Source organism: Saccopteryx leptura, chromosome 3, assembly GCF_036850995.1.
Source record: "Saccopteryx leptura isolate mSacLep1 chromosome 3, mSacLep1_pri_phased_curated, whole genome shotgun sequence".
Lineage (NCBI taxonomy): Eukaryota > Metazoa > Chordata > Mammalia > Chiroptera > Emballonuridae > Saccopteryx > Saccopteryx leptura.
Genome location: NC_089505.1, coordinates 316,181,702 through 316,253,790, shown reverse-complemented (window position 1 = coordinate 316,253,790; position 72,089 = coordinate 316,181,702). Strand labels below are relative to the sequence as shown.

The 72,089-nt window shown below is 37.6% G+C and overlaps 1 protein-coding gene across 3 annotated transcripts; it reads left to right on the top strand.

Annotated features, from left to right (window-relative positions):
* Positions 1–32,046: 32,046 nt before the first annotated feature.
* UBXN2B (UBX domain protein 2B) lies at positions 32,047–63,961 on the top strand. 3 transcript variants are annotated; one of them, XM_066379021.1, is made up of 8 exons: positions 32,047–32,140; positions 39,660–39,763; positions 47,593–47,743; positions 49,594–49,677; positions 50,598–50,707; positions 52,985–53,122; positions 55,616–55,777; positions 59,600–63,961. In XM_066379021.1, exons 1-8 carry the CDS (start codon positions 32,060–32,062, stop codon positions 59,760–59,762), a joined length of 993 nt encoding a protein of 330 aa, XP_066235118.1. In that variant the 5' UTR covers positions 32,047–32,059; the 3' UTR covers positions 59,763–63,961. The 3 variants fall into 3 exon arrangements, with proteins under 3 accessions (XP_066235118.1, XP_066235119.1, XP_066235120.1); XM_066379022.1 differs by lacking the exon at positions 52,985–53,122; XM_066379023.1 differs by lacking the exons at positions 55,616–55,777; positions 59,600–63,961 and adding an exon at positions 51,054–51,144 and having other exon boundaries at positions 52,985–53,117.
* The last annotated feature ends 8,128 nt before the right edge of the window (positions 63,962–72,089 follow it).

The window sequence follows — 72,089 nt, the reverse complement described above, 5'->3', positions numbered from 1 at the left end:
ATTCTCTAAATTGTGTCTTTCATGGAGAAGTTTTTAGTTTCAAATAAATTCAAATACCTTTTTTCTTCTGCATTTCATGCACAATTTTACACAATTCAGTGATTTTTAGGAATTTATAGAGTGTGTATTAGCCAGTGATCATATTTATTCTTTTCAACTGTTCATTTATTGGACCAGATAATTTCATTTTGAATAAAATACCCAAAATAATCAGTAGTAGTACTCAGTAGCATAACTTATGTAAAAAATTGGAAACCTAATGCCAAATAGTTGAGAATGGATAAGTAATACAAGAGAATATCAACAATATGAAATATACATGAAAATTGTGTTAAAGATTGTTAGCGTGTCAACATTCTTTACATACAAAAATAAGTTCATGGAAATATTAAGCCAAGAAAATAGTATATAAAATATCATCCATACATTAATTTCAATGAAGAAAGATGTAATATGACAAATAAAAATAAAAATCCAATCACAACTGGCTGGGATAAGTAGCATGAAATTGCTATAAAACAAATCCTACAGTCTCACAGTAAGAGTTTATTTAACATGCATGCAAACTTGAATAAAAATGCTTCAAGTAAGCATCAGCTAAGGGACAAGCTCCTCCCATCTGTGGCTCTATGAGCCTTTAGGCCATGGAGTCCTTGGCCAATTCCTACCTCTGCATTTGGCTGGGAGGTAGACAAGAGTGTGAGAAAGAATCACAGGAAGTTCTTATAAACCAGGTTTGGAATACTGAATTTACATGCACCCAAGTGGCCACATCTACCTTCACAGCAGGCTGAGATAAATGGGCTAGCAGTGTGCCCAGGAGACAGAGGGATGCTTGTGTGCCCACATAGAACTCTCTGCACTTGGCAAAATGAGACTCTGGTTTTCTCATTTCTCCTTTCAATTTTGCTTAATCCATAATAATACATGAGTATCCCATTTTTATCTTATTCTATTTTGTTCCTGAGTCCAGATTATGAGAGTTTAGCTCCCTCTTATCCTAGTCTACCAGGTTCCCATCTTCAGATAGAAAGACTTTTGATAGCTAGGATTTATTCATTCTTTCTTTTTAAAAAGGAAATTAAAATTTGCAGCCTGTCTGAGCTCATCCCCTATTCTTCATTGTAGACACCTCCTAAATCAACTCAGAGCATTGCCTGTCCTATTTTTAAATTTTGCAGCAAGATCACACATCTTGCTAAGAAAACAGTATGTAACAATCTTTTCTAAGTGGTGCTTCATTCTTAACCTAAATCTTTTTGATTTTTTAAGATGAAACAAAATGTCAAAGATTTTCTTCTAAGTAGCACAAAATAACCCTACTTAAATCTTCTAACCTGCATATTAATAATTAGTATTTGGTTATGCATCAGTAGCATTCATCATTGCCAGTTCATATAGAAATGCTTTATGTTAAAAATAAGACTAAGAGACATGGACAAGAGTGTGGTGGTTACCAGGGGTGGGGGGAGGGAGGACAGGGGGAGAGTTAGGGGGAGGGGGAGGGGCACAGAGAACTAGATAGAGGATGGCAAAGGACAATCTGACTTTGGGCGAGGGGTATGCAACATAATCTAATGACAAAATAACCTAGACATGTTTTCTTTGAATATATGTACCCTGATTTATTAATGTCATCCCATTACCATTAATAAAAATTTATTTAAAAAAAAAAAAAAAAAAAAAAAAAAAAAAAAAAAAAAAAAAGAAATGCTTTATGTTAACATAGCTATATTATGTAAGGATCTTCAAACATGCTATATTTTGGTAGTCAAACATCTTTATTATAATAACCCATTCTAATTTTTTTTCTATTTCAATGATCACCTTAATATTATTTTCCAATTACTATTTAATATTTTTATATTTTATTTTTAAAGATTTTATTTATTCATTTTTTTTAGAGAGAAGGTCAAGCGTACTCATGAGAGAGAGAGAGAGAGCAAGGGGGAGGAGCAGAAAGCATCAACTCCCATATGTGCCTTAACCAGGCAAGCCCAGGGTTTTGAACCGGCGACCTCAGTGTGACAGGTCGATGCTTTATCCACTGCACCACCACAGGTCAGGCATGTCACCATTTAATATTAACAAAAGTTTTGTAAAATGTTTGAAAATTTTATAGAATAAGCCAATTATTATGTTTTTTAATTTTTCTTTTTATTTTGTTGACATGATTTCAAGCGTCCTATTTAATATAACACCCTCTACCCATTGTATCATGCCCGCATGTACCATTCAAAGTCTCTCTCCACTCTTTTCATCCTCATTATCCCCCCTATCCCCCTCCTCTATCTCTACTCCCTTTTCCCTCTGGCTATTGCTACTCTGTTGTATGTATGCATGTGTTTTATATATATATATGTGTGTGTAGTATATATATATATATATATGCACATATACATATATATACACACACATGTATAAAACATATATAAAACATATATGTATGTTTTTGGCTAACACCTTCACCTTCTTTGATCTAGTCCTCTCTTCCCACTTCCTTCTGACAGCTGTCCATTTGTTTTCTGTGACCCTGCCTATTTCTGTTTTGTTCCTCAGTCTATTGTATGCATTAGATTCCACGTATAAGTGAGATTACATGGTATTTGTCTTTATCTATCTGGCTTATATCACTTAACATAATAATCTCCAGGTCTATTCATACTATCACAAAATGTAAAATTTCCTTCTTTTTATGGCCATGTAGTATTTCATTGTGTAAATGTACCACAGCTTTTTTATCCACTCAACCACTGATGGACACTTGGGCTGTTTCCAGATCTTGGCTATTACAAACAACACTGCAGTGAACATGGGAGTGCTTATCTTCTTTTGAATCAATGTTTTGGGATTCTTAGGATATATTCCTAGAAGTGGCATAGCTGGGTCATAGGTAGTCCATTTTTAATTTTTTGAGGAAATACCATATGTTTTGCATAGTAGCTGCACAAGTCTGCATTCCCTCCAGCAGTGCAGGAGGGTTCCCTATTCTTCACATCCTTGCCAGCACTTGCTGTTTGTTGAATTGTTAATAATAAAAGCCACTCTGGTAAGTATGAGGTGATATCTCATTTTGATTTTAATTTGCATTTCTCTGATGATTAGTGACATTGAGCATTTTTTCATAAGCTTATTGGCCATCTGTATGTTCTCTTTGGAGAAGTATCTATTCATGTCCTTTGCCCATTTTTTAATTGGATTGTTTGTATTCCTGGTATTGAGTTTTATAAATTCTTTATAAATTTTAGTGATTAAGCCCTTATCAGATGTATTGAAGAATATGTTCTTCTATAGAGTGAATTATCTTTTTATTTTCTTAATAGTGTGTTTTGCTTGAAAAAGATTTTTAGTTTGATATAGTCCCATTTGTTTATTTTGTCCTTTATTCTCCTTGCCCGGGGAGATATATTGACAAAAAATATTGCTTCGAAAGATGACTGAGAGTCCTACCACCGGTTTTCTTTTAGGATTTTTATAGTTTTTGTGACTTACATTTAAGTCTTTTATCCATTTTGAGTTTATTTTTGTGAATGGTATAAGTTGGTGCTCTAGTCCAATTTTCCCAACACCATTTATTAAAGAAATGGTCTTTACTCCATTATATACTATTGCCTCCTTTTTCAAATATTAATTGACTGTAAAGACATGGGTTTATTTCTGAGTTCTCTGTTCTGTTTCACTGATCTGTATGCCTGTTCTTATGCCAGTACCAGGCTGGTTTGATTACAGTAGCCTTGTAGCACAGGTTGATAGCAGGAAGTGTGATACCTTCCACTGTGTTCTTCATTTTCAAGATTGTTGAGGCTATTTCAGTTCTTTTATAGTTCCATATAAGTTTTTGGAGCATTTTTCCTAGATCTGTGAAGTATATCATTGGTATTTTAATAGGAATTGCATTAAATCTATAGATTGCATTGGGTAGGTTGTGTGTGTGCGTGTGTGTGTATGTGTGTGTGTGTGATTTTTTTAAGTGAGAAGAGGGAAAATAGAGAGCCAGACTTCCACATGCACCCCCACCAGGATCCACCTAGTAACCCCCATCTGGGCCCGTTGTTCAAACCAACTGATATATCCTCAGCACCAAGGGCTAACTGGCTGCAAGAGGGGAAGAGAGAGAGAAGGGGGAAAGAGAGAAAATGATAGTCACTTCTCATGTGTGCCCTGACCGGGGATCGAACCTGGGACAAACACCCATCAGGCTGACACTCTATCCACTGAGCAAACTGGCCAGAGCTTGTATGGATATTTTAATAAAGTTTATTCTTTCTATCCATGAACATGGTATATGCTTCCACTTGTTTGTATCTATCTCAATTTCTTTTTTCAATGTCTTATAATTTTCCCAGTACAACTCTTTTACCTCCTTGGTTAAATTTATTCCCAGTTACTTTATTTATTTTTGGTTGCAATAGTAAATGGGATTGTTTCCTTAATTTCTCTTTGTGACAGTTTATTATTAGTGTTTAATAATGCATTAATTTTTGAATATTAATTTAGTATCCTGCCACTTTGCCGAATTTATCAGGTCTAGTAGTTTTTTGCTGTAGACTTTAGGGCTTTCTATGTATACAGTATCATGTTGTCAGCAAGTAATAACAGTATTACTTTTTCTTTTCCAATTTGTATGCCTTTTATATCCTCTCCTTGTCTGATTGCTGTGACTGACTTCCAATATTATGTTGAATAAAAGTGGTTAAAGGGGGCACCCCTGTCTTGTTGCTGATCTTAAGGGGATTGCTTTTAAGTTTTGCCCATTGAGTACAATGTTGGCTGTCAGTTTGTCATATACAACCTCAAAAATTTAAATATTAATCTGCCTTTTGACCCAGCTATCCCACTTTTAGGAATATAGCCCAAGAACACCATAGCACTGTTTCAAAAGAAGAAATGCACCTCCATATTTATGGCAGCATTGTTCACAATAGCGAAGATTTGGAAACAGCCCAAGTGTCCATCAGTGGACGAGTGGATTAAAAAGCTTTGGTACATTTATACTATGGAATACTACTCAGCCATAAGAAATGATGACATTGAATCATTTACAACAACATGGATGGACCTTGATAACATTATACTGAGTGAAATAAGTAAATCAGAAAAAACTAAGAACTCTATGATCCCATACATAGGTGGTACATAAAAATGAGACTCAGGGACATGGACAAGAGTGTGGTGGTTGGGGGGGGAAGTGGGAAGGGGTTGGGGGAGGGGAGGGGCACAAAGAAAACCAGTTAGGAGGTAATGGGAGACAATTGGACTTTGGGTGATGGGATTACAGCATAATCAAATGTCAAAATAACCTGGAGATGTTTTCTCTGAACATATGTAGCCTGATTTATCAATGTCACCCCATTAAAATTAATTAAAAAATAAAAATTAAAAAATTTTTTTTTAAATCTTGATATTTTGTGAACTTGCAATTTTTCTCAAGTCAGATGAGCCCACACTCAAGCTGGTGACCTCGGGGTCTTGAACCTGAGTCCTTCAGCATCCCAGTCCGACACTCTATCCACTGCACCACCTCCTGGTCAGGTGTGAACTTCCAATTTTTGATTGATGTCCTTGATTTTCTGTACAATTAAATAATTAGTAAAAGTTGACTTTTTAACAAGTTATCCACAGATCTTATTTAAGGCACCCCTTCAAACTATCTTCTTATACAATATTTTTAATATTTCAATTAAACAAAGTTCAATCTGTACCCACTTTTAGTTTTTTAATTAGATAAATTGATTAATTAAAACCAAAAATGTTTATAAAATTAACTAAATTAAAGAAACTATGAGAGATTGATAATCATGTTGTCTGAAGTAATTGGATTTGGAATTTGACTTCTATATACTGAACAACAAATTAACAATCAATTAATACTCTAAATGATTACATTAAAGTACAATAGTAAATTTTATAAATATACTCTTTGTATAACATTAAAAATTTTAATGGCAAAAAATACTTCTAAAACAAATCCTTAGGGGAGAATTGTTTTCAGTTCCTAGATATGCAACTATTTCAGTGTTTTAATATTGCCACCTACTGGAGAATTAAAATCAGAAGACTTTACTTTGGAAATCCTCATCAATAGCAATATTTGTTGAATTTAGACATTGCAAAACTCATAACATTTTTTAAAACTATTGAGATTCTAAATTTTTTCTTAATAAATATGAGAAAATAAACAAAGAAGGGCTAAACAGTTCAGTGATTTGTCCCAAATCACACTACTAATTACATGTAAAATGATTATATAAGACCAATTATAGATAAGCCAATATTCCAGATATACCCTCCCATGATCTGTGTTTTATAATTTTCCCTTCAGGTGACAGATACCATGTTCATTCTCAGTGTTCATTATAATAATGCTAAAACACTCTTTTTTATTGAATTTATTGAGTAACATTGGTTCACAAAACCATACAGGTTTCAAGTTGACAATTCAGCAGAACATCACTGCACAATGCCCCATGCACCCATCAGCCCAAACAAAGTGTTTTTCCATCTCTATTGCCCCTTCTCTGTCCACTCCCACCTACTCCCCACAACCCTTTCCTTCTATTTATCATCATACTGTTGTCTCTGTCTATGTGTTTTATATATTTTTATGTTTTTTATTGTTGCTTAATCCCTTCACCTTCTTTCATCCATTCCTAAACCCTTCTCCCTTCTGACAGCTGTTAGTGTGTTCCATCTATCCATGCCTCTGTTTCTATTTTGTTCACCAGTATATTTTGTTCATTAGATTACATGTATGAGCAAAATCATATAGTATTTGACTTTCTCTAATTGCCTTATTTCACTTAGTACTGGATTATGCCCTCCAGGTCCACTCATGCTGCACAAAGGGTAAGATTGCCTCCTTTCTTACAACTGAGTAGTATTCCATTCTTTCAATGTACCAAGGCTTTTTTATCTCTTCATTTATTGTTGGGCACTTGGGTTGCTTCCAGATCTTGGCTATTATAAATAACACTACAGTGAACATAGAGATGCATATATTCTTTTGAATTAGTGTTTTGGATTTCTTCAGATTAATTTCCAGAAATAGAATCATTGAAGCATAAGACAGTTCCACTTTTAATTTTTTGAAGTAACTCCATTCTGTTTTCCTTAGTGGTGCACCAATCTGCATTCCCACCAGTGGTGCCTGAGGGTTCTATTTTCTCCACATTCTTTCCTTGTTTGTTGATTTATTGATGATAGCCATTCTGACAGGTGTGAAGTAATATCTCTTTGTGGATTTGATTTGCATTTCTCTGATGTTTGGTGATACTGATTATCTTTTCATAGGTCTCTTAGCCATCTGTATCTCACCTTTGGAGAAGTGTCTATTTATGTTCTTTGCCCATTTCTTAATCAGATGTTTGTTTTTTGGTGTTGACTTATATAAATTCTTTATAAATTTTGGATATTAACTCCTTATTAGATATATTATTGGAAAATATGTCCTCCCATTTAATTCACAATTGTATTTTCATTTTGTTGATGATATCCTTTGTTATATAAGAACTTTTTAGTTTAATGAATCCCCTTATGTTTATTTTTTCTTTTGTTTCCTTTGCCTGAGAAGCTATATCAGAAAAAAAAAATATTACTATAAGAACAGACTTTACTGTATGTGTTTTCTCTGGGGTTTTTATGATTTTGAGTCTAATATTTAATTTAAGTCTTTCATCCACTTTGAGTTCATTTTTGTGTATGGTGTAAGAATGTGGTCTGGAGAGTAATGGCGGGGTAGGAAGCGATACCGATAAATCTCCCCCAAAACTCAACAAGATCTTCAACCAGAAACAGAAACACCTATACTTGGAGCCTCCAGATGCTTCGCAATACACCCAAAGACTTATCAACTGCAAACCTCTACCTGAGCGTGCCAAAGGGGCAGAACCCGGGGTACAGAGTCACCGACCAGGAAGAGGGAGAGAAAAGAAAAAGCAAGAAGATAACCTCTCAAAATCAAGAATAATCTGCAGACTTTATAACCTATCCCATTTTATTATATTTGTTCGTTTGTTTCTCTTATCTTCATTCTTGATACTTTTTTTCCTCCTCCAATTTGGCCGATTAACTCTCTGCCGGTCTTACTCTCTCCTCTCCTTGAACTACACTACCCATAAGTGTTACATCTCCCATTATCTTTTCTCTTCTCTTCCTTTCTCTCTATGAGGGTTGCACTCCAAAACCCTTAACTCTCTCTCTCTCTCTCTCTCCTTTCTTTTTTCTTCTTTTAGTGGTTCCCTCTTTTTTTCTCTCTCTCTCTTTCTTTTCTCCCTCTATATTAGTTTCTTCCTTTCTCCTTTACATCTCCTCTCATTCAAACCTCAATAACAAACAAATTATCTTATCTGGGACTCAAACTTATGTTTGTGGCATTTTGGGGGGGTTTTACTTCACCTTTTTAACTCACTAGCAGTGCTCCCATCCCTGGCTCTCCAGTTTATCTAGTTCTTGTTCCACTAAATACAATAGTAATTTTTTAATTTGTCCCCCCATTTTTCCATTTTTCTCTTATTCCTTTCATCATAACTCTTAGACAACCTACACCTAAAAGCAAATCATTTTATTCTTGACCCAAATTTTTTCCTTATTTGCTTTTTGTGGGTCCATACGCTCTTTTTTTTCTTTTTTTTTTTTTTTTCTTTTTTCTTTTTTTTTTGCCCCTTTATTACTTTTCCCCAATTCAGGCCCTCCATCACAGGCATTGTTTGTTATAATTCACAGTTCACCACAAGATTTTCTCAAGAAAGAGGGGAGAGGAGAGGAGAGGAAAAAAGGAGGGGGGGAATAATTTCCTTTTTTAAAAATTTTTATTTTATTTTATTTTTCTTTATTTCATTATTAATTTTTTTTTTAAAAAATAACTTTTCGATTTTTTATTTTTTTTATTATTTTTTTAACTTTTTATTCCTTATTAAATCTCATTAATACTATCAACAAAACCACCCTCAGATGCCATTAAGGAAGAGAAAATCGAATATCATGGATACAAAAGAAAGAGAGGTAACACAGCTAGATGAGGAAAAATCTATGGAGAAAAAATTTAATATATTGGAAACCTTGGAGCTAAATGACAGAGAATTCAAGATAGAAATCCTAAAAATCCTCCGAGATATACAAGAAAACACAGAAAGGCAATTTAGGGAGCTCAGAAAACAACTCAATGAACACAAAGAATATATGTCCAAGGAAATTGAAACTATAAAAACAAATCAGAGATGAAAAACTCAATTCATGAGCTGAAAAATGAAGTAACAAGCTTAGCTAATAGAACAGGTCAGATAGAAGAGAGGATTAGTGAAATAGAAGACAAGCAACTTGAGGCACAACAGAGAGAAGAAGAAAGAGACTCAAAAATTAAAAAAAATGAGATAGCCCTAAAAGAATTATCTGACTCCATCAAAAAGAATAACATAAGAATAATAGGTATATCAGAGGGAGAAGAGAGAGAAAATGGAATGGAGAACATACTCAAACAAATAATAGATGAGAACTTCCCAAGCCTGTGGAAAGAACTAAAGCCTCAAGTTCAAGAAGCAAACAGAACTCCGAGTTTTCTTAACCCCAACAAACCTACTCCAAGGCATAACATAATGAAATTGACACAAACCAACAGCAAAGAAAAAATTCTCAAGGCAGCCAGGGAAAAGAAGAATACAACATATAAAGGAAGGCCCATTAGATTATCATCAGATTTCTCAGCAGAAACTGTACAAGCTAGAAGAGAGTGGACCCCAATATTTAAAGCCCTGAAAGAGAGGAACTTTCAGCCACAAATACTATACCCATCAAAGCTATCCTTCAAATATGAAGGAGAAATAAAAACATTCACAGATACAGAAAAGATGAGGGAATTTATCAACACAAAACCCCCACTCCAGGAATTACTAAAGGGGGTTCTCCAATCAGATACAAAGAACAAAAAAAAAACAGAGCCACAAGTAAAAGCTCCAAGAAGAACACAATAAAACCAAATTTAAACTGTGACAACAACAAAAAGAAAGGGGGAGAAGATGCAGATTAACAGTAGCAAAGGACGATAGAGTGCAAAAGTACTCACAAAATAGTTCGCTACAATGAACAGGGTAGGGACCCTTTTCATTCTCAAAGGTAACCACCATTGAAAAAACCACCACAGAAGCATATGAGATAAAAAAGATAGCAACAGAGGAAAGATGTATGGAATACAACCAAATAAAACAAAAGATAGAAAAACGAAAGAGAAGGATCAAACAAGACACAAAACTAACAGAAAGCAAGATATAAAATGGCAATAGGGAACCCACAAGTATCAATAATTACACTAAATGTAAACAGATTAAACTCACCAATAAAAAGGCACAGAGTAGCAGAATGGATTAAAAAAGAAAATCCAACTGTATGTTGCCTACAGGAAACTCATCTAAGTAACAAGGATAAAAACAAATTCAAAGTGAAAGGCTGGAAAACAATACTCCAAGCAAATAACATCCAAAAAAAAGCAGGTGTAGCAATACTCATATCGGATAATGCTGACTACAAGACAGGAAAAGTACTCAGAGACAAAAATGGCCATTTCATAATGGCTAAGGGGACACTGAATCAAGAAGACATAACAATCCTTAATATATATGCACCAAACCAAGGGGCACCAAAATATATAAGACAGCTACTTATTGATCTTAAAACAAAAACTGACAAAAACACAATCATACTTGGAGACCTCAATACACCGCTGACGGCTCTAGATCAGTCATCCAAACAGAGAATCAACAAAGACATAGTGGCCTTAAACAAAACACTAGAGCACCTGGATATGATAGACATCTACAGGACATTTCATCCCAAAGTGACTGAGTATACATTTTTCTCCAGTGTACATGGATCATTCTCAAGAATTGACCATATGTTGGGCCACAAAAACAACATCAGCAAATTCAGAAAAATTGAAGTTGTACCAAGCATATTTTCTGATCATAAAGCCTTGAAACTAGAATTCAACTGCAAAAAAGAGGAAAAAAATCCCACAAAAATGTGGAAACTAAACAACATACTTTTAAAAAATGAATGGGTCAAAGAAGAAATAAGTGCAGAGATCAAAAGATATATACAGACTAATGAAAGTGACAATACGACATATCAGAATCTCTGGGATGCAACAAAAGCAGTGATAAGAGGGAAGTTCATATCACTTCAGGCATATATGAACAAACAAGAGAGAGCCCAAGTGAACCACTTAACTTCCCACCTTAAGGAACTAGAAAAAGAAGAACAAAGACAACCCAAACCCAGCTGAAGAAAGGAGATAATAAAAATCAGAGCAGAAATAAATGAATTAGAGAACAGAAAAACTATAGAAAAAATTAATAGAACAAGGAGCTGGTTCTTTGAAAAGATCAACAAAATTGACAAACCCTTGGCAAGACTCACCAAGGAAAAAAGAATAAGAACTCATATAACCAAAATCCAAAATGAAGGAGGAGAAATCACCACGGACACCGTAGATATACAAAGAATTATTGTAGAATACTATGAAAAACTTTATGCCACTAAATTCAACAACCTAGAAGAAATGGATAAATTCCTAGAACAATACAACCTTCCTAGACTGAGTCAAGAAGAAGCAGAAAGCCTAAACAGACCTATCAGTAGAGAAGAAATAGAAAAAACCATTAAAAACGTCCCCAAAAATAAAAGTCCAGGCCCTGACGGCTATACAAGCGAATTTTATCAAACATTCAAAGAAGACTTGGTTCCTATTCTACTCAAAGTCTTCCAAAAAATTGAAGAAGAAGCAATACTTCCAAACACATTTTATGAGGCCAACATAACCCTCATACCAAAACCAGGCAAGGATGGCACAAAAAAAGAAAACTACAGACCAATATCTCTAATGAATACAGATGCTAAAATACTAAACAAAATACTAGCAAATCGAATACAACAACATATTAAAAAAATAATACATCATGATCAAGTGGGATTCATCCCAGAATCTCAAGGATGGTTCAACATACGTAAAACGGTTAACGTAATACACCATATCAACAAAACAAAGAACAAAAACCACATGATCTTATCAATAGACGCAGAAAAGGCTTTCGATAAAATACAACACAATTTTATGTTTAAGACTCTCAACAAAACGGGTATAGAAGGAAAATATCTCAACATGATAAAGGCCATATATGATAAACCATCAGCTAACATCATATTAAATGGCACTAAACTGAAGGCTTTCCCCCTTAAATCAGGAACAAGACAGGGTTGTCCACTCTCTCGACTCTTATTTAACGTGGTACTAGAGGTTCTAGCCAGAGCAATCAGACAAGACAAAGAAATAAAAGACATCCATATCGGAAAAGAAGAAGTAAAGGTATCACTTTTTGCAGATGATATGATCCTATACATCGAAAACCCCAAAGAATCCACAAAAAGACTACTAGAAACAATAAGCCAATACAGTAAGGTCGCAGGATACAAAATTAACATACAGAAGTCAATAGCCTTTCTATATGCCAACAATGAAACAACTGAGAAGGAACTCAAAAGAATAATCCCCTTCACGATTGCAACAAAAAAAATTAAATACTTAGGAATAAACATAACAAAGAATGTAAAGGACTTATATAATGAAAACTATAAACCATTGTTAAGGGAAATCGAAAAAGATATAATGAGATGGAAGAATATACCTTGTTCTTGGCTAGGAAGAATAAATATAATCAAGATGGCTATATTACCCAAAGCAATATACAAATTTAATGCAATTCCCATTAAACTTCCAATGACGTTTTTTAAAGAAATAGAGCAAAAAATCATCAGATTTATATGGAACTATAAAAAACCTCGAATAGCCAAAGCAATCCTAAAGAAAAGGAATGAAGCTGGGGGCATTACAATACCTGACTTCAAATTATATTATAGGGCCACGACAATCAAAACAGCATGGTATTGGCAGAAAAATAGACACTCAGACCAATGGAACAGAATAGAAAGTCCAGAAATAAAACCACATATATATAGTCAAATAATTTTTGATAAAGGGGCCAACAACACACAATAGAGAAAAGAAAGCCTCTTCAATAAATGGTGCTGGGAAAACTGGAAAGCCACATGCAAAAGAATGAGACTGGACTACAGTCTCTCCCCCTGTACAAAAATTAATTCAAAATGGATCAAAGATCTAAACATAAGACCTGAAACAATTAAGTACATAGAAGAAGACATAGGTACTCAACTCATGGACCTGGGTTTTATAGAGCATTTTATGAATTTGACTCCACAGGCAAGAGAAATGAAGGCAAAAATTAATGAATGGGACTAAATCAGACTAAGAAGTTTTTGCTCAGCAAGAGAAACTGATAACAAAATAAACAGAAAGCCAACTAAATGGGAAATGATATTTTCAAACAACAGCTCAGATAAGGGCCTAATATCCAAAATATACAAAGAACTCATAAAACTCAACAACAAACAAACAAACAATCCAATAAAAAAATGGGAAGAGGATATGAATAGACACTTCTCCCAGGAAGAAATACAAATGGCCAACAGATATATGAAAAGATGCTCATCTTCTTTAGCTATTAGAGAAATGCAAATCAAAAAGGCAATGAGATACCACCTTACACCTGTTCGATTAGCTGTTATTAGCAAGACAGGTAATAGCAAATGTTGGAGAGGCTGTGGAGAAAAAGGAACCCTCATACACTGTTGGTGGGAATGTAAAGTAGTACAACCATTATGGAAGAAAGTATGGTGGTTCCTCAAAAAACTGAAAATAGAACTACCTTATGACCCAGCAATCCCTCTACTGGGTATATATCCCAAAAACTCAGAAACATTGATACGTAAAGACACATGCAGCCCCATGTTTATTGCAGCATTGTTCACAGTGGCCAGGAAATGGAAACAACCAAAAAGCCCATCAATAGATGACTGGATAAAGAAGATGTGGCACATATACACTATGGAATACTACTCAGCCATAAGAAATGATGACATCGGAACATTTACAGCAAAATGGTGGGATCTTGATAACATGATACGAAGCGAAATAAGTAAATCAGAAAAAACCAGGAACTGTATTATTCCATACATAGGTGGGACATAACAGTGAAACTAAGAGACATTGATAAGAGTGTGGTGGTTATGGGGGGCAGGGAGGAATGGGAAAGGGAAAGGGGGTGGGGAGGGGCACAAAGAAAACAAGATGGAAGGTGACAGAGGACAATCTGACTTTGGGTGGTGGGTATGCAACATAGTTGAACGACAAGATAACCTGGACTTGTTATCTTTGAATATATGTATCCTGATTTATTGATGTCACCCCATTAAAAAAATAAAATTATTAAAAAAAAAAAAAAAAAGAATGTGGTCTGGTTTCATTTTTTTTTTATGTATCTAACCAATATTCTCAACACTACTTATTGAATAAACTATCTTTACACTGTTGTATGTTTTTGCTTCCTGTGTCAAATATTAATTGATTATAAAGACATGGGTTTTATATAATTTTACTCATATGTGAAATCTAATGAACTACCAAACCAAATAAGAACAGAGTTGTAGATAGAGAAGAGACTGACAGCTGTCAATGGAGGGGGTGCAAGGATTGTGAAAAATAGGAGCAAAAAGAGAGAAAAAAACCCCTTATGAACAGAAACAACAGTGTGGTGATTACTAGGGAGAGGGAGTATGGGGGAAGGTGGAAGAGAGTATAGGGGGATAAATGATGTTGGACTGAGACTTGACTTCAGTGTACAGTGTACAGATAATACGTTGTGGAACTGTGTTCCTGAAAGTTGTATAATTTTATTAACTAGTGTCACCCCAATAAATTCAATAATGGCCATATATGACAAATTCACAGCCAACATCATACTCAATGGATAAAAAAGTATAAGCATTTCTCTTAATATCAGCTACAAGACAGGGACGTCTGCTTTTACCATTCTTATTCAACATAGTACTGGAAGTCTTAGCCACAGCAATCAGAGAAGAAGAAGAAGAAATAAAAGTCATCCAAATTGGAAAGAAAAAAATTAAAACTGTCATTATTTGCCGATGATATAATACTGTATATAGAAAACCCTAAAAATCTTACCAAAAAACTATTAGAAATAATAAATAAATTCAGTAAATTATCAGGATACAAAATAAATATGCAGAAATTAGTTGCATATTTGCTTTAGGAATATGCTCTGACCAACCAAACTATCTGGCCAGAGCTCATTTACATTTTTATACGCCAATAATGAATCATCAGAAAAGGAAACTAAGAATATAATCCCATTCACAATAGCCTCAAAAATAAAAAAATAAAAAAAACACCTAGGAATAAATTTAACCAAGGATGTAAAAGACCTGTACGCAGAAAATTATAAGATCCTGAAGAAAGAAATTGAAGAAGATACAAATAAGTGAAAGCATATACTATAGTCATGCATAGGAAGAATTAATCATTAAAATGTCCATGCTACCCAAAGCAATCTACAGATTCAATGCAATTTCTATTAAGATACCAGTGGCTTATTTCACAGGACTAAAACAAATACTCCAAAAATTTATATGGAACCACAAAAGACCCCATAAAGCCACAACAATCTTGAAAAAGAAGACAAAATTGGTTTTGTTATATATCATTTTGCATAAAGTCACAGAGCCTATCCATGATAAGTGAAGACTTACTGTATTTTTTAAAGTTCATTTTTCTTGAGTGAGAAGCAGGGAGGCAGAGAGACAGATTCTCATACACGCCCTGATTGGGATCCACCCAGAAAGCCCCCTAGGGGGCAATGCTCTGCCCATCTGAGGTTGTTGCTCCATTGCTTAGCAACCAAGCTATTTTAGTGCCTGAGGGGAGGCCATGGAGCCATCCTCAGCACCCAGGGCCAGCTTGCTGCTCCTGAGCCATGGCTGTGAGAGAGATAGAGAGAAGGAAGGGGAGAAGGGGAGGGGTGAAGAAGCAGATGGTCTCTTCTGTGTAGTCTGACTGGGAATCGAACCCAGGACATCCACATGCCAGGCTGACACTCTACCACTAAGCCAACCATCCAGGGCTGAAGACTTACAGTATTTTTAAGGCTTTAGTAGGTGGGGGTGATTGTCAATCAATCTAATATTTATGATGTACTTAAGAGTGAGCTATAGAGGTTCAAAAGAAATATAATGTTTAAAATATAAAAATATTTTACTTTGTCACTTCTTTAATAATAATTATATTCCTGAAAATGTGCACAATCACTGTATAAATGTAATTATATATAAACATTCTATAGAATGGTTTTATTTATACAACCTACAAAAACATCTTTTTAGAAAGTGAATATAACTCCTGAAATAAAAATAGTTATTCTTTATTCACCTCTCTCGTATATATAGGCTTTGGTACCTAAGTATTACTAAAATGAAGAAACTTTTAAAATTTGTTTTCTGACATAAATTTTTTACTGTTTTCAGAAATTTATTGACATATAATTGACAAATAAAATTGTAAAATATTTAAAGTGTATGTGGTGATTGACTATATATATAGTTAACATATCCATGATCTCACATATTTACTTCTCTTGGTGAGAGCCCTTAAGATCTACTCTTAGCAAATTTAAATTATACAATATAGTATTGTCAACTATAGTCACCATGTTATTCGTTAGATCCCCATGCCTTATTCATCTTACAACTGAAAGTTGGCAGTTTTTGCTACTAATCTCTCTCCACTTCCCTCACCCTCAACACCTGGTAACTATCATCAACTCTGTATCTATGAGTTCAGCTTTCTTTTTTTTTTTTTTTTTTTTTTTACATATGTAAAGCCAGAAGCCAAGGCCAGGGCCACTATCACAGCTGCCTGGCCCATGCAGGTTCACATTGGATTCGGACAGTCGGTAAAGAAACAAAGGAGCCAAAAGCAGATGGGCTGTTATCTTTAATTCTAGCTTGCACCCGGCGGGCAAGTAAAAACACTCACTGGGCTCCAAAACCCACTCACATTCAGTGCTCACAAAGCTACTGATTTATCCGAGTTTCCTAGAATCAAAGGTTTCCAGCTCACCAGCCTTATTCTCCTCCGTTCCCCATCTCCTTCCTTATCCCAGATACAAACTCTACACAAACTGGCATCACTCAGCACTCCGCCATTTTAGCTGCTTCTCCTGGCCTACTCCACGTGGCCTCCTTCTGCTCTCTGCTCTGTTCTCTCCTCTAATGATAATCTCAGGAACCAAGAGGGCAAACTCTCGTTCTGCCCCCATTTTATATTGTAGCTTCACAATCTCTAATCCAATATACAAAATAGGGAAGTCTCTAATACAAAGTCACTTCTCTGAGGCATGATTGGATTGTACCACCCCACATCAAAAAGGGTGGGAAAGGCTTAATCCCAAAACCAAGCCCCAGGCTACAAGGATTCTCAACACACATTAATATCACCTGGGCAACAGCCTCACGTGGGCAGCGCCATTTTTAACAAAGTGAGCATAATATATTTTATCTGCCCAACAACATATAAGTAATATCAAGTATATTTGTCTTTTAAATTCCTCTGGCTCATTTCACTTAGTACAATGGGCTGAATTAATCATTAACTCCTGAGCTCCACAGGTGATATCTCATTCTAGTGAGTGATACTCTTTGAAAATCTCCAACTTGTGCCTGGGCAACAACAATGCCCATTACTGCTGCCTGGTGCAGCCCTAAATGCATCCACTTACTTTGGCCATATGTACTTATTTAATAGACATATTCCTTTAATCTCTCTGCCTAAGGCTATTACTCTCAGGGGAAGACACTGTTTATATAGTTGTGCTTACTCTGAGGGCACCAAGTCTTTCGATCAAATCAATTCCCATTACTTGGCAAGAAGTAAAAGATAAATAAAAAGTTAAAAGAGGAAACCAGCAAGAACTTCTTTCTATCTTCTCTACTATAAAGAGCAAAGAAGCATGAACATGAATAATGTCAAAGCTGTTTGTCCTGGTTGGTGGTGCAGTGGATAGAGAGTCGTCCCAGAGCATAAAGGTCTCTGGTTGGGATCGCCAGCTTGATCCAGAGGGCACTGGCTTGACACTGAGATCGCCAGTTCAAGCCCCGCTCAGGGAACATATAAGAAGCAATCAATGGGTAAACAACTAAGTAGAACAAGTGAATACTTCTTTTTTCCCCATCTACTCTCAAAAAAAATGTTATTTAACCTTCACCTCATCTTTTCTTGGCTACAGTCAGAGTCAAATAGCAGCAGGCCAAAATGAATCTCATCCAGTTTCAAAAGCCAGACAGTTCTTTTAATTCAAGAATAAATGTTTAAGTCTTAAATCTCATAACTCAAAGATTTGTCTTTTCAGATTTATGCTGCCCTTAGACAATGAAGAATAACCTATTGGATCTAGAAAATGTAAACTCAACTGTCAGGCTCACTCCTCTAGACAGGCAGGATCCTGATGTCACAGTGGGAATTTAGGGTGAATTTTTATATATTGCATTTTTTAATTTATATTTACTGACCTAATTTTTATCCTTACTCTGAAAGTGAAGCTTGGGAGTGTTTTTCTTGAGGCTAAGGTAGAGGGGTAAAACAGGAGAGATGGGAAGGGCCTGGGGCAATGGAGAAGCAGAACATCAGATGTTTGCTAAATCTCCAGAAAGAGTGCTTTCACAAAAAGATGAGGGTTTAAGAATAGCTTGGTTAAAATTTGCAATAGAATTAATTAATAAGATTGTTGCACTAAATGTTTTAAATAATTTTTTAAAAACTATCTTTCTTGACCTATTAGGCAATTAACAGAAACAACCATTGAGAATTTCATATCCACAATTCATTTATTTTCTCACTCTGTCTCCCTCTCATTCTCTCTTTTTTTTTACAACACATTCAACCTTACATTTCTACACATTAACAATCACAATAATGCATTTAATTCTCTCACCTATATTTTATATAAAACTGTACTCTCATGTTCAATAAAAATTGGAAAGTATGTGAAACTGGAGTTGTATGCTCAATTTACAGCTGAAATCTGTGTGCTGGTACTCCCTCTGGTGAGCCTATTTTGCATTACACATGCTTATTTTGTTTGTTTTTTAAGTGCAGGAACACTTCATTGATAGGCCAAGAAACACCTCATAAAGCCAAGATCAATCAGAAGTAAACTCAGAAGGTCACTGCAATATCAAAAATGCATGAATCTGCTAAGATTGAACTGGTTGTATTCACCCGAATTCTACTAAGGGAATTTGTTAAAATGTAATTGCTTCCAGCCCTGGCTGGTTTGTTCAGTGGTAGAGCGTCGGCCTGGCAAGCAGGAATCCCGGGTTCGATTCCTGGCCAGGGCACACAGGAGAAGCACCCATCTGCTTCTCCACCCCTCCCCCTCTCCTTCCTCTCTGTCTCTCTCTTCCCCTCCTGCAGCCAAGGCTCCATTGGAGCAAAGTTGGCCCAGGTGCTGAGGATGGTTCTATGGCCTCTGCCTCAGGCGCTAGAATGGCTCTGGTTGCAACAGAGCAACGCCCCAGATGGGCAGAGCATCGCCCCCTGGTGGGCATGCCGGGTGGATCCCGGTTGGGCACATGTGGGAGTCTGTCTGACTGCTTCCCCGTTTCCAACTTCAGAAAAATACAAAAAAAAAAGAAAAGAAAACAGTGAATTCCCAATTTTAAAACGTAATTGCTTGATAACAGTTCAGAATGGCAGGTAAAACCTTAAGGGACTGCTCAGTAATATTTTTTTAAGCATTTTAATTTTATTTATTTATTTATTTTGTGGCAGAGAGAGTCAGAGAGAGGGACAGACAGGAAGGGAGAGAAATGAGATCAATTCTTCATTGCGGCACCTTAGCTGTTCGTTGATTGCTTTTCCATATGTGTCTTGACGGGGAAGGGGGGGCCTACAGCAGACTGAGTGACCCTTTGCTTGAGCCAGCAACCTTGGGCTCAAGCTGGTGAGCCTTGCTCAAACCAGATGAGCCTGTGCTCAAGCTGGCGACTTCGAGGTCTCAAACCTGAGGTCCTCCGCATCTCAGTCCAATGCTCTATCCACTGCGCCACCACCCGGTCAGGCAGTAATAATTATTTTAAAGCATTTTATCTAATTGGTAAAGATTGAGAATTTGGATTTGGGAATTGGAGAGGGAGAAACTCCACCTTCACCCTGGGGACAGTGCTGCATAGTAGAGCAGGAGCCACAGGAAATACACACTAACTAGTGTCCAAGTGAACTGCTTTGAGTAACCTGAGATGCCAAACTCTACCCCAGACTCTCCAGATCTTAATCAGAGAAGACAGAAAAATAGGCTTTTGCAATAAACCTAGAAAACATTATAGATATAACCTCGAGCGTGGCAGTGAACCTCTCTTACATTTTTTGAGGAGCAAGTAGGATAAGGTATGAGTTAAAGAGGATGGTGTTTACTTTGGCATAGTCAGGCACTGATCTGTGGAGCTTAGATAAAATCTTTTTCTGTTTCTACAGAGTTGGTGTTTTCAGAATACATTTTTCTAAAGAAGATCAAATACTCCCTGGCCGGTAGAGCACTCAGCAGTAGAGCCTTGGCCTGGCCTGTAGATGTCCTGGTTCAATTCCCTGTCAGGGCACACAGGAGAAGTGTCCCCTCCATATCACTCTCTCTCTCTCTTCCCCTTCTGCAGCCATAGCTCGAATAGTTCAAGCAAAAGTTGGCCCCAGGTGCTGAGGATGGCTCCATGGCCTCCTCTCAGGCAGTAAAATAGCTCGGTTGCCAAGCAACGGAGCAGTGGCCCTGATAAGCAGAGCATTGCCTGATACGAGGCTTGTCAGGTGGACCCCAGTAGGGGTGCATGTGAGAGTCTGTCTCTGCCTCCCCTCTTCTCACTTAATAATAATAATAATAATAATAATAATAATAATAATAAGACAAATATCAAATCCTGAGCTAAGAGCAAGCCTCAGAAAGTTAACTTACAACTTCATAGATAGTGAGAGATCCAGAGAGAGAACTCCAGAAGTTCTCATGGTATGTGTTTACATGGCAAGGGAAAATGAGGCACAGTACTGTGGAGGCATCTCCAAGTTATGAAACAGACACTGTGGCTCCTCTGACCCTGGAGAGATATATTTACATTGCAAATGATTAGAGTGAGGACCCAGCTCCCTCTCCATCCCTTTCCAGGAGGCAAAGGTTGTCTCCTTCCATTCAGGCAGTTGCCACTTTCTCATATATAAACAGAGGAAATCCATTTTTCTCTTTCCTTTGCCTTTGGAACATCTGGCCATTTGTCATCCTAGGGGAATGCACTAAAGAAAAAAAGAGGTTTTGGTTCAAGACATCCAAATGTAAATAATAGTTGAAAAAGCAATTGGGAATATGACGATAAGAAGCAGGTATTGGAAAAATAATTTGGGAAATCTTAAATGCATTCTATCCTCTATTCATAGATTCCATATTTGCATATTGACATACTCAAGAAAATATATTTGTAACCCCAAATCAATGCTCACAGGACTTTTGTGGTCATTCACAAACATGTGCACAGTAAAATAAATAAATAAAAATTAAACTGCCCAATGAACAGGTTCCCAGCTGAGGGGCCAAACAAGAAAATGTTTTAGCTTCTTGTTTCAGTTTTTATACTGTAAACAAATGCCTGGTCTACTTACATCATAGTTTTTGCTTTTTTTTTTTTTTTTCTCTCTCTGTTAAAAATTGCCCCGGGCATAATGGAAACCGCTATTGCAAGTCCAAGTTCCTAGCTGCAGGAAGGTTGTGATGTGCCTTGCAGAAAAAATACATGTATTAGATAAGCTCCATTTAGACATGAGTTCAGCGTTAATGAACCAGCAATTTATATTAAATAACGTGTCTTTCAACAAAAACAGGCATAATACAGGGCCATGTATCAATCAATTGATGAAAATGTGATCAGAACCTTGCAGGAACCTAACCCTGTAGTTTCTCTAAGAACAATGGCTTGGTACCCACTAACTCAGTTTTCTGAGCAACTTTATAAAACATAACTAGTGAAAATAATGGGAATTTACTGTGTGCAAGAAGTAGGTATAAGAGTGGATGATATGGTGTAGTGAAAGTATATACATTAAGAAAATAAAGGCTGAAGACAGAACTCTAGAGAACACCATTATTTAGAGGGTGGAAGGGAGATAAAATGGTAGGGTAAGCTCAAAAGACATATCAGGTAGTTAAGAAGATAATGATGAGAATTAACCTTGAGAAAACTTCGAAATGGAACAGTCACCAATGTAAGAAGATGCAAAAAAAAACTCCCAGGAGACTATAAAGGAGAAGCATACACTTTAAATATTTATACAATGGGCCTAAATTTGAAACTTAGCTTTGCTACCAAATAGCTGGGTGACATGAGGAAATTAATCTTATTTCTCTGGTCCACAATTACTTCTTTTATAGAATGAAGACAAATCTTAACATAGAGTGTTGTTGTAAATTACGTGAAATAATATACATGATCCATAAAAAATAAGCAACTATATATATTCTATATTCTGTAAATATTAAAAAGTCAGTTTTAAAATGTTTTAAAAGATGAAATAAGGCCATTGTGTATGACCTCTGATATTGACTTATTTGATGTTCCATTATTAAGTAAAATTATATAGCTGTGAGTTTTATTTATGTTGAGAAGTTAAAGTTGGGTGCAGTTTATTAGTACAAGTCAGATTGGTCTATGTTTTCTTGTCTCTCCTATCTATATGTGATAAAGATCTTTGTTGATATGTCTTATTATATCCTGACTTTCTATGAACGAAAAATGGGCTTTAAGATAGTCAAACTTGGGTTTGAGTTATGGATCCCTATTATTTTTATTCATTCATTCATTCACTTATTAAAAGTACATATTATGTTCCATGTTCTATGTTAAAGCACTAGAGATAAAGATGTGACCCAGGGCCTCTAGGATCTTGCAGTCTAATTGAAGTAAAAAATAAGTATAATAAGGCATTAAAATTAAGTTAAATTAAGTTTCTAGTTAATAAGAATAAATAAATATAAAAATAAATACAACTAAAAAATAAACATAATAAGGCATTACAATTAAGTTCCAAGGAAAAATACTTTTTATATGTCAAATAAAGTGTGAGACAAAGGCTCTTGGAAGATAATCAATACAGGATAAATTCAAGGATTCTTGAACCCCCTCAACCACTGAAAATATAAAATAGTTAAAGAATAAAGGGCAAGTAAAATATTTGTGATTATATTTCTTTGGAGAAGAACAGGAAGAGATACCATAGCTTTCATCTCTTATGAGATGTGTGTGAAACAATACAAATATATGCAGTAACTCAATGATGTAACATGAGCAACTTCTTTCTTTAAGGGACCAAAGATTTTCAAATACTGCAAAAAAATGTCTTTTTCCCCCTTTTAGCTATTTACAATTTAACAGTTACAGATACAGCACACTTTTAAGTTTTTTGTTTGTTTGTTTGTTTTGTTTTTGTTTTTGTTTTTTAAGTGAGAAGAGGGGAGATAGTGAGACAGATTCCTGCATGCGCACCAACCAGGATCCACCCAGCAACTCCCATCTGGGTCAGATGCTCAGACCAAACAAGTCTCAACGCCTGGGGCTGACACTTGAATCAATGGAGCCACTGGCTACAAGAGAGGAAGAGAGAGAGAAGGGGGAAAAGGAGGGGAAGAGAAACAGATGGCCACTTCTCACGTGTTCCCTGACTGGGAATCAAATTCAGGATGTCCATATGCTGGACCAATGCTCTATGCAGAGCCAACAGTCCAGAACCAACACTTTAAGTTTTAACTGCATTGCAAACATTTTTTTCATCACATCCTTAAATCTAAAGTAGACAATCAACAAAACAGTTCAATCAAACTCTTATTTGTGTTATCTGCCAATTTTGGAAGTGTAAATACTGTAACCACAGTAAATTTCAAGCTCCCAACAGGCTGTCAATGAATGTAGAGTAACAAACAAGTGTGCAGTAGCATGCCATTATATGGTTATCTCCACCATATAGATATAATAGGTGTAAATATCAGAAAAAAAATAAATAAAATACCTAGGAATAAATTTAACCAAGGATGTAAAAGACCTATACTTGGAAAATTATAAGACACTAAGGAAACAAGTTGAAAAACATACAAATAAGTAAAAGTATATACCATGTTCATGGATAGGATGAATTAACATCATTAATATGTTCATACTACCCAAAGCAATCTACAAATTCAATTCAATCCCTCTCAAGATACCAATGGCATATTCCAAAAACTTATATGGAACCACAAAAGACCCGAATAGCTACAGCAATTTTTTTTTATTCAGTGAGAGAAGGGGAGGCAGAGACAGACTCCCACATGTGCCCTGACTGAGATCCACCCAGCAAGCCCACTGGGGGCCGATGATCTGCCCATGTAGATAAGAGTATTGCTCTGTTGCTCAGCAATCGAACTCTTCTTGGCACCTGAGGCAGAGGCCATGGAGTTATCCTCAGCACCTGGGGCCAACTCACTCCAACTGAATCATGGCTGCAGGAGGGTAAGAGAGAAAAAGAGAAAGAAGCAAGAGGGGGAAGGTGGAGAAGCATATGGACGCTTCTCCTATGTGCCCTGACTGAGAATCAAATCCAGGATATTCACACACCAGGCTGATGCTCTACCACTGAGCAAACTGGCCAGGGCCAAGCCACAGCAATCTTAAGAAAAAAGAATACAGTTGGAAGAATCATGCCGCTGCCGCCTGATAACAAACTATACTTTTTAAAAAGTTACCTATAATTTAAGGCCATAGTTATCAAAACAGTGTGGTACTAGCATAAAAAGAGACACAGAGATCCATGGAATAGAATAAAGAGTTCAGAAATCAACTGATGCTGATATGGTCAATTAATATTTGACAAAGGAAGCAAGAATATATAATAAGTTAAAGACAGTCTATTCAATAAGTGGTGTTGGGAAAACTGGACAGAAATTTGAAAAATAATTAAACCAGAAAACTTTCTTACACCATACAAAATAATAAATTCAAAATTCTCTAAAAACTTAGCCTGACTGGTGGTGTCACAGTGGATAGAGTGTCCACCTGGAACACTAAGGTTCCAGGTTCAAAACCCCAAGGTCACTAGCTTGAGGGAAGGCACAGGATCATCAGCTGGAGCATAGGATCTTTGATGCTATCCCAGGGTCACTGGCATGAGCCCAAGGTCTCTGACTTGAGCAAGAGGTCACTAGCTTGGCTGGAGCCCCTCAGTCAAGGCAAGTATGAAAATCAATGAAGTGCTGAAAACATGAGTTGATGCTTTTCATCTCTCCCCCTCCCTGTCTCTCTCTCACTCAAAAAAAAAAAAAAAAAAGAAAGAAAAGAAAAGAAAGAAAGAAAAAAAACGACTTAAATGTTAAAATGGAAAACATAAACATTCTAGAAGAAAACATAGGCAGTAGACTCTCAGACAGATCTTGTAGCAATATTTTTTCTAATATATCTCCTCAGGCAAAGAAAACAAAAGAAAAAATAAACAAATGAGACTATATCAAACTAAAAAGTTTTGCATAGCAAAGGAAACCATCAACATAATGAAAAGACAACACACTGAATGGGGGAACATATTCACCAATACATCCAATAAAAGCTTAATGCCCAAAATGTATAAAGAAGTTATAAAACTCAACTCCAGAAAGATAATCCAATTTAAAAATGGGCAAAGGACCTGAATAAACACTTCTCCAAAAAGGACATACAGATAGCCAATAGATATATGAAAATATGCTCAACATCAAAAACCACAAAGAAATAAAAATTAAAACCACAATGAGATATCACTTCACACCTCTCAGAATGGCTATCATCAATAAATCAACAAACAACAGGTGCTGGTAAGGATGTGAAGAAAAGGGAATTCTCGTGCACTGGTGTGGGAATGTAGACTGGTGCAGCCACTGTGAAAGCAGTATGGAGTTAACTCAAAAAAATTAAAAGTGAAATTGCCTTATGACACAGTAATTCCATTTCTGGAAATTTATCTGAAGAAATCCTAAACACTAATTCAAAAAAAGATATACACGCCTATGCTTACTGCAGTGTTATTTACAATAGCAAAGATATGGAAGCAACCCTAGTGTCTAAAAGTAAATGAGTGTATAAAAAAAGCTGAGGTACATTTGCAATGGAATAATATACAACCATAGTAAAAAAAAATCTTACCTTTTGCTACAGCACGTACAGACCTGGAGAGCATTATGCTAAGTGAAATAAGCTAATCAGAGAAAGACAAGTACCACATGAATTCACTTATATGTGGAATTTTATGAACAAAATGAACTAACAATCAAAATAGTGACAGAGTTAAAGAGAGCAGGCTGACAGCTGTCAGGGGCACGGGGCTGGGTCTGGGTGGTGAAGGGATTGTGCAATAAAGGACAAAAAGAAGATAAAAAACTCATGGACATGAAGAACATTGTGGAGATTGCTTGTGGGGAAGTGGAGGAGGGATGGGGGGATAAGTGGTGATGGACGAAGACTTGACTTGGGGGTGTGAACACACAAGAAGGTGTACAGAGAAGTGCTGTAGAACTGTGCACCTGAAACCTGTATAATTTTATTAAGTTAACCAATGTCACCCCAGTAAATCCAATTTAAAATTTAAAAATAGACTTAAATAACCTCAAGAGCATAGATAATAATAAAAGGTATTTAAATATCAGGAAATGATGATTTTTAAGTATTTACTAGATTAGTTTTAATATGATTTTATTAGAGTTCATATAATTTAATTTTTAATAACTGTTTAACAGCTACCTATAAACTTCTTGAAAATTTAATAGGCTCTTATGAGCCGATAGCATAAGCCACCTCCTGCACAGCATTGGCTTTAAGTCTACTGAAAATATAGCCTTTACCATCCAAGCTGTCACTCTCAACTTACTAAAATATGGATTTTCCTCTCTGTGAAATTATTAGTGACTTTTGCAACAGCAATCTCCTTTTCCCTTAATTTAGTGGATACTTTTCAGTCCTAATCTTACTTGATCATCTGTAGGAAATAACACTGTTGGTCCCTTCCCTGAAACCTCCTTGTCACTAATTTTTCCAGTCTCTTCTCTGCATCTTACCTCTGACTATTCCTTAAGTCTCCTTCAAATGTTCTCCTTTCTTCACTCAGTCCTTCGATGTTGGTGTTTCTGTGTACTGTCGGTCCTCACAGCTTCTCACATGCCTCACTGCCTCTGGAAGCCTCATCTACTTCGCCATCACTTATATGTTATCAATGCCAAATCTGCATCTCCAAATCCAAATTCCCTCCTAGCCACCTGATATCCACCTGAGGCAGAGGTTCCATGGAGCCAGCCTCAGCACCCAGGGGGATGTACTTGAACCAATCTAGCCTTGGCTGCAGGAGGGGAAGAGAGAGAGAGAGAGGGAGAAAGAGAGAAAGGGGAGGGGTACAGTAGCAGATCGTCACTTCTCCTGTATGCCCTGACCAAATTTGCAATTGCTTTACCCTAGAGTCTCATATAAATTTTAAATATAAAATGGTCATATCATATGTTTTTTCTTTGATGTTTACTTCTCCCAACTCAATAATTTATAGGTATCACCATTAATAAAATTATCTAACCAAAACCTTGAATGTCATTCTTTCCTTTTCTTTCTTCTCTTCTTTTCTTTTCTTCTTTTTCCAAGTGAAAGGAGGAGTAATAGAAAGATAGACTCTCGCATGCGCCACAACCACAATCCACCTAGCATCCCCCATCTGGGGCCATGCTCACAACCAAGCTATTTCTAGCACCTGAAACAGAGGTTCCATGGAGCCATCCTCAGCACCCAGGTTGATGTACTTGAACCAATCTAGCCTTGGCTGCAGGAGGGGGAGAGAGAGAGAGAGAAAGAGAGAAGGGGGAAGAGTGCAGTAGCAAATGGTCACTTCTGTATGCCCTGACCAGGAATTTTTATTTTTTTTTTACAGAGACAGAGAGAGAGTTAGAGAGAGGGATAGACAGGGACAAACAGACAGGAATGGAGAGAGATGAGAAGCATCAATCATTAGTTTTTCGTTGCAACACCTTTGTTGTTCATTGATTGCTTTCTCATATGTACCTTGACTGTGGGCCGCCCTGACCAGGAATTGAACCCAGGATTTCCACATGCTGGGCCAATGCTCTACCACTGAACCAACCAGCCATGGCCAGATGTCATTCTTTAGTCTTCTTTCTTCATGTAATCCTACATGTCAGACCCTAGAACGTTTAGGTCCTAACCAAATATCTCTACCAACTATTGCTTCTCTCTACTCAACTGCCACTGATAAAACTTAGGTCCTGATCACCACTTATTGTTATACTAACCTTTGAATTTCCTAACTCTGATTTGGTAAACACAGGGATGCCTCTGTGATCTTTCTAAATCAAAAATCCATTGCCTGACCTGTGGTGGTGCAGTGGATAAAGCCTCGACCTCGAACACTGAGGTTGGTAGTTCAAAACACTGGGCTTGCCCGATCAAGGCACATATGGCAGCTGATGCTTCCTGCTCCTCACTCCCTTCTCTCTCTGTCTCTCTCTCTCTCCCCCTTTCTAAAAATGAATGAATAAATAAATAGTTTTTTTTAAATCCTTTAATGGCTTCCAATTGCCTTAGATCAGTGGTTCTTAACAATGGCCAGACAATGAAATCATTTGGAAATCATTTGGAGAGGTGTTTTCAACCAAATTTATAAATATATAGTTTATATATAATAAAGTGCACTCACCCCAGTCAGAGTACACAAGAGAAGTGATCATCTGCTTCTCCACTCCTACCCTTCTCCCTTCTCTCTATCTCTCTCTTCCCCTCCCACAGCTAAGGCTCCACTGGAGCAAGTTGGCCCAGGCATTGAGGATAGCTCCATGGCCTCCGCCTCAGGTGCTAAAATGGCTCAGGTTGCAACAGACCAATGCCCCAGATGGGCAGAGCATCGCCCCCTAGTGGGTTGCCGGGTGGATCCTGGTCAGGCACATGCCGCATGCCGGAGTCTGTCTCTCTGAATTCCTGCTTCTCACTTAAGAAAAACACACACAGACACACACACACATACACACACACACAAAAGCACTCACTATTAAGTATATATAGCTCTAGAGCTCAGTGTGTTTTTAACAAATGTATATACCTGTGTAGTTGCCACCACAATCAAGATATAAAGATTTCTATCACCTCAAGAGGTGCCCAGCCTGACCAGGCAGTGGTGCAGTGGATGGAGCTTCGGACTGAGACACAGAGGACCTGGGTTTGAAACCCTGAAGTAGCTGGCTTGAGCTCAGGCTCACCAGCTTGAGCACAGGGTCGCTGGCATGAGGGTGGGATAATAGACATGGCACCATGGTCGCTGCCTTGAGCCCAAAGATTGTTTGCTTGAAGCCCCAGGTCGCTGACTTGAGCCCAAGGTCGCTAGCTTGAGCAAGGGGTCACTCGGTCTGCTGTAGCCCCCCAGTCAAGGCACATATGAGAAAGCAATTATTGAACAACTAAGGTGCAGAAACAAAGAATTGATGCTTCTCATCTCTCTCCCTTCCTATTTGTCCCTATCTGTCCCTCTTTCTGACTCTCTCTCTCTGTTTCTGTCACACACAAGAAGAGAGGTGCCCATATGTCCTTTTTTCAGTCAAACTTTTCAAGTTTATTCTTACCCAAAGAAACAATCCATGCAACTGATAAGAGAAATATTCTGAAGTGTCCAAAATTTAATTATACCAGGCCTGAGAATGTGGGAGAGAGACAAGGGAGGTTAACCAATTAACCTCTGTGGGCAGAAACAAAAGACTGTTTACATTCCTGAATGTTAGCTGAAACTTTGAAGCAAATTCCAGCTGACTATTCTATCTTTTATCTAGAGGGAAGCACCAAACATCAGAGGCTACCACATATTGCTTATGCACAAACTTTTAAGACTGATGCCCCCAACCAATCCAAAAGTAGCAAATACTTCTTCCTTTAAAACTACGATCCTGTCCCAGAACTGTCTTCTCTTCACCTTTTCCCATCCCCATTATCCACAGCCATTGTAAACTCTTTCAAAACAACTACATCTTTTTTCCCCAAACTCATTGTAAAGCAGATAGCCCCAGGATGGAGGACATGTTGGTCTTTCCCATCTACCTCTGCTCCTGGTGGTTCAGACTACGTGCCCCAGGACCTGGTCCTTCTTCTGGCTAGAATGTGACTCAATAAACCCTTTCTTTCAGAAAAGCTCTTGGCCGTGAAGGTTTTTGTTAAACACACCACCAGCTTTCTGTCAGTAAATATTAGTCTTGCCTGTTCTAGAATTTCATATACATTGAATCAGACAATATTTACCCTTTTGCATATGGTCTCCTTTATTCAAGATAATGTCTTTAAGATTCATCTATGGTCTGTGAATCAGTAATTCCTTCCTTCTTACTGTTGAGTAGTATTCTACTGAATTTATCAAAATGGTATCCATTTATTTGTTTCCGGTTTGGGGCCATTATGAATAAAGCTTCTATGAACTTTGGGTACAAATATTTTTGCAACAGATATTTTCATTCCTCTTGTGTCCATACTTAGAGTGGATATGCTGGGTCTTATGATAACTGAACATTTAACTATGGAAGAAACTAACTATTTTCCAAAGTGGCTCTACCATTCTCCGTTCCCACCTGCATCATAGGAAAGTTCCAGGCAGAAAGCCACAGCAAACGTAGCTCATCTTGCTTGTTTCCTTTCTCTGGTATATCACAGACCTGTACTGCCTGTTTCTCAATGTCTGAAAACAGTTATTATATATTTTTATCTAGTTTTTTTAATTGTTGGAAGTGGGATGGCAGGTCCAGTTCCGGGTATACTGACATCGCCAAAAGCAAAGTCAACTTGGAGAGTATTTTTAAAAATACGATGCTTTAGTTCCACAATATAATAACTAAATCTGAGTACTTGAGGTGGGGGCTACAGTTCTAATGTGTATCAATGATGTTTGAGACTCACTGGCCCAGAGATAATGTTTAATCTTTTCAATAAAGCTAGATATGTCAGAATCTATCCTAAACCTACATCTGCAATCTATCAATAGTTCCACAAGCCCCCCACCTCACCCATCTGTTGTCGTTTCTCCTAAGCTTCAACCATGTAGTAGTTTATCAACATGTACATGATACTTCAAACCTATACTTTTCCCTGTGGTGCATTTTGGTCTACAGTCTACTGGGAGTATTTATCCTTTAAGATTCAGACAAAATGTCATTGTCTCTACGGGACATAAAAAAGATCCAGGGTTTTCTATGGCAGAACGTGTATTAAAAAGAATATTGGGACAACAAATGAGAAGTTTATTATCTGGTACCACTATTTACTGCAGGGTGAAATTTAGTGACCATATAATTTCCTCGGGCATAACACAGTAACAACACTCATCTAGTAGAGGGATAGAGAGGTGACACACGGAGTGCATCTAGCATGCTGCACATCGCAGGTGCCAACAGAAAACTTTCCTTTATGCCCCACCTTCCACTCACATTTCCTGCAAAGCTCTATTGCAAATTGTATATACATCGCTCTTCTCCTCACTGACTGGAGAGTTTCATACTGAGCTTGACTACTTTTTACCTTTGCTTCCAGGGGGGCATAAAAGTGCCTGGGATAAAATACGAGTTTAAATAAACCTCAGATGGAGGAGGGCCTAGTAGTCTCTAGTTCTGATCGCGAAGAGCATTTACGCTTTGGGGCGACGTGCCACCCAGTCTTGATAGGGAACAGAAGAATATTTGAAGACTAGAAAAGGGGCAGTTTTACTCAGATCGACAGCCAAAGGATGTTTTCATTGTTTAATTAAACGAACCAGCAAGCCTATGCTGCCCCCTGGGGCGGCCTCACCACCTTCAGGCTTTTCGCGGAGGGAGCACGAGGCCCACGCAGAGGATACTCCGCAAAGTAATTCTCTGACTCCACTTCCTTTAAGGAAAAAGAGAGTCGGGGCAGGTGGGCTGGCAACGGAGAGGAGGGACGCGCGCAGGCTGGGAAGGAAACGGAGGCGCGCAGGGACCGCCTCCTGCGGTTGCCAGGTAACCGACCCCGGAAGTTGCAGGCGGCACGTCGGCCGCAGGCGTGGGCAAGCGCATCAAAGATGGCGGAAGGCGGCGATGCAGATCCGGGCAGGCCCGACAGGCCGTCCGGGCCGCGGCCCCCGAGCGCACGGGACCTGCAGGTGCGGCCAGCGGCCGAGGGCGGGCGGCGCGGGCGGGGCCATGTGGAAGGCGGCTTCGCCAGATCCGATCTAAGCACAGAGTTGTGACTCCGGCGCGGCCCGTCTCCCCAGGGCGGCGCGGCGTCCAGTGCGTGGGAACAAGTGTCCATTCCCTCACCCCCACCCCACTGGCCATTGATAAAGCAGCTGTTCATGTAGAAGGGCATTTTGTGAGGTCGGTTTAGTGGTTCACAACTTGCTGCGGAGGAAGGCTTTTCTGTGGTCGTGGGGAAATCGGCGATCACTTAACAGGTGTGCTGGTTTGATCTTTGTCTTGGATGGTGTTTCTTCTGTCTTGATTTCTTGTATATAAAAATGGTGCTTTTTTATTTTTAAATCAGGTAGCTTTTCCCTTTTAAAGGGGCTGTATTCTATCCTATGGCTGCACAGCCTAGTTGGAAAAGCTTCAGTCTATAAAACAATGCACCTGAGAAAGGGGGAAATAAAACTTTATAAAAGATATTATAGGACACTGACATTAGGTAGATACTAAATAAGAGCGCGCCAAATTTTGCTTTATCCGGTGTTTAACACTACTTTGCTCAGTTTAGCCTTTTTTCTGCCTCTAAGTTTATTGATAATATCCAACAAACGACCATCTATAAGGAGCTATAATTAAACATAAATGACACTGAATCCACAGCCTTAGTAGAAAAGTTCTATTACTTTACAGTTCTTTACAGTTCTGTTACCTGACACCTTCATTCTACTTCTCTGAACGAACATCATGACCACCTGCCGAGTAACATACTGCTAAGCTCTGGAGAATGCTTAGACACCCAGCACATCAGATCCACAGCTGGTACTGTACACTGTTGAAAGTGTAAAAAGACATTTCTACCTACCTTTTTTGCAAAAGATATGAATATATTTAAGACAGCGTATGACTAAGTGCCAAAATAAGCAGTGCACAAAATGAGGAATTTGGAGAATGGTGAGGTCCGGTTAGGAGATGAACTCAGTGTAGAATAGTTCCAGTGCCAATAAGTCAATTGAATAGTAGTAAAGAGAATTAAGGAATAGGAAGCTATCATCAACTTTATCTTTTCCTCTTAATTTTTTATTTATTTTTATTGATTTGAGAGAAAGGATGGGAGAGAGAGAAAGAGAAACATCTATTTGTTGTTCCACTTATGTATACATTCATTGGTTGATTCTTGTATGTACCTTGACTGCAGATTGAACCCGCAACCTTGGTCTATAGGGATGATGCTCTAACCTAGTGGTTTTCAACCATGACCTGCCAGAAATTCTGTTCAGGTCCATGAATGAGTTAACCACCCTGCTATTGTATGAAGGTTAATATAGGCCCTATGCGATTGAAAACCACTGCTCTAACCAACTGAGCTATCAAGCAGCCAGGGCCCTTATCTTTTCTATTGTAGACCACCATCACTAAGAGGCAACCCGGGATGCTGGGGAAAAGTGGAGTATCTGGTCAGACCAACTTTGGTTAGCATCTTGATCCTGCCACTTAGTAGGTGTGTGAATATATGAATACAGGATAAATGTCTTAACCTCTCTCATCCTCAGTGTATTTATAAACTGGGGGTGAGGTGGTGGTGCCATGAGTAAAATAAAGTAATGTCAGTAAAATGCCCTGTGCACAATTCCCATATTGCCCTGGCCCAGTACTGGCTTGCTGAATATTTAGTTCCTTTTCCCTTAAATGTGAAAAATACTGTAATTTTCACTTGTTAGTTTATTCTAATGCCATAAAAGTTAAAACATATGTAACTTAATATCTTTACTTAAGTCCATTTCTTTGTATGTGTACAATGAGAACAGTTTGATTATTGATCACTTGATTGTTGGCAAATTTACTAACAATCCAGTGAAGTAGTGTATGATTAATGATCAGAAATGTTCTGGTAGATGTCACTAATTGTGAGAATGTTCTCATTTCCATGATCAATAAGAAGATATGGTTTGGTTTGGGTTTTTTTCTTATGAATGTGAGTTGGTATATCAAATACACTAAGTATTGATAATCTTTCCTTTTAGAATTTAGTAAGAATGTGAAGAAATTGCAAAGAAACCTGAAAACAACAAGTGATGACATATGAAGAAATAGAGTATGTATCAAAGGTTTAAAAGAATTGGATAATGTTCTTTTCCTTGACTCTCTTCTTGGATATTGATTATGTTTGGATTATCTTGTTTTTAATCTAGCCATGTTTATTTTAAAAGTTGGTTAGTGCAGTTTTTAGTAGATATTTTTTACTTTCCTGACAGCTTTCTTTAAGATTCCGCCATGGTATTATAGAGGAAAAGGGTGATATATTACTAATGGAACAAGCAAATGTACCCTTAAGTACATATATCTTAGCTACCACACAGTGCAGTTTTGTTGGCATTTAATATCAGGAGAGACTTTCTCGTTTCCCACAAGGAAAAAGATGGAGAGTTGTCTCCCAGAAAACTTCCCAGTGTTATGAGCCTCTGACTTAGAAACTGCAGAAATCTCCTGTGGATATCAAACCAGGAGTGGTTACCTGCTCCTTTCGTCTGCCCATATTGGGAAACATTCTGGGGGGAAGTTTGGGTGGGTTTGTTAGTGACAGTACTAACCCTAAAAACCTTATATTTCTGAACATTTTCAGAGACTTTTGTAACTCTTTTGGTGCCCTTTAGTCCAGCCACACACATGGGTTTAACAGTAGTTTAAAGTATTGAATTAATTTATGTATGCTTCTCTCCCAGTTTCCTCCAGAATGATATCAAACAAAAAAGCTATCTCTTCTTAATCCTGTATTTCCATAAGGTTGGAATTGGGAATTTGGGATACCTTTAACACGTTGAGTAATACGAACAATCATGTACGTCCTCACTCAAAGGATTAACAAAATCACTACTCAAAGGGTTAAGTACTTACTAGGATTAGGATTGAGTTTTGGGTGGGATAAAAAGAGAGTTCTATAAGGAAGAAGAGACTAAGATTATCTGATGCTAGGTTACAGTTACCACAAGTATCCTAATCTTGTTGGATATCAGTATTCTGTATCATTGATTCTTTTTTATTTTTTTATTTATTTATTTTTTTCTTTTTTCTGAAGCTGGAAACAGGGAGAGACAGTCAGACAGACTCCCGCATGCGCCCGACCGGGATCCACCCGGCACGCCCACCAGGGGCTGTGCTCTGCCCCCCAGGGGGCGATGCTCTGCCCATCCTGGGCGTCGCCATATTGCGACCAGAGCCACTCTAGCGCCTGAGGCAGAGGCCACAGAGCCATGCCCAGCGCCCGGGCCATCTTTGCTCCAATGGAGCCTTGGCTGCGGGAGGGGAAGAGAGAGACAGAGAGGAAAGCGCGGCGGAGGGGTGGAGAAGCAAATGGGCGCTTCTCCTATGTGCCCTGGCCGGGAATCGAACCCGGGTCCTCCGCACGCTAGGCCGACGCTCTACCGCTGAGCCAACCGGCCAGGGCTTGTATCATTGATTCTCATTTTAGTGGGCATTAGAATCACCTGGTCAGCCTGGCATGTGGATGCCTCAGGTTCTATTCCCGCTCAGGGCACACAGGAGAAGCAACCATCTGCTTCTCGACCCCTCCTCCTCCCCTTTCTCTCTCTCTCTTGCCTTCTCTTTCTCTCTCTCTCTCTCTCTCTTTCTTCCCTTCCTGCAGTCATGGTTCGAGTGCATCAACCTTGGTGCTGAGGATTGTTATGTGGAGCCTCTGCCTCAGGTGCTTAAAGTAGCTGGATTGCAAGCATGACCCCTGAGGGGCAGAGCATCAGTATGGGGGTTGCCAGGTAGATCCTGGTCGACACACATGTGGGAGTCTGTCTCTCTATCTCCCCTCCTGTTGTTTGGAAAAGAGGAAAGAAAAAATAAGAATTTACCTGGAAAGCTTTTTTAAACACAGATGCTGGGCTGTGTCCCCAATTTCTTTAAATCTAGGGTGGGCTTGAGCATCTGCATTTTTCAAGGTTCCCAGGTGATGCTGATGTTGTTACTCTATATAAAAGATATCTGCATTGTATCTTCTGGTCACTAGAAGAGTGAGAATTCCAGCACATTTTTTTCCTTAACATTTATTTATTTATTTTTTATTTATTTTTTCTTAAGTGAGAAGAAGCAGGAAGGCTGAGAGACTTCTGCATGTGCCCTGACAAGGATCCACTTGGCAAGCCTTACAGGCAGTGCTCTGCTCATCTGGGCCATTGCTCTGCTGCTCAACAGCGAGCTGTTTTATCACCTGAGACAAGGCCATGGAGCCATCCTGTGCCCAGGGCCAACTTGCTCCAATAGAGCCATGGCTGCAGGAGGAGATATATATAGAAAGAGAGAGAAGGGAGAGAGGGAAGGGTAGAGAAACAGATGGTCACTTTTTCTGTGCGTCTTGACCAGAAATCAAACCCAGGACACTCACATACCAGGCCAACACTCTACCACTGAGCTAACCGGCCAGTACCTTTAACGTTTATTTTATTGATTTTAGAGAAAAAGATAGGAACCTCGATCTGTTCCTGTATGTGCCCTGACCGGGGACCAAACTGACAACCTCTGCACTTCAGGATGATGCTCTAGCTCTAACCAACCGAACTGTCTGGCCAGGGCTAGAATTCCAGTACTTTTAACCTTTTGTTATATACCTGATATACCTGGTTTTCTCACTCAGTAACTTTGCCTTCAGGTTTCTTTTCATGTTCTTCACATTGCAAATTCTAGAGAAAAGATGACCCATGCTTACATATTTTGTGCTCTGTCTTTGAAATACCTTCATAATTTAATAGTGTCAGTTGTGGAACAATGAATCTTGAGAACTCACAATACATCAGTACTTCACAATACCTGTGTTGTATCTGTGAGATTTTGTTGTTGTTCTGTTGGTTTTGACCAGTACTTCACTTTATTTTGATCAGTTTAAATCATTATTTCTTCTGCTAATGGTAATTTATTTATGTCAAGTAATATGAATAAAATTTCTTTGAATATTTACTAATGAACTTATACCACATAAAGCTGCAGGGACATCATGCATCCTGGCTTAGCTCCCTCTGAAAATCATTCATTTTCTTCTAAGTTAATGATGTACCATTAATAACCAGGACCTTTCAAGTTTGACTACCTGCTCTTAAATAATTTTCTCCATATTTCTATTTTGTTAATATATATTCCACATTCTATGGAGTCAAAAGGTATTGCTTGTTTTATTCGTTTCTGAGAAGAAAATTATTTGATTTACAGTATTTATTCAAATCTTAAAGCAAAAACCTAACAAGATATAAGACTGTATGGCAAAAATAATCTCAGTTTTAAAATCTGTAACTTTATTACTCTATCTATATCTCTATGATTTATGTTGTGTTGTAGTCTACATAATTCACAATTATTTTGCCGGGTGCCTATTAAGTACTATATTAGAAGCAATTTGGGAAACCTAAAATATAACTGGGGAGATAAAATAATAAGACAAGTGATGACAATACTGTATAATGTTTAGTATAAATTCCAGTAATAAGATAGCATATGCTATGAGGATTTAGAAAAGAAATATCATTTAGTTAAGAAAATTAGGAAAGGCTTTATGAAGGATGGCTGAAATGAGCCTTCGAAATGCAGATAACATTTCCATTGATGTGAAAAGGAATAGCATAGTAGTAATTCTTAGAGGCAGAGGAATATAATCAGCTCACAAGGAAGTCCATAAAGAAATACTGTTTTGAACAGATTTCAAAAATTTTTGGGTAAGTTGTCAGAGTGTCTGTCTCTGTCTCTCATTCTCTCTTTTTCTTGTTTTTAAGGGATAAGGTAGGAAATGGTCATAGGAGATACATAGATAATACTTCAGAAAGAAAAAAAAGTTGGAGAAAATAAAACACTGATATAATCATTAAACATTTTAAAATAATATCTTCTAGTAAGGGAGCACTTCTCTTGTGTTTCATGTACAGTCTATATTCCATAAAACAAGGTAATTTTTAATATACATTTACAGAGGGAGCTAGCACTCAGAGAAATTAAATTCTTCCAATATCAGAATAATAGCCTAAGTTAGGATTTAATTCAGTTCTTCTGGATTAGAGAGCACTTCTATAATTATGATGTCTAGCAAAATTACCATGTGAAAAATATCAAAGTTGACGTCTGTGGGGGTAGGGTGAGGATGAAAATGCAGGGAGGAAAAATAAAGCCTTTTGGTTTTCTTGTGTATAGTTTTAAAAGTTGATTAATAGAACCTTCAAAGAATTAACTTTGCCCCAATTCCCTGTTGTTCTTTTTCTACTAAGGAAGGAATCCCTGCAGGTTAGTGTTTCTTTTTTTCTTTCTTTCTTTTTTTTTTTTTTTTTAGCGAGAGAGGGAAAATGAGAGAGACAGACAAACAAGGACAGAAAACAGGAAGGGAGAGAGATGAGAAGCATCAACTCATAGTTGTGGCACCTTTGTTGTTCATTGATTGCTTTCTCACATGTGCCTTGCCTGAGGGGCTCCAGCCAACCCAGTGACCCTTTGCTTAAGCCAGCAACCTTTGAGCTCAAACCAGTGACCATGGGGTGATGTCAGTGATCCTTCGCTCAAGCTGATGAGCCTGTGCTCAAACCGAGCGACCTCACAGTTTTGAGCCTGGGTCCTCAGCTTCCCGGGCCGATGCACTATGCACTGTGCCACGGCCTGGTCAGGCCTGTTAGGTAGTTTTCTTGTCTCTCGTGTTTCCAGTAGGGAGCACTTTATCTGGTTTTGGAGTACTTTGTTTGTTGGTTAGTTTGATATGTCGGTTGGCTGGTTTGATTTTGGGTTTTTCTTTCCCCACAGATTTGGCCATCCCAATTATACTTAAATACAGGGGGCATTTATTTTGGGGTTGTTGTCCAAAGATATCAAAAGTGGAAACAACATAACTTAAAACTAAAATATTTGGATAACTTTTTAAAATTATACTTTCAAGAACTGTTTTGATTATTTTGTTTTGAAGACAGCCAGCCATATATATAAAAGCATAATTTGGCAGTGTTGCTTTCTAGAAGTTATATAAACCATGTATATTATAATTCAGTATCTTTTATTTTTTTAGTAGCTCATTTTCCTAAACTTTATGAAACTTATATGTCGGGTAGACTTTTAAATAGGATAATTTTGCAATTGTTTTATGTGTTTGGACTTAGAAAACTTGAACAACTAAATGAAATAATTTTTGAATTCTAATGAGAACAAATTGTGACTGTAGAATTGTAGGTTCAACTTTGAGAATGACCTGTTACCAAATACAGTTTTTGAAACTGTTGAATAGTTATTTGAAAATAAATAATATTGTAACTTTAATTTATTCTAATAGATGTGGCACTTTGTTTAGTTTTATAAAGTGAGAAGTGAAGTCTGGTTTTATTTTGAACAAGAGTCATCTTCTGAAGCAGCAGCCTTCATTTTTCACTAGAAACCTTTAAAACACAATTACAAATTTATATTTTACTCATAATTTCTGGTTGTGTGGAAGAGTAGATTTCTGGTGTTATACTTTATAACATATCTATTATTTTATAGTTGGCCTTGGCAGAATTGTATGAAGATGAAGCGAAATGCAAGTCTTCCAAATCTGATAGACCTAAAGCTTCAATCTTTAAAAGCCCACGAACACCACCTCAAAGGTATGTATTAGCTCATTTGTAAAAATTGTATCCCTTTTTAGTTTGCTAATCCCAAATTATTTTAAGTGGGTTTGAAAATTTTTTTTAAAAATCTATAATTTCTTAAAATAAATAGTACTTAGATACTATTTCTAAAATTCTAATATTCAGAAAGCTCGAAGAAATTTATGGAAACCTAATCTTAAATACCTATTATTTGGTAGCCAGCATAGAATTATATACTGAATAGTATTTTTCTGGAGCATAGTGGATTTTTGTTGAGTCATAGGACTCATTGAGGGTCTAATGAAAGCTACAGATCCTCTCTTCTCAGAACATTTATGCACAATTTTGTCAATCTTGTTTAAGGGTTTTTGTGTTACTTCAAACCTCTCCATGGAGCCTCGTATGTGTCTGTGGGCCTCCATTTAAGAATCTATAACTTCAGGAATCTGCTTCCCTTAGGTGACAATCCATCTAATAAATAATCTCCTAGGTAGTTGTTACTATTGTTAAAATCCCTAAACTATAAAAAGAATCAGCTGTGAACACTAAAGAGATGAGAGCCAAGTATATTTTATTGCCATGAGTTTTCTTGTACCCAGGAATCTTTTTTATTAATGTCTTTTTAGTACTGCAAATATCATCACTGGGGGGGAACTTGAGTTTTCCCATTATATCTCATTCTCAGAAAGTTAAACCAAAAGCTGAAAAATTTGCTGAAAAATTTTTTTTCTTTTGTCGTTGTTACTGTTCTTGCTACTCCACATTCTTTTGTAGGGGAGATGAAAATAGCCTATCTTTCTGGACCTGAATAAGAAGAATATAATATTTATAATTTTCCCCAATTTTTTTATTTTATAAATTTTCAAACCCATAGATAATCAAGAAATTAGTACCCTGAATATACGCTGTGTATGCTTCACCATGGCTAACGTGTTGCAGCACCGCGTTTGTGTATGTGCTCTCTGTTACTCAGCTGTGTGCAAGTAAAGTGCAGCCATCAGTACACTTCTTCCTGCACACTTCTGCATCCATCCCCTAATAAGAAGTACACACTCCTTTCTAACCTTGATAACATCTCACACCTTCAAAAATGAATGGTAATTAGCCCTGCTGGGTAGCTCGGTTAGTTAAGAGCACCCTTCCAAAGCGTCGAGGTTGCCGGTTCAATCCCTCGTCAGGGCACATACAGGAACAGATTGATGTTCCTGTCTCTCTATCTCTCTCTCCCTCTACCTCTCTCACTAAAATCAATAAATCAAAAAAAAAATTTTGGGGGGGTTGTTGTCCAAAGATATCAAAAGTGGAAACAACATAACTTAAAACTAAAATATTTGGATAACTTTTTAAAATTATACTTTCAAGAACTGTTTTGATTATTTTGTTTTGAAGACAGCCAGCCATATATCTAAAAGCATAATTTGGCAGTGTTGCTTTCTAGAAGTTATATAAACCATGTATATTATAAGTCATTGTCTTTTATTTTTTTAGTAGCTCATTTTCCTAAACTTTATGAAACTTATATGTCGGGTAGACTTTTAAATAGGATAATTTTAGTTAGCCCTGGTTGGGTAGCTCAGTTGACTAGAGTGTCATCCCAACATGTCAAAGTTATAGATTCAGTCCCCAGTTAGGACACATACCAGAATCAACCAGTGAATGCATAAATAAGTGGAAAAACAGACCAATGTTTCTCTCTCTCTCCCCTTTTCTTTCTCTTTTCTTTCTTTTTTCTTTTTTTTTTTTTTTTTTTGTATTTTTCTGAAGCTAGAAACGGGGAGAGACAGTCAGACAGACTCCCGCATGCGCCCGACCGGGATCCACCCCGCACGCCCACCAGGGGGCGATGCTCTGCCCACCAGGGGGCGATGCTCTGCCCCTCTGGGGCGTCGCTCTTCCGCGACCAGAGCCACTCTAGTGCCTGGGGCAGAGGCCAAGGAGCCATCCCCAGCGCCCGGGCCATCTTTGCTCCAATGGAGCCTTGGCTGCGGGAGGGGAAGAGAGAGACAGAGAGGAAGGAGGGGGGGTGGGGGGTGGAGAAGCAGATGGGCGCTTCTCCTCTGTGCCCTGGCCGGGAATCGAACCCGGGACTTCTGCATGCCAGGCCGATGCTCTACCACCGAGCCAGCCGGCCAGGGCCTCTTTCTCTTTCATTCCTTTCCTTTTTCCTCTCCTCTCCCTCCCCACTCTCTTCCCTCCTCTCTCTCTCTCTAAAAATCTATTAAAAAAAAAGAAAGGTAATTTCATTAAATCATTTACTATATAGTCCATAGTCCACTCTCTCAGAGCCAAGGGCCATGCATTGCATTTGATTATTCCTGTCCTGTATCTGAGTCCAGCGCATTTCTTCCACCTTTTTGTTGTTTGTTTCTAGCTCATCTACGTAATCTAAAATTTATAACAGTGACTTTTTTTTAAATGGTCTAGGTCAGATGTATTATAAAATGTCCCATATTTAAGTTATTGTTTTTTCATGATTAGATTCTTGTTTAACATATTTGTCAAAAATACTAGTAAGTGATATTGTCTGCTATTTATTTCACATCGGGGGCCATATGAGTTCAGGTTTTCCCCCTGTTGGTGATGTGTTCACTTGGCTAAGGTGTTGACCCCCACATCACTCCATTGTAAAGGACAGTTTTTCCTTTGTGGTATGCAAGTTATTATCTTGGCAGTATTTGAATATCCTATCCTTTCATGTAAGTCTTATTTGACATATATGTGTCTATATACCTGCATACATATGTATGTATGATATCTATATTATATATTTTAACTGCTTCCTTAATTTATACATTCTCCAAAGTTTTGAAAATACTTAAAATATTTATGTATCAAAGTTTTACTCTTTAATTATTGCCCCATTGTTTCCCCAATTGAGCATACTTTGAATGACTTAATTTATTCATGATATAACAAATCAAAATATTTGACTTCTTGTAAGATTAGTGTATTAATTTTCCTTGCTGTTTCTACATAATTATTAATATTGTAATGAATGTTCTTTTCTTTTATTTGTCACATATGTTTAGATATACTATCTGAAACAATGTTGCTATTAATAGTTATGATTTGATAATGCAAATTTTTAAAGACAATATGCCTCAGAGTAGATCTCTATAATTATCTACATATTTGAAAGGAGGAACTGCCTTAAATTATATTGTTTGAGGCTTAAGCTATATTAAATATAATGTGAAACATTATCAGTAATCTAATCTTTTTTGATAAGTCTGATATTTTCTAATACTCAGTATACAGTTTACAGTTCTTTTGATTTTATATTCGGTCTAGGCATTTACCCAGTTTCATTACATATCTCCTGCTTTGCTTGGTACAGAATACTGCTTATTTCTGTGGTCCACCTTCTTAGACAGTAATAGATATCAAAATATCTATTTGCTTATTGTCATTTAAGCTTAACTATTTTTACTATCTGAAACTCTAGATATAATATTATCTATGTTTTTCTTTATAAGAGGAAGAACAAAATCTATACAAAAACTCAGAATATAGCCTGACACCTCTTGTAACATATTTATCTACAAAAGGTTATATATCACAAGTAGAACTTTAAAAATGATTCGAGTATCCTCCTTCAAAAATGTGTAAACTTAAAACAATGTCCTCTACAAGTAATTAAATAGTAGTATTGGTTTGAGAATTAAATGAAATAAAATGTGTAAGATGTTTAGCACAACGTTGGGTCTTAAAAGATTAATAGGAAGTAGATAAGCACAGAAGACAAGAGACAAAATTCCAGGAACAAATAGGCACAGAATAATAAAAATGGCAAGAGGCATTTTGAAAAGGAACCAGCAGATCTTCAGTACACTAGTGGCAAATAAGGTTTGATAGCTGGAGTGCTTCCAGGGCGGACTTCATGGATATGTGACCTGTGCAGTCACACAGAGCCCTGCTGAGAGGGACCTTATGCTTAGTATAATGCTTTGCTGTTACTGTCTTGAAATTCTTCATAAATTTTGAGCAAGGCGACTCCCTAGGCCCCACAAACTTTGTAGCCAGTCCTGGACACAGGCCCTTCATGGACAGCCTTGAATGCCAAGGAGAGTTGTGCTTGTGTAGAAGGCAGTGGAAAGCCTATATAACAATAAAAATTTGATTCTACAAATGGGCACCCCTCAGTTATAATTTTTTAATATGTTTTGCCAATGAAAAAGTTTTTTAAATTCCCCAAGCTTGGCCCTGGCTGGTTGGCTCAGTGGTAGAGCGTCAGCCTGGCGTGCAGGAGTCCCGGGTTCGATTCCCGGCCAGGGCACAGAGGAGAAGCGCCCATCTGCTTCTCTACCCCTCCCCCTCTCCTTCCTCTCTGTCTCTCTCTTCCCCTCCCACAGCCAAGGCTCCATTGGAGCAAAGATAGCCCGGGCCCTGAGATTGGCTCCATGGCCTCTGCCTCAGACACTAGAATGGCTCTGGTTGCAACAGAGCAATGCCCCAGATGGGCAGAGCATTGCCCCCTGGTGGGCATGCTGGGTGGATCCTGGTTCGGGCGCATGTGGGAGTCTGTCTGACTGCCGCCCAGTTTCCAACTTCAGAAAAATACAAAAAAAAATAAAAATAAATAAAAATAAAAAATAAAAAACTCCCTAAGCTTCAGTTTCCTTATCTGTAAAAAGGAATAATACCATTGTTGTAAGGATTAATTGAGCACAAATCCCCTTGATAAGTGTAAGCTATTATTATACACTTTTAGAGAAATACAATATAAAATTAATAGTAATGGGGAGAACAGAGGATAAGGAGACAAATCAAGAAGAAAATAATTGTAGTTTAAGGAATTTTGGATTTGGGTGTGCCAGTGGGATTGAGTGAAAGGGTGAAGTCAATGTAGGATACTTACAGAGATTTTATTGTTGAAACTAGATGTCATGGGAAATAGGGAGTAAATGAATGATGAAAACAGAAGTCAAACTTTTGTGTGTTTTTTTTATTTTACCATTGATTTGAGAGCGAGTGAGAGAGGAAAAGGTCGGAGAAGGGCAAGAGAGAGAGAGAAGCATCAACTTGCTGTTCCACTTAGATCTATCAATATTTAGTTGTGTACTGATTCATTGCTTCTTGTATATGCCCTGACCAGGGATCGAACCCATGACTTTAGTGCACTGGGATGATGCTTTAGCTGCTGAGCCATCTGGCCAGGACCTTATTTTGGGATACAGGGAAAAAAATGTGGTTGTTAATGGAAAGATTTATGTGAGATTTATGAAAGATTTTTGAGAGAGATGAACTTGATTTATGTAGGGGCTTTTAAACTCAGCACTGGACCATAAGTAAGAGTGTGCTGAAAACATATTTGACAGTCATTTTTACAAAGGAGGTTGTTATTTATGGGAGTGGACAAATATTTTGATGATCATTTAAGTTTAAATAGAGAATGAGAGTCAAGGATATTGAATGGGTTATGAATCTAAACATAAAAGGAAAACAAAACTTGCAGAGGAAAATAGACTATCTTTATGACCTTGAAGTAGGCAGGGATTTCTTAAACAGGTAATGAAAGCATTATTGGGGGGATGACAAATGGTGATGGCACAGACTTGACTTGGGGAGGTGAACATGTAATAAATGTAGTGTACAGAGGATGGGTTGTAGAATTGTGCACCTGAAACCTGGATAATTTTGTTAACCAGTGTCACCCCAATAAATGGCAATAAAAAGGAAAATTAATAAATGAAAGTAAAAATAAATAGCCTGCCCAGGCAGTGGTGGTGGATATTGCGTCGACCTGGGACTCAGAGGACCCAGGTTTGAAACCCTGTTGTCACTGGCTTGAGCAGGGGATCATAGATAGAACCCCATGGTCGCTGGCTCAGCTATAGACCCCCAGTCAAGGCACATGTTCTTCAGTCAATGAATAACTAAGGTGTCGCAACGAAGAATTGATGCTTCTCATTTCTCTCCCTTTCTGTATATCTGTTCCTATCTGTCCCTCTCTCTGTCTCTCTCACAAAAAAGTAAAATAAAAATAAATATAAAGAAAAAGCATTAACCATAAAGAAGCTAGTAAGTCTTTTTCAACGTCTGGTTTTCCAGTGAGACCAAGATAAAAAAGAACCCTATACAGTAGTTGTATTTTCCTAGGATAGAGACGTGGGATAGGGAGCAAAGGACCTACAACAGGAGATAGCTATAACAAGAAGCTTTTCTTTTCTTCTCTCACTTCTTTTTTTCTCTTTTCTTTCATTACCCTTCCTTTCCATATCATTTTCTTTTCCTCTCTTTCCTAATCATTTCTCATAGCTACCTAAAATCATTGCTGTCCAATTCCTACTATTAATGCTTGTCCTAAGGGCCAGCTATAAATGGTACCAGGTGGTTATTTGAAATATTGGGGGGGTCACTTTGTAAAGTATATGATTGTCTAACCATTATGATGTACACGTGAAACCATACAAAATATTGAATAAAATTGTAATTGAAAAATAAAATTTTGACCTTAGCTGGTTGGCTCAGTGGATAGAGCATCAGCCAGGCATGTGGACATCCCAGGTTCAATCCCTGGTCAGGGCACACGTGAGAAGCGACCATCTGCTTCTCTCCCCTTCCCTCTCTCCCTTCTCTCCCACTTCTTCTCCCGCAGCCAGTGTCTCTGTTGGTTTGAGTGTTGGCCCCAGGTGCTGAGGATAGCTCGGTTGATTCAAGCGTTGGACCCTGACGGGGGTTGCTGGGTGGATCCCAACCAGGGTACATTCATGGATCTGTCTTACTATCTCCCCTCCTCTAACTTAAAAAAAAAAATTTTTTTTAAGAGAGAAAAGAAAAATAGCCCACTTTGGCAGCATATAGACCCTCTGAATGTAAGCTTGGCAGGAAGGCTTTATTGGCTCCTGGTCTGGGTAACCGGGCCTCAGTGTATTCCCCAGAGCTCTAGCAGGATAGGGGCAACTCACCTCCTTGTCCACCAGTGCCCTCAGCAGTTGTAAGCCACCTTATGTTAGTGGGTTCTACTTGCTTGTGTCCACTTGTTCTCCAGCTGGATTTTTCCTTCACTTAACGTGAAGTGACAGCTGGTCTGCCCTTCCCTTTTCTGTTCAGTTTTGCACATATTAATTTTGGAGGAACTGTAAAGGTGACCTCCATTGTTACTCTCCAACTGATTTGGACAAAATGGGTAGTTAAAAACATGAGCTCTGATTGTCATCTTATACTGGAATTCTCCGTGTTGATATTTTATTGGTTGTATTTTCTGTTATTCTTGACTGAAAAAAATCTTACAAGATAAAATAGGATACTAATGCAAAGGAAATTTTTATGTTCCAGAGGACCATTATGAAGTTGAAGTGAGAGTAAAAATCATTTCTACATACTGAAAAACTTGTTTGTGGTCTAAATCATTTTAACTTTATAGCAGAGGTTTATAATTTTTCAGTCCCCAAAATTCTGAGGAGTGAACCCTCTATGTGTAGCCCTGTAGTGTAGATTTAGGTGTTCACACCATCTGGATCTAACTGAGTCTCTCCACTTGACTAGGTCCCGACTGAGTGGATTCCTCAGGGAAGAGACTTAGTTCCTGGTAGTCAGCACTTCTTCCCCAGACACCAGAAGTGCATGTGATAAGCGACTGCAAGGCGTGAGGGAAGGAGAAACAAGCCAGTTCTCACACCACATGTGAGCTTGCTACCAAGAGTCTGTAATTCCATTACAAACTATACGAAGTGTTCACTATTTAAGTTCCTTAATCCTATTTTTAAATTTAAATATTTCCACATAGAAGGCATATAAATTATCTTTTTCAAATCAGTTATTCCCTAAGACTATGTAGCTTTTTACTTGAAAGTAATTGATGTCTATTTGGAGTTTCTTTTCATAAACTGTAATGTTTAAAGGTTCTATTCAAGTGAACAAGAATACAGTGGATTACATATAGTTCGACCTTCAACTGGGAAAATTGTGAATGAACTTTTCAAAGAGGCAAGGGAACACGGGGCTGTCCCTTTGAATGAAGCCACAAGATCTTCAGGTGATGACAAATCTAAGGTAAATGCTCAATTTTAAAACTAAGTATACTAGTTATATGTTTAATAACATTCTTTTTCTGTGTGTTTCTCTTTTAAATATTTGATTACTTTTTATAAGATTGTATTTCTGTTAATGATTGAAAGTTTAGGCATCTTCCTACATTTCATGCAACGTCTTGATTTTTATTTTATTAATTCTAGACGCACAGGAATTTACAAAAAAGTCTATAGAGAGGTCCTGTGTATCTTTCATCCAGTTTCCTCCATTACCCTAATGGCTAATGAGGTTATTTGCATTTTCCTAATGGTCTGTAATGTTGAACATCTTTTTATACGCTTATTTACCAGTGTCTTTATTATCCTCTTTTTTAAAATTTTTAAAAATTATGCTCTTTAGTAAAATGTGTCTTCATGACTTTGGCCCATTTTCAAATTGGATTGTTTTGTTACAAACAAAATTGTTTGAGAGTTCTTTAATAAATATGGGTTCTTTGTAAGATAAATTTTCGCATATATTTCCTCCTATTCTGTAGCTTGCCTTCTCATTCTCTTACCACGGTTTTAAATAGAGCAAAAGTTTTAAATTTTGATAAAGTCCATTTTGCTTCCCCCTTTTTTGTGGATTATGCTGTTAGTGCCTTGTCTGAGAACTCTTCACCTAACTGTAGATCCCAGATTTTTTCTGTGTTACCTAGAAAAGTTTTGTAGTTTTACATTTTCCATTTAAACTTATGACCCATTTAGTTCATTTTACCTAAAGTTTAAGTCTAGATTCGTATTTTGACTTATGAGGACCATTTACTCCATTGTTGTTGAAAAGGTTCTTCTCCCTTCATTGGATAATATTTTTACCTTCTTTAATTTCTACAAAACTTTATAGACATAGTATTGGTATGTTAAAGAAAACTTCAAGTGTATTTTTGTGTAAAATTGTCATATGTTCTCATAATTAGCATTTTCAACCTGATTTTCCTTTCAAATCATTTGGGGAGGTTTTCTAAACTACCACATGGCCACAGGTATTACAGTTTACTAGCTTTCAGGTGTGCCTGGACATGTGTCATTGTCACAGACATCCTCTGTTGAGAACCACTATTCTCAATGAAACATAAATTTTAGTTTTCATTATTTACCGATAGCTTGGAATTCTTTTTTAGTCAAGTCTAAGATAATTTTGGTTTTTGCAAGTTCTCTAATTGCATAAGAAAAATATGGAATTGATATGTTAGTCTATACTAAAGAAAGCAATGTGATGTTTAAAAGCTCATTTATGATATAAATGGTGGTTAAAAGGAATGGAGTTTCTAACCTCATAAGCTATCCTACCTGAAAAGCAGAAGACCTTATAATTATTATAGCAAAATAAAAAGCACAACCATAGTTGATATGTTGAAGTTGAATAAAAAGCAGCTTATAAAATAATTATAGAGCTTTTTTCAGGATAATGTATGCCTAGCTATAAAATGTTTTCTTTATGAATCTCTTATTTACTTTGTGAAATATGGTTTAAACATTTTTATTATAAGATTTGTCATAAAATATTAATGATGGCTTTTTAAAATCTGTTTATACTTGACAATATATATTTCAATGTACAAATAAATTTCTTAGTTTAAGATTGGCCTAAATTATTTCTATTCCTGAGTTACTAATGCTTTTATGGAAAGAAACATAATTTTTACTTGAATACACTTCTCTGTAATATACGATTGTAATTTTAACATAACATTTTCCTGTAAAATATAAACCAGTTTGAGTAATTGCAGTTTATCTAGTTTTAAAATATATATCACACATTATTACAACATTTTACTTATATAAAATTAATAAGCCTTGGTGAATGTTCAGCTTACTTGCTGTGTGTTGTAGTCATTTACAGGTGGAGGATACAGACTGGGTAATTCCTTTTGTAAGCGATCTGAATACATCTATGGAGAAAATCAGCTGCAGGATGTAGGTACAGTAATCAAAATGACAAATTATAGATATTTGTCTCTAGTTACTACTGTTTGTTTTAAAATTAAAAATTGGTAATATAAATATAATCTTTTTTCTTAATTTGTGAAACATGGATTAAAAGACCTAACGTGTAACTTTTCAGTCTCAAATTTTATATTTTGTATCCCAGATGCACCTTATACTTAAGAGATACATACATAACTCTTTGTTGAAAGAATATATGACTCACTCTAAAATGAGCTTATATTATATAATGATTATATAAATGGTGTACTGACATAATATAGAATGAGCTGAGTTGTAAAATAGCTACACCTAAAATTATTATTTGTTACCTTTTGAAATTTTGAAGTTATAACCTCATTTTAAACATGTATAATTTAGACATGGAGGCTCACTGGAAATTCTGCCTTCCCCCGTGGAATGAATATTTGAGCTCTAGCTGAGACTATTGGGCACAGAAGGAGAATGGTGGGTGGGGAGTGGCGACTGGCTGCTCTCATTGTTTTCATTTTCTCAGTAAGCTAGAAATAATTATATTCAAGCCCAGGGGCCAGGTGTGGGGCCTGTTGGACTTTTGGTATTTTAGCCATTTCCCTTTTTAAAGCTAAATACAAGTCTGCTTAGCAAACACCACTGACTTCACTTATGTCTTTATTGTATCTGTGAGTAAAGAACAGCACAAATAACTCCATACTTTTTAAATTTATTGGGGTGACATTGACTAATAAAATTATATAGGTTTTAGTTGTACAATTCTGTAACACATCATCTGTATATTGTATTGTGTGTTCACCACCTCAAGAAGGTTTTAAAGTGTTTTAATATGTTGTGAAATACCACATTTGAAACTTAAAATTGTTTGATGTAGATGGATTTTTGTATTTCTTTAATTTTTTTTCTATGCTCAAAAGGTCCAGATTTTGCTTAAATTATGGAGCAATGGTTTCAGTTTAGATGATGGAGAATTGAGACCTTACAATGACCCAACAAATGCTCAATTTCTGGAGTCCGTTAAAAGAGGGTAAGCTGTGTTATTTGTGTTCTACTTTTTTACTTAGGGTTTTTTTATTGTTGTTGTTTTTAATCAGAATGCCTTTCATTAGGGCACTACTGGATTTTAAGAATTATATTATGCCAGTGGCTCCTGGGAAAGGGTATGTTAAGTATATAAAGGACTTATAGCTGTCCGTAAGTTACTGGTTTTCAGCTGTGGGAAGATGGGGCGGCAATAAAACATTGCTGCCTTTAAAACTCTGATGAGCTTTGGTCACAGATCTAAGAGGAAACATCTCAATGTAATAAGTCAGTGAATTGATTAGCATGTAGCTACCCATCCACTAAGCCACTGTCCTGCTTACTGTTGACAGGGTGACTTTCATTGCATGTATGCCTGAAATTCAGCAACTTATATTAGAAATCTTTTAAAGTGGCATTACTACTGGCAGAAGATTTCAAAAGGTTAGTTTGAAGTTATAATTTATGAAAGTAAACTGGATACACAGTACTCTGACCCGTCCAAAGAACGTCATAGCTCATTAGCCCTTCTTGCTGAAGGATAAGATACTTTGCTAAGATATTGGTGATGAACTGGCAGATTTCAATGGCAGTCAAGGGACTGGAGTAGGAGGTTATACTCTACCCAGGAATTGAAGGTGGGGCTTTTCCAAGTGATGAAATATGTCCAAGGGAGTGGCTGAAGTGGAGTGGAGAAGAGACTCACTGGAGTTGAGTTAGTGGAAGAACTCCAAATGAAAAGCATTTTAGAACATTAATTAGCATGGATTTTGAATTTGAATTCTACAAAGAAATGTCAGAATATCAAATATAGGACAAGAAATACTGTAAGCAGTATACTGATGTCATTGAAATAGGCAGGAAGCTGTTCTGTACACGGGCAGTGTATGGTGAGTGTGAATATAAAGGTATAATAGTTTGTCAGTGCTAGGAAGTTGGAACTCTGCAGTCACTGGGAAGAGCTGGGAGTTAGTGAGTAGGGAAAGTGTTCATCTGTGAAGTAAAGAGCAATACTACTGCTGAAATTGATGCTTATTTCAAGATGGTGGAAGAAAACATTGATGATCAATGTACTATAATAAAGATCAGAACTAACTTACTAAATGAAAATAATCTATAAACTTTGTAGGCTACTGTTCACACAATCATGGTACACTCTGATCAAGAACAGTTTTAGAAAAGACTCCTTGAAAGCAACGATTGGTGTCACTGATTACCAACTATATGATCATTTTCCCTTTATTAACAAATATTTTGTAATACCATCATCAGTCTCTTCAAGGAAGAACCCATAAAAAATATAATCTATCTGTGCACATTATGTCCAAAAAATCAGTGTAAATTTTATTTTAAAAATACTGCAGGAACAAAAGTTTATTATAAAATTATATTTCAATTTCTAAATGCCCGGGTATGACCACACCAGGAGACGTAACAAAGCAGTCAGATAAGTTTGCACCTATGTGCAGTCTAGCATTTATCATACCAGTGTGGGAGACATAAAATCAGAGTAACGAGGTATGTGAAGTTGGCAACTTCATTCTGGAAGTGGCATTGCAGTCAGGGGGTTGCTGAAGTTCCAAACTAAACAAGGTAAATCTTCCCTCAGTTTATATGGAAGATGGAAATTTCAAAGCATGTTAATACAGTACAAAAAAAAACCCCAAAACAGGTTTTGAGTGCTGGCTCATATGTAAGACAGAGCTTCAGCCTTAGAATTTAGGCTCCGACATTATTAGCAGTGTCGCCATCACAGGACTCAGGCATGGCCGTCCGTGGTTCTGTGGAGCCTGAGCCAGGTCCTCATCGTGCAGGAAGCCTCCCCCGTGCCAGAGCGTCTTCATCCTGCCCTGTCTGAGCAGCACACTTGGGAGGCACACATCAGTCAGAAACACCCCTGTCATTTTGAAAACTTCCAGGTAGTTTAGAAAGAAATACCTGAATTTACTATTATGTCCTCCTACGAAGTTTCTAGTGTTAATTCAGGTAAGAACTACTGTCTTATAATTTGTTAGAAGCACTCCAAGATCACAATGACAACAAAAGATCCCTATGTTGAGAATCACTAATGAATGATGTGATGTACTTTAAGAAAGAAACATCTACAGGATTATCTGTAGATAGAGAAATACCTACTCAATCATCACAGAAATTTTTGTATTACAATTTACACAAAAATTGTGGTTTTCCAGTGTAGCTTTCAACTTGATTATAGTAATCTCAGCAGTCTAGATTAATTTTTTTTCCCAAAAGTTAACCAAAATCTTTTCCCCCTTTTTAAAAGAGAAATTCCCCTGGAGCTTCAGCGACTGGTTCATGGTGGCCAAGTGAACTTGGATATGGAGGATCATCAGGATCAAGAATACATAAAACCCAGATTGAGGTTCAAGGCATTTAGTGGAGAAGGACAAAAGCTTGGAAGGTAGAATTCTAAAACGAGAAAAATACTTATCTTTGTTCAACATGAATTTCCTTTGAGAATAAAAAAAAAATTACCTCAAAAGTAAAAACTAAGACTTTGGAGATGGAATTAGTTAAGAAGATCCGGTAATAATATTATAGTAGCTAATATTTAGAAAGTAGTTACCTGGCCCTCTAAGCACTTTATATACATTAACTCAATCTTCACAGTTATCCCGTGTAGATCTGTCAGTACTCCATATTTGGTGGGCTAATAATAATAATTCCATTGTCTAACTGAAAACAGAACTTTACATAGATGGAAACTAACCTAATTTTTTATGGTGACATATATATATAATTATAGGGTAAAAACATGAACGAGCAAACAAAATGGAAACAGACTCATAGATAGGGGAACAGACTGACAGCTGTCAGAGGGGATGGGGGTCGGGGCTTGGGGGCCTGGGTGGAGAAGAAGGGATTAAGCAAAGAAAAACTCATGGACACAGACAACAGTGTGGGGACTGCAGGAGGGTGAGGGGTGGGGCAAGGTTAAGAAGGATAAAGGGATAGTGGTAATGGAGGGAGACTTGACTTGGGGTGTTGAACACACAATGCACAATATGCAGATAAAGTATTACAGAATTGTGTACCTGCCACCTACATGATTGTATTAACCAACATCACCCAATAATTTACTACAAAATTAAAAAAAAAGAAAACCATCCAAAAGACTTTAACCATTGCCTTCAGTTAATATAATAAAGCACAAATCATAATGTAGAACCGTAAAGTTACAATGGTAGGAAAAGGGTGTTATGAAATAAATAACCATTGCCTTCAGTTAATATAATAAAGCACAAATCATAATGTAGAACCGTAAAGTTACAATGGTAGGAAAAGGGTGTGATGAAATAAAAATAAACTTAGTAGAGCAGGACAAGCAGAAGACTAGAAGAGCACCAATTCATTTTGATAGGTAGGCTGACAAGTGGACCTTCGTCCCGGCGTTTGAGCTGGCGTGTATGAAGAGGAAGTCATTATGCAAAGCAAATCTCTGTTTCTACTAAGAACAGTCATTACCTGTTATACTGTCCAGTCCAAAAGATTCTCTTTGCTCCTGTCACTCATTCTGGCCACCATACTTGAGGTTTGACTTCATCTTGGTCCCTGGACCTTGAGGGCTGTTTTCTCTCAAACCTAACAGCCCCTTTCCCCCTGCCTTTTCTTCTTCTTATCCCAGCAATTCCACAGTCCCTTTGCCTTATTGTACAGCGTGGATTTGTCTGCCCCTGTGCAGAGCAGTGCTGCTGGGATGTCCGCACACAGTGCTGGGCAGGCAGGCTGCACCTCCCCACCAGAATCAAAGAGCATTCCCGGGACTCCCTGCTTGCCCTGAGCCTCCTGTTCTCCCGTCCCATCTCAGCACGTCTTCACTTGCAGCTTCACTGAGCAACTAGAGGCTGCTAAGAATTCACTTTCTCAATATATTCCCCGTTACCTCTACATTTATTAAATTCATCCTGGCCTCTGTCTTTTCAGTCTGAAGGTGTTTCTCCCTCTAGCTGAGGGAATTACTATGCTTACAATCTACTTCCTTTCTTCCAGTTTGCCTAGAAACCCTGTTTTATCAATTAACTTCCTTATTTTCCTTTTTTTAAATTATCTTTTTGATGTAATACTTGAAACGTACGCAAAATATATTAATCTCACAATCATTTGATCAATTGAATGATAGTTTCACATGGCAAATAGATGAGACTTTGGAGACTAAATATTAACATAACTTTTAAAAATACTGTATTTAATATTAAGTTAACAATTTATGGTATTTGCAAAACTAGCTGTTACCTGTTGACACACTGTGCTAGGTCTTAGTGTACAGTAGATCTTTTTTACTGCACTTATGTTTATTATGCTTCAGATGTGCTGATTGTTTTCTAAGTTGAAGGCGGACCCTTCACCAGCCAAAAGATTACAACTCACTTTACTGTGGCACTCGCATTATCGTGGTGGTCTGGAGCCAAACCTGAATATCTCTGAGGAATGCCTGTTAACCTACCTTCATAGCATAGTATTCCCCATTTTATAAATGATAGATTTGGAATTCAAAGAGATTCGTTTAAGTTTATGCAATGAACTTAGCTGAGATTGAAACTAAGTCTGTCATCCTTTGATGTTAACTCAGAGTCGCTCAGGTTTCTGAAGGTTGGTATGTGTTAAACAGTTTCACTAAATTTCAAAGGGATAAAGGAGGAACGAATACCCAGATAGACTTTTGAAAGAGATTGCATAAACTAAGTCAAAATCATAGGATTCGAAATAATTAAAAATTAATGGAAGAGGTTGGAAGAAGTACAGGAGACCCCAGGGGAGCCTTGTTCTTGCTAGTCGGATGCAATGGGGCGGTAGCTCTAGAGTCAGACACAGGTGTAAGTGGTCATCGCTTGTTTTCACTTTGTCACCTACCTTGTGTGTTCAGACTTGTATTCTAATTCATTTTCTTTTATAGCCTCACTCCTGAAATTGTCAGTACACCTTCCTCCCCAGAAGAGGAGGATAAGTCTCTACTGAATGCAATTGTTCTTCTTGATGATTCAGTGCCAACAACAAAAATTCAAATCAGGCTTGCAGATGGAAGTCGTTTGATACAAAGATTCAATAGTACACACAGGTAAGCTTCAAGTTTGCTCTACATGCATGGTTACTTATCTCTGTAGAACTGGATATAACTTGGATAATGAAGAATAGGGTATTATTTAGATTTGCAGCGAGTTTTTGACTAAAGAAAAAAACTTTAAAAGGGTAATAGCTATGTATATGAAGTGAAATACTTGGTAATTAAACATCCTTTGTAAACTGTTCAAATACTAAGGCAAATCCAGGTATCATAAAAGAAAATAAAGAAAATTGGTAAAAGCTGCAGTTTTGCACTGTTGCTAAAACAATGTGAAGTGGAATCAGGGTTTAATTTAATATATTAAAATCTTATTTGGACTATACTTCTATAAAATTTATGGTAATTCTGATCAGGATTGACTTTTACATAGCAAATTCTCCATAGTATAAATTTGTAGTGTGACATTTAACTATGCTATTGTCAAGTACTTCAAATAAACCATTTTAAATGTCATTTTAACATTCACTTGTACATCATATTGTTTTTGTTTATTGTATCCCTCTAAGAAATACATTTATGACGTTAGTTGAGTTACTGTGTATGCCCTAGCCAGATATCTTGGTTGGTTGGAGAGTTCTCCCGGAGTTACTATGTATATGTGAAAGTAATTTTTTTTCCATTTTAACTCATTTTTTATTTTTCAATTACAGTTGACATATAATATTGCATATTGTTTTCAGGTGTACAACCCAGTGATTACACATTCTATAACTTAATAAGTGGTCATCATGATAAACCTCGTGTCCAGCTGACACCATACATTGTTATTAGAGTATTATTGACTGTATTCTCTATGCTGTACGTTACATCCCCATGACTATTCTCTAACAACCCGTTTGTACTTCTTAATTCCTTACCCTTTTTCACCCATCTCCTCCCCAAACTGGCAACTGTCAACATGTTCTGTAATCTATGAGTCTGTTTCTGTTCTGCTTGTTTGTTTTTTAAATTCAATTGTTGATAGATATGTACTCATTGCCAATTTTTGTTCATATTTTTGTATCTTTTCTTCTTTCTTCTTTTTTCTTTCTTCTTCACCTATTAACATTTCATGCAGTACTTACTGGTTTGGTGGTGGTGAACTCTTTTAGCTTTATTTTTTGTTTTTTGTCTGGGAATTTCTTTATATGTCCTACAATTTTAAATAACAGCTTTGCTGGGTAAAGTAATCTTGGTTATAGGTCCTTGCTTTTTTTTTTTTTTTTTTTTTTTTACCCATCACTTTAAATATTTCTAGGCAATCCTTTCTGGCCTGCAAAGTTTCTGTTGATAAATCAGCTGATGGTCTTACGGGAGCTCCTTTGTAGGTAACTTAACTGCTGTTCTGTTGCTGCTTTTAAGATTCTGCCTTTAACCTTTTGCATTTTAATTGTGATGTGTTTTGGTGTGGGCCTCTTTGGGTTCATCTTATTTGGGAATCTCTGTGCTTCCTGGACTCATACATCTATTTTCTTGACCAGGTTAAGAAAGTTTTCTGTCATTACATATTTTCACATAGGTTTTCAATTTCTTGCTTTCTCTCCTCTCATTCCAGCACCCCCATGCTGCGGATGTTGGTGTGCTTGAAGTTGTCCCAGAGACTCCTTACACTATTGTTATTTTTTAGATTCTTTTTTCTTTTTGCTGTTCTGATGGCACGTTTTTTGCTTCCTTATATTCCAAATCACTGATTTGATTCTCTGCTTCATCTACTCTACTACTGATTTCGTATAAATTCTTCATTTCAGTTAGTATATCCTTCACTTCTGATTGGTTCTTTTTTATGATTTTCATGTCATTCTTTATGCTGTTGAAGTTCTCCCTAAGTTGTTCTACTCTTCTAAGTTTATTGAGCATCCTTAGAACCAATGTTTTGAATTCTGCATATAGTAGATTGCTTGTCTCCATTTTGTCTAGTTCTTTTTTTTGGAGTTCTGTTCTGTTCTTTCATTTGGGATATACTTCTTTGTCTCCTCATTTTGGCCACCTCCCTGTGTTTGTTTCTTTGGATTAGGTAGAGCTTGTTTCTTTCGGGCTTGGTAAAGGGGCTGATTTAATGTAGTAAGTGTCCTGTAGGGTCCAGTGGCACGGCCTTTCTTTCTGTTCACCTAAGCTGGGCACTCTGTGTGTGCCTCTTCACCCCCTGTATGGTTTGTGTGTGCCCTCTTGTAGGTGAGCCTTAGTGGGAGGCTGTGGGCATGTTAGTGGGAGGGATTTACCCCGGGCCAATCAGCTGCAAGGACTGGCTGTGACTGCTGTGAAGGATCAGCTGTGCAGGGGCCCACCCCACAGAACAGGACTTAACTTCAATGAGGCTCTGGTGCCTGCTGAGTCTGCCTCTTGAATGTGTCACTTGTGGAGGTGTTTGGGTGGTGCTTTGATGTGGTGTAAAGCTGCCCACTGGGTCTGCTGGCTCTGAGGCCTCTTAGGAGGTAGAAGTCCAGGTCAGCCACCTCCTGTGTTCTGCTTGGGGCCACCAACATGAGCTACAAAGTGATCTATCTGTCAGTGACTGCTACTTGTGCTGGGCTTGGAGGTTCCCAGGAAGGCCAAACTGCAAGCCAAGGCCAGCTGTTGCTAGTGCTGCACCTGGGACTACTGAACAAGAAGTACAGAGTTCTCTGAGGATGATGCTGCTTGTTTTAGAGATTTTTAGGAACATCTGAAGCATGGGCCTTAACAGGCCATTTGTATGGAAAAGCCACTGAACCAGCTTGGGTACGCCCTGAAGCTGAGTGGGACAAGTCTCAGGGAATCACCAGGGTGGGGTTAATGGTGTTAACCAGGTTGATGGAGATTCAGACATGGTTCCTGCCTGCTGGCACTGTTGGGGGAGGAGTTATCAGAGGATCACTGGCCCCTGTCAGCATTTCCATCTGGGAGAAAGCTGCCCCTCCAGCTCTCCTTTCCATACCAGACAATTCAGTTTCTCCCCGTTTGTCTCTAGTGCCTTTCAAGCTGCTGCCCCAGTGCTGGAGCTCAGGGGGAGTGAGTCCAAGCAAGTCTGTGTAGGGGTGGCCCAACAGCCCTGTGTCTCACTCAGCCATAATCCCCACTGGTGTTTACAGCCAAAAGTTATGGTGATTTCTCTTCCTGGCACGGGAACCCTGGGCTTTGGGGCTGGGACCCCATCCTCACTCTTTAGGGAGGACCCTCACAGCCAGATATGCCTCCCAGTTGTTACCCACTGCACATGGGTGTGGGAGCGCCCGTTCCATGTCTCCACCCCTCCTACCGGTCTCAGTGTGGCTTCTTTACATCCTTAGTTGTAGGGTTTCGGTTCAGCTAGATTTCAGGCAGTTCTGAATGATGGTTTTTCTGTAGTTCAGTTATAATTTTGATGTGGTTGTAAAGGGATTCCAGTACCGTGTTTACCTATTCCATTATTTAAACCAGAGGCCTTATGTGAAAGTAATTTTTAAAAATTATTCTTTATGACTTACAGTTTTTATAATTTCAGAGGCACTTTGACAGAGGCCAATTTGAGGTACCTTTTTCTGGAACATATGCTGCTAAAACATTTTATACTCTGAGAAAAGTAGGACTTGCATTTTCGTTGTAAAAACATGGTTGACATTTATTTTCTACATAATTCATCAGAAGGTTGTTTCTGTTTACAGTAAAAATAGATAATGTAGATAGTTGGTATATTCTATCGTTACTCTTCACATTTTATCCTAAAGCTAAGATTAATCCATCTGTTGACATAGTGTAAATTAAAGTTACAAAACAATTAAGGATTAGTATTGTTAACTTTAATTGTTACCTAATTTTAGCTAGAAGCACATGTGGCAATAAAACTTCTGTATCACAAATTATTTTTATCTTATTTCTCAGGATCCTGGATGTTCGGGACTTCATTGTACAGTCCCGCCCTGAATTTGCAACTCTTGACTTTATTCTTGTGACTTCATTTCCAAACAAAGAGCTAAGCGATGAAAGCCTGACACTACAAGAAGCAGATATTCTTAACACGGTGTTACTCCAGCAACTAAAATAGTACAGCTCCTACTCCTGCTCCACGTGCAGGAGACGTAATGTGCCATACTGATAAGGAAAACTTAATTTTAAGAGTACCAGCTTGTTTTTATTATTTATACAGATACGTTTTGGTTTTATTCTTCTACCCATCAGCCTTAGTGTTGATGAGTTTGGATTAGGAGTGGATTTTGAGATTAATGTGTTTGAGTTTTTACTTGTAGGACTGACTTATGTTAATAACTTTTAAATATGCAGACATACCAATGTGTTATATGTCAGTGTTAATGTAACAGCATTTGTTGGCAGAGAAAATGAGCAATCCCCATTTTGATAAACTTGGTAAAATTTGCACTAAAGTTTCTGGATGCTGCATTGATCAAGAGCCATTAAGGAATCTTCTGCTGAAATATTTTGAAATTTTTTCTATAATCTATACTGAAGAGTATCTATAATCTGGTTTTGAAATGCTTTGTTCATACAGTGATTATTTCTCCTATTAAGATAATATGCATCCTTATTACTTTCTGATTTAGCTTTTTCCCTGTATCAAAAAATACAGTTTGGCCTTGTATTAATATTTTACAGAAGTGTGAACATCATAAACTAGAAACAGATGTAAAGGGCAACAGTTCTTTTTTCTTTTTTCAACAATTTGGAGATGTGGCAGATAGCACTTTAAAATAGAGGAATTACCATTTCTCCTAGCATCTACCTTGATCACATTCATTTATTCATTCAACACATTTTCAGGGGACCCGTTATAGACACTAAACACTGTTCGAAGTATCAACACCAGGATGTATTCTACTCCAGGGCAAAACAAGTGTAGAAATGCAAGAATGTCAGTCCTGCCAGGCCGACTGGATGTAAAGAATGACCAGCGGAGAAGTCTGCATTCTGCGGGGCCGGGTATTTCCCGAAGGAGGCAGGCGCATCAGGGATGGTAGAAACGCATTTTCTTCAAAGACACCACCACTCCTGGTTAGTTTTCTATTGCTTCTCTAACAAATTACTACAAACTTAGTGGCTCATATCAGCAAGGATTTATTGTCTTCTAATTCTGTAGGTCAATCTAGTCTCCTTGGGCTAAAGTAAAGTGAACAGGACTGCATTCCTTCAAGAGTCTGGGAGAAACGTTTCCTGGCCTTTTCAACTTCCAGGGGCCACTTGCATTCCTTGGCCTGTGGCCTCTGTTCCCTTCAAAGCCAGCAACACTATCTTTATGACCCTTCTCTATCATCTCATTTCTGTGACAACAGCCAGGAAAGGTTCTCTGCTTTCAAGGACTCATGTGATTAGATTTGGCCCACTATGTGATCCAGGGTTATCTCCCCGTCACAAGGTCCATAGTAACCATAGTAACGTTAACCACATCTTTAAAGTCCCCTTTCCCTTGTAAAGTAACAGAACAGGTTCCTCCTGGAGATTCCAGGGGTGAATCTGTTCTTTGCCTCTTTCAAATTGTAGAGGCCACTAGCGTCCCTTCCCTTAGGGCTGTGCCCCTCTAATGTCTGCTTCTGTTCTTACCTCTTTTACTACCAACTTCAGTGCTGCTTTTCTGTTATAAGGACCCTGGAGATTACATTTAGTTTACCTACATAGTCCAGGATCACCTCATCTCAAAATGCTTACTACTATCACATCTGCAGAATTCACACATTTGGGGGTTAGAACTTGAGTCATTTGGGGGCCATTCTATCTACCACAGTTGACTACTGCCTCAAAAATCACATCCATTCCCAAATAAAGTCACCCCATGCAGAGGTGCTCAAAGGTCTCAAGCCATTACAGCATCAACTTCAAATGCAGTATCTTATCTGAATCTCACCTGCTCCAAAATCCCAAACCTCATTTATTAAATCATTTAATTCAGGTATGAGTTAGGATCTGGGTATGATTCGTGAAACATGGTTCCTCTCCCTCTGTTAACAGAACCACTTCTCTTTTCCCAATATGAAGGCAGGACAGGCATCGAATAACAGTTATAGACATTCTTGTTCAAATAATCAGAAAATGGAATGAAAAAAAGGAGCCACCAGTGCCAAGTGATGTAGAAATTCAGCCAGGCCCAGCCTGGGAATAGCCTTCTGTGGCTGACAGCACTGTGCTTCAGGCTTGGGGCTTCCTCTCAGAGTCTCTTTTTTCATGAAAGCTAGCACATATTTGTAGCTGAGCAGTCCTGTCAACCTGTGTCTTGCCTGTGGCATCCTGGGAGATCTGATCATCTTTCATTTCATACTCTATCCGTCTTAGTTTAAGATGGCAATGTCTGCCAGTCTAGCATTCTCAGAGAACTGTGGCTCTTCTGTGTATGTTTTGGGGATTCACTAATAGACCAGAGGCGCCTCCACATATTTTCCCTAGATAATCCCATCTCTTTTTTACTTTTCCTGAGATCCTGAGAGAATTTATGAGTCACACCCTTCATCTCTTCAAAGAGCCTTTTGGAGTGACTGAACCCTCAGGCCTTTGACATTTCTCAGGTGTGTGCGGATGTCACACCCACCACTCACCTCCTTCCCTAGAGCAGGCTTTCCCGAGTTCCTTTTTTTTAACCTTTTTTTTTTTTTTTTTTTTTTTTTTGCATTTGGGTAGGCTAGGAATTTCCAAGTCATCAAGTCCTGTTTTCTTTATAATTAACAGTTCTTACCTCAATTTATCTAGCTCCTCTCACATTTTACTATAAACCGCAAAAAGAAAGCAGGCAGCCCCTTCTAAACTTGGCTTAGAAATCTCTTTAGCTAAGTATTTTGAGTTTGTCACTTGCAACTTCTGCTTTCCACATAACTGCAGGACACAATTCGGCTACCTTTTTGCTATATACAGTTGTAATCTCTTTTCCTGTAGTGTCCACCAGCATGTTCCTCACTTCCTTCTGAGCCCTCACTGGCAGCACCATCCAGCTCCCTGTTTCTCCTAACAGTCTGTTCCTGGCAGCTAGATCCTCAGGTGGCAGTTCACCTGTTCTCTGCCATGCCCCTTACGTCCTCTGAGCCCTCGCTAGCCTTCACCCCTAGCTCTACTAAGTGTTCAAGGCAGTCTTGGCTTTTTCTGTCATGCTCCTAAAATTTCTTTCAACCTCTATAGTCACTGCCCGATATCAGAGCCACCTGTGTATGTGTATATATTAGGTGTTTGCTGGGCAGCAGTCACTTCCAGGTATCTGGGAAAGTCTTCTGTGCCTGCTCACTGCCAGCTGACTCAAATGTGCCAGGACATTTGGAGTTCACCTTTCTCAGGGGGCTCTGGTCTTATTCAAGGCAGTGAATTTGCCTGTATTGGGGATTTTAATACTAGGAATGTTACCAGAGATTCCACAAAAGAAGTGGTGATTACACCACCATAAAGAAAACTTTTTCTGATTATTTTAACAGAGTAAGATTATTCCTAAGTGTCCCCACCCCCCAGAATAGGAAGCCTTGTTTCTTTCCATTCATTGAAAACAACTTAGAGAATATATAAATAACAGTTCAAGAAGTCAATCTCAGTACAAAAAGATGACCAGGGATATACTACATTTTCACAGGAGTAAAATCATCTTCCTAAGGAAATAATCTATTGAAGCAAATAAGATTTTAAATAAAAGGGCATTGGATTAACAAAACAGGGATGGGGGGCAATTAACCAAACCCTGTGAAATTATTTGAAACTTTATATTCTCATAGCTTTTCTTTAATCAATTATGTGGAGTTCCTATAGGTGCCTGTACAAAACCACTGCCCTTTCTGTGTCTGATAGTCTTCTAAAATACAGAGAATTACATTAGGAGAGAGAATTAAACATCCAGAAGGGATTAACAAGACTTTTACATAAACTACATAGTATTTTGCATCAGAGTCATTTTTCTGATTTCTTTTTACTACTATAGTCACTATAACTTAAAATCTGTTATCATCTCAAGAAAGATTAAATCACAATGAGCAGTTAGATAACCACGTGTGAGGTCCATTGTTTTGCATGATGTATGTAATCAAAAAGTTTGAATTGTCTGCTTACCAATAAAGAATGTTTTCAGAAAACATTGAAAATCCATTTCAAAATTTCCTGTATTTGCAGTTTTATTTGAGTGGCTCAGTGGAACATTTTAAGCATGAGTAACATTTCCTGTGGTGCATCTTTTTGATGGGCAGAAAAGAAACTGAGTTGTAATGTTATCTCAATTTCCCATTACCGTTTCTGTTTTTATCCCACCAAAATAAAGGTGCAAATTTTTCTCAACTTTTGTCACAGTGGATTTCTGAAAAGCTGGTTAACAACACATATTGTTGATAAGTACATTGTGTGTTCTTTCCCCTTAAGAGTTTTTGTCCCTGATCAGTGATGCAAAAAATTCAGTGGAGTAAAACTGAAGATCTGATTGGCTTTATTGAGCAATTCATGAAATCAGGCAGCATCTCATCCAGCAAGTAGAGAGGAGCTCCAACGGGCTACAGCAAGACGAAGGTTTTTAAAGGCAAGACAAGGAAGTCATAAAAAAGATTATTTCAGGTCTAGGTAACATGCCTATGGGGGACAGATGGGGTCTCTGTGGCAGATGACTTCATGTTGTGAACAAAAAACCTGACAAGCTCTGGGCCGCATGGCAGGTCACAGGCCTAACCAAAAGAAGCCACACAGGGTGGTGTGATCATAAACTGGGTCTGTCACAGTGCAGTTCTGGCCAGTGCGCACCTAGCCAAGGTCAGTCTTTACCTTAAGTGAGCCCTGCCCATTTGCTTATGAATCAGATAACATACCTTTGAAATGGCAGAGTAACTTCCTTTACAGGCTTCTCAGGGCACAGCCTCCACCAGAGCGGGAGACCGCAGAGCCCCTCATTGTTGTCTGTTCCCCACACACCATCTCTGTGTGCTGTCTGTCCAAGTTAATTATACTGGGGAACAATTTTTTTTCGTTTTCTGTTGCATGGGTTTTAGAACTTTTTCTATATATTTCTGCATCGCTGATTCCAAATCTGAAGTTCGTTCTTTGGTGTATGCTCTAGTTTTTATGCAATTTTAATTTTTTTTTGTTACAATTTATGGCATGCATTGGTTTTTAAATTCGAGTTAAAGCAAAACAACTTTTGGATTGAACATAACCACAAGGCAATTAATGTTTTACAAACATCACTTTTACATAATTGTAGTTGTTTTTAAATGTAAAAAATTGTTATCTGATAAAAAACACCCTCTTATTTTGTTTTAAGATTGAATCATGGCTTCTTCAAGTAGGCATAAATGTAAGAATAGTCCTGACACCTTCTGTTAAATATGAGGCTGTTACACACTTCAACGTCAAAGACACAATATTTCATCATTTGTGACACGTGCATATGTTGCCTATTTTCAAGTTCCCCTTGGCGATCAAGACAAGAATTTGGTCCTCATATTGTATGTCATAATTGTGAGGAAATTCTTTGTGACTGGACAAAAGGAAAACACAAAGGAATGCCTTTTGGTATTCCCATGGTTTGGCGTGAACCTAAGGACCACAGCAGTGACTGTTATTTCTGTCTGATCTATACAAAGGGCATCGGCAAGAAAAAAACGGCATATGATCACATATCCTAATATTCCTTCAGCAATACAACCTATCCCACACTCTGAGACACTCCCAGTTCCAGTTTTCAATGGTTTTATTTCTTCTAAGGATGAAGAAAGTGAACATGGTGATCAAGTGTATTTTGATAAGATGCATGAGGAAGTGGTTGTAGAATGTGAAGGGTCTTCTGATGCCAAGCAGTCATTAACCCCTCACTGTTTAGCCAACCCGAATTGAATGACTTAGTAAGAGATTTGGGCCTATCAAAGAAAACAGCCGAGTTATTAGCCTCCAGGCTTCAAGAAATGGATGTACTTCACCAGTCAGCTAAAGTATCCCATTTCAGGAAGCATGAACAAATTTTTGTGGATTTTTTTTTCCGGAGACAAACACTTTGTTTACTGTCATGATATCAGTAGTCTTCTCAGCCAGCTAGGAGTTACCACTTAAAATCCAACAGAATGGCGGCTATTTCTTGACAGCTCTAAATGGAGTCTGAAATGTGTTCTTTTACACAATGGTAATGTTTATGCAGCAGTTCCAATTGGTTATTCAACTCATCTGCAAGAAGATTTTAATGACATAAAAATTGTCCTCGACTTACTAAAGTATGAGGAGCATAATTGGATCATTTGTGTGGATCTTAAAATGGTAAATTTTCTGCTAGGACAACAGAAAGGTTTCACGAAGTATCCTTGCTTTCTGTGTTTGTGGGAAAGCCGAGCTCGGGAGAAACACTGGACACAGAAGGAGTGGCCAAAATGTGAAGCTCTGGAGGTAGGGATGCAAAATATTGTGAATGAACCTGTAGTTAATCGAGACAGGATCATTTTTCCCCCACTTCACATTAAACTTGGCTTAATGAAGCAGTTTGTTCAGGCTCTGAATAGAAAAAGTGAATGCTTTCAACATATTATTTCTGTTTTTCTTGCATTGTCTTTCGAGAAGATAAAAGCAGGTGTATTCAATGGACCTCAAATCTGAACCCTCATACATGACGAAGAATTTGCCAGTAAGATGAATAAGGAGGAGAAAGCAGCATGGCAGTCTTTTGTGGCAGTTACAAAGAACTTCCTTGGCAACAAAAAAGCAGAAAACTATGAACTTCTGGTTCAAAGGATGCTGTTGGATTTCTGTGACATTGGATGTAATATGAACGTTAAGATTAACTTCCTGAACAGTCACCTTGATAAGATTCCCGAAAATCTTGGCGCTGTTAGTGTTGACAGACTACTGCTGGATCATCAAACGAGATTTTCCTCAAGTACACAAACACAAGAGCTACAAACGCAAATTTTTGCCTGAATAGAATTTAAATAAGTTTTGCGCAAATTTTATAATTAAAATAAATGTTTTAATATGTTCTATTTCAAAATTGTAGATAAATTCTGATGCAATCATATCTTTTAGTGTATTAGTGTATTTACTGCATTATATAAATTATTATATTTTCACAAAGATGATACCCAAGAAGACATTCTACTTCATTATGTTAAACTAAATGTTGAAAATTTTACAAGATGAAAACCTAGAATCTTGAATTGGAAAAACACTGTAGCTTACAGAGAAAAACTAATATCAGATTTGATATCAGCACACTCGAATTAGGTAAGAACCAGTGTTTTTGTGGAAGCAACAAAAAATTTGTTCCCCAGTGTTATTAACTATGCCATACCTGCCAACCAGAAGTATGTGTCTCCATTTTGTTGTTTATCCAGTCCTAGAGACGTCCCTGCTTTGCTTTCTCCCACCTCCTCACTGTGCCAGCAATGGAGTTTCTGTTTTCTTCTTACATTTTCCTCTTGGATTTTAAATGCCTAATAGACCGCAGAACTGCCATTTTCCAGAGCACTTTCTCAGTCTGTTGAGATCTTGCTTCTAGATGTGTCCTTAAAATTTAACTCAAACTTTTAATAAAACTTTCCTATGGTCTTTCATCTGTATCCCTATGAGGGATGGAAAGGTCTGTGTGGCAGATTTTTTATGATGACCAAAATATGTCCCTCTGACCAGTTATGACTACAATCCTGGGCAAAGGGTAACTGCATTAGCTTAGCTAGGAAGTCTTGGTTTGCTTAGCACAAGTGACTCTATCTGGAGCTTGTCATATCTTTTTAGCAGTAGTAAAAGCTTGTTTCTTCTAATGCTAACAGACTATCATTGTTATTGTTCCTAGAATCAGGAATGGTAAAAAGTGTAATTTGTAGTTTTCCATCAGAATCTATGTTGATTAAAAGTAACAACTCTAGATACAAATATTCAGAACATCAGTAGGCTTACAAGTGAAAGCAGGAATGTAGTCGAGTACAAGTGTAGTCCTGCTCCCAGCAGCATGGAATTTATTTTGGGCCTGGGCTTTTGAGCATAGTAGGTGGTAGAATGAAGTAACATCTTATAGAAAGAAGTGTTCATTCTTTCTACAAATCGATGTCCAATTTAACATTCCCTGAAGTGAGGGGGTCATTTGTATTAATGTGATAAAACTATGTGCAAATAAATGTTTTACATATGCATCATATAAAACATATGATAACATCAAGGCTAGGAAGTCTTTTCCCCCTTGAAAACCTATTTTAAATATTTATAATGTAAGTAGGTGTTACTTTATATATAGGTGTTCTAGGGCAACTCAGAATAATCTGACTTTAATATTAAGCATTGAATTATTTGCAATATGGAATACATATCTTAGAGATAAGTGCTTGGGTTTAATATTTATTACGAGCTTACAAATAGCAGAATCGTATTTGGCAGCAGCCTGTTGCTTATTGTCTGTGTCAGTTTGTCATCCTGACCTCAATGTGACTTCTTCAGAGAAGCCTTCCCTGATGCCCCACCCAGATCATCCCTTGTACCTCTGTCATATTCCTCTGTTTACTATATAGCATTAGCAATATCTGATATTTTTTTTGCAATTTATTTGACTTTTATCTCCATCTCCTAACAAACAGTTTTTCCCGTTCCTCCCTCTCTGGTTATATGCCAAATCAATTTAGTACATGATTAATTCTTTTTATCCAAGGGAAAAAAATATCCATGGGGTTAGGGTTCAGTGCTTCACAAGCAGTGGAGCACTGTTCCCAAGGGATTTGGGACAGGAGTTTCACGCAGCATTAGAAGAGGTGACCCGGAACCAGGGCATGATTGGCTAGGAGGGCAAGGATTTCCCTGTAAAGCTAGTAGGTCCTGTGTTCTAGGGCAAGGTGAGCTAGCAAAAGTTGAGTTGGTGAGGGTTAGGTTTACTTGACAGATGTTTCCTGTCAATGCAGCAGACTTCGGTTTAGATTTGTAATGTGGGGCAGCCTCCATTCTGTGAGTCCCGGTATATGAATTAGCCTCATCACCCCAGATTCTCAGAATGTAAGTTTGGGAGAACAGGGGTTTTTCTTACCCACTGCTATATCAGAGCCTAGGACTGTATCTTAAATGTAGGACTCACTCAGTAAATGGTCAACAAGTAATTAATCTGAGAATTAACATTGGAATATTTGCATTTGTATTCTAAAAATGGGAGATCAAAATAGTGCCAATAGAGTTAATAATGGTGATAGAAAATATTTGTACATTTTGACTGGGTTTTAGAGGAAGAAGGAGAGAAGTGTAGAAGTGGCAGCTTTGGCTCATTTCCAGGCGTGGTAGCACCTGTACCTGCAATTAAAGTGTCCTGGCAGTTCCCCTGTTAGAGTATGGGTGAAGAGGGCTAAGGGATGCCCTCCGAAGGAGCTAACAGGTGTGAGTACCTGGATTGTCAGAATCCCAGGTATAGGTAGGTGCTGTGATTTTAGAAGTTTAGAGATAAGAAAGAACACTGCTGTTCTATGAAGACATGATAGAAATGACTCAACATGGTAAGTTTTATTTGATTACTCAGAAAAGTATGCTGGTCACTAGTCGTGTTATCTGATTGCTTATAATAAGAATTTTCTTATAGATTTTATCTATATTAGAGTTAAAATACCTTTATAATAGCCTTAAAATAGCTGTTAATGTATTTTAATAATTTAAAATTATTAGCCATTGATGTTTCATTTTAGGCTGTAATATCTCATCATTTATTTACTTTAATACTGATAACTCCCACAGAGTGAAAGTTGATGTAATTAAATTTAATCACAATAAATTGAGAGTGTGCTAAAATATATATAAATACCTATAAACTAAAAAGCTACACAGAAAGATGATTCTAGAGGTTTTAATCTCATGCCTTTGACATCACACTGGTTTGAGGAGATGTTGACTTTGGCTACCCTCTCAAGTTGGCTGTACTTATAAAGAAAATTCTCACTAGTCATTAGATATTGTTCTTGTTCTCAAATTAACTCCATTACCCAATCTTCCACGCAAGCAAAGAAGGCAGATATGACCTGGAGTTACCGATTTCCAAATAACCTTTTAAACAGACAAGGATATCTGCAAACATCTGTGTTTCAATGTTATTTTCTAGAATGATGTTATACAATTCTCCTAATTATGATATTCCTTAATGGCAATCTTTTATGTATGTTAAAAGTACCCAAATTTATTTATTTTGCATAGGTGTCCTTTTTAAAACATAAGTGCAAATCTTAAGTATATTTCATAGTAAAAAATGGCACCAAAGCTTATGATTATAAATGATTAGGAGTTCTCTATAGGCAGTTCTTGAAATAAGAAATTACTTTTAATGCAGAATTACATCCACAGGCACCGTACTCCTTTGTTTTAGATATAATAAAAATAGTGGAGAGGCTGGGTTGAGTTCCAGCTCAGCTAGGCTTTGGTTAGTATGTGGCATGTGTTTATCTGAGCTAATGTCCTCAGGTGCACAGAACAACTGATGATTCACAAACTATTTTTTTCTTTTTCTAAATTATTTTTAAATAAGATTTTTAAATTTAGTCTATTAGTGAAAATAAAATTATAAAAGGTGTTTGCATTTCTAGGTTTTTAAATTTTATGACTTAAAATTTTTATCTCATACTTGAAAATAAGTTTCCTAATTCCATGTTTATGGATGGTTCTCTGATCAAAGTTAAGATTTTACTTAAATAATTGATTTATATACACTGCTCACAAAAATTAGGGGATATTTTATCACTTCATATTCATTTTGAAATATCCCCTAATTTTTGTGAGCAGTATATATGAAAGTACATTTGATTATTTCCTCATTATTCTTTCTGTTATGAATAATAGTGCTTACTTTTACTCATAGGCTCTATGCCAAGTCACCTAAAAATCTTTCTACTATCTGTATGTTTGGGTAGGAGTAGTGTGTTGGAGCACAATCTCCAACCAATACATACACTTTCACTTCCATTCTTTTTTCTCTTCTGAGGTTATCTTTTGTCCTGTTCCCTATACATTTCTAAATATTACTTCCCAAACTTTCTGACTTACTAGGAACTTACCAGCTAAGTTCTCCCTCCTGAAGTATGTAGGGAGAAGAGCTGTGTGGATAGGATGAGGTAGGGCAAAACCTTGATGAGAAACCTGGGAGATAGAATAAATTTATCCCCATTATCTTCATGAGGAAGAGGTTAAATGAGTTGGAAGAATCACATTTTGAGTATAGAGGAGGCCCTGGCCTCTTGGCTTAGTGGATAGTGTCGGCCTGGCATATGGACATCCCAGGTTTGATTCCTGGTCAAGGCACACAAGAGAAGCAACAATCTGTTTCTCTCCCCCTCCCTCTGCCCCTTCTCTCTCTCTCTCTTTCCCTCCCATAGCCAGTGGCTCGTTTTGTTCGAGCATCAGCACCGGGCTCCAAGGATAGCTTGGTTGGTTTGAGCATGTCAGCTTCAGTTGCTAAAATACTTTAGTTGATACAGATATCAGCCCCAGATTGGGGGGTGGATTATTGGGTGGATCCCAGTCGGGTGGCATATGGGAGTCTGTCTCACAACCTCCCCTCCTCTCTCTTAAAAAAAAAAAAAGAAAAGAAGTCAGTGTCTTCTTCCTCTTGGTGTACTTCTATTTCCATCGTCCTACAGTGCTGGGTGACAAACATCTCATTTCTTGTTACTCATTTTCAGTGTACACACTTATTTTAGAAATCACCGTATTCCCCCCATGTGTAAGATGCACCTTTTGGAGGGGAAAATTTGGAGTCTAAAAACTGGGTACGTCTTATATGGTGGTTGTAGATTATTTACTTGCATTTCCCGCTTTCTTGAGTGATGAGGAGTTGTATGAATTTTATGATGAATAAAACTTGAGTTCAATAACTTTATGTAATACACTTTTTTTAAAATTTTGGGCCCCAAAATTAAGGTGCATCTTATACATGGGAGCATCTTATACATGGGGAAATACAGTACCAATATAAGATTAAGTCATTTTTTTAAACTTTTTTTTTATTGATTTTAATTTATTGTGTTTACATAGATTCTAGTGTTGCCCGGAATGCATCCCCCCTCCCCCATATTCCCCTCAACATCTCCCTTCCCCTCCTCTATAGTGCCCTCCCCCCTTCCCTTCAGCTTTATCTCATCCTATTATCCCCTTTCCCTCTGTTCTCTTTTCCTCTGGTCCCTTTGATCTCTCCTCTATCTCAGTTTTGTTCCTCAGTTCACATTGTTCATTGGATTAAGTCACTTTTTAAAGAATATTCAGCAAATAGGGTGAGTATTCAGCATGTTAAGTAATTTTTAGTGTATTAAGTAATACTCTAAAACAGTGGTCCCCAACCCCCAGGCTGCAGACCGGTACTGGTCCATGGGCCATTTGGTACCAGTCCACAGAGAAAGAATAAATAACTTACATTATTTCCGTTTTATTTATATTTAAGTCTGAAAGATGTTTTATTTTTAAAAATGACCAGATTCCCTCTGTTACATCTGTC

Coding starts and splice junctions, on each gene's coding strand:
- UBXN2B (XM_066379021.1), top strand. CDS start 32,060: ATGGCGGAAGGCGGCGATGCAGATCCGGGCAGGCCCGACAGGCCGTCC. Junction 39,764..47,592: donor CCACGAACACCACCTCAAAG/GTATGTATTAGC, acceptor TAATGTTTAAAG/GTTCTATTCAAGTGAACAAG. Junction 55,778..59,599: donor AGATTCAATAGTACACACAG/GTAAGCTTCAAG, acceptor CTTATTTCTCAG/GATCCTGGATGTTCGGGACT.